Consider the following 72,089-nt stretch of genomic DNA (forward strand, 5'->3'; position numbering starts at 1 on the left):
CTATCAGTCCAACATTGTTTTCAGGAAGTAGGGATGGAAAGAGGTGGAATGGATGGTAGTTTGAGAAGTCCAACTTCCCCCACCACCCCGACTAGCATTACCCCATCTCCACTAACAGGAGAAATGAACCAGGCTCCAATAAAAAAAAACATACACTGTTTGAAGGAATCAGGAAAATCTTACTATTTTTGTGCTCTATGTCTATTAGCAATCTCTAGGGAAAACAGGTCTAAAATCCAACAAAGAGCCTAGAAAGCGCCAAGATTCTGAAAAATAAACTAAGATCTGCAAGATTCAGCAAGAGGATATTTGTGTAGATTGCTCAAGAATTTCCAACAGAAAACAATCATAGAAATATAAAAAGATGAAGTGGATAGAAACAGAAACGGATAACAAGATTTGTAACAGTAACCATTTGCACAACAGACACATGCACAAAAATATTATACCATTGTGTTGATCAGACATGGTTTGCAATGATTTTTCACTGTGTAGTTACCACGAATCACATGATAGTGAAAAATTTGATGAATATGTATTGGAGGAGCTTGGAAGCTATGTAAACTTGAAATGTACCCATGAATGTAAGTTAGGGATACGGTCATTAATAGCATTGCAAATTATGGATTACCCTTATACTAGGTGGTTTTGAGAACGGTGTTTTACAAAAGTGTTTTTTGTAGACAATGACTTAGAAAAGAAAGCCAAGCTTTAGGAGAAATTTAATAAATTATCGAAAATGTCCGAGTATCCTTACCTTTAATAATTGATATATTACCTCACAAGTGGGGGTGTGCCTATTTTTGTGACAGGGGGGGAGCCCATGACAAATGCTTGGAAATAGGTTGACTTTTGGAATATGAATAACTGTGCTATTTTGGCCCATGATTAGCGGGCACAGAAACAAATTTACCAATCCCATATATTTCGGAAAACAATACAGAAGTTTGACGTGGTGTGCGTTCAATGGATGCCACCCTTTTACGCACCTAGAATGCCTAGCACATGTCAAACTTTGGATTAAAACCAGGATTTCCTTTCATTTCCATTATTGAATTTTTGGATATGTGTAGACATCAGCAAAATTGCTGCCAAGTTAATAGCTTGTGTCAGTGTTATCTTGACATGAATATGGTCTAAATTGTTCAAAAATGCTCAGGAGTTCAAGGTGAGACTGGGGAAAATGCTGCAGTCATGCCTTAGAGATGCTGCCCCCATCAAAACATTCCCTGATGACTAATGAGTGGATCTAGTACCCCCATGCTCAGGAGACCCAGAGGAATACAGATGTGGGTCATGCCTTGGCAAGGGTGCCTTCCTGCATCAGCCAGTTAGGGTGAGGGAGGTCTAACTTGCAACATATGCTGTACAGATTTAGAAAGTATTTAACTTATATACTTTCCATGTAGTCCTGCGCTCGATATCTGTCATCAAAATAAATGTGTACTATAAACAGTGATTTAGCTACTATGAAATAATCTGTGTTAACATTGCATAATTGATTGTGCAGACTCATCCCACAAACATTTGGCGTTTTCAGACACCAGGGCCCTTATTTATGAGGCCTTGCGTCAGTTTTGCGCCGCCGGTGCGTCACTTTTTGTGACGCACCAGCGGCGTACAAAATGCGCCTTGTTGCGCCATATTTAAAAAGTGACGCATCTAGGTAGATGCGTCACTTTTTAAACCCCTGCGCCACATTATACCTGCGTCAGGTATAATGTATGCAGAGGGGGCATTCACCCGCAAAAAGCCTCGTAATAGTGACGCAGTGAAATCTATGAGATTTCACTGCGTCACTTTTAGGATGCTGTTGCGTCAAAATCTTGCGCCTGCCTCACAGCAGGCGTAAGACTGACGCAAGCCCTTTCACATGGGGCTTTCCCCATGTGAAAGGACGTATTGCTGGAGTTGCGTAACTTTTGTGACACACTCCAGCAATGCGTCACTTTTGTGCTTACAGATGCGTCAGAAATACTGACGTATCTGTAAGTCCTTGCGACATGATGCGTCATACATTAAATATGACGCATCATTGGTGTCGCAAGGAGTGCCTAGTGAAAAGTGACGCATCGCTGTTTTCACGCAACGACGCGTCACTTTTCATAAATGAGGCCCTTCCTTAGCATTCTGGGATATATCCATTTGAGAAATGCAACAAAATATAAAGCATGTGTTATTTTATTTTTTAAATATTCACATTTTTCGTTATATCTTCAAGGTGTGGAGTTAGGAGCAATACATGGCTCTGAGTCTGCTGAAAGAAACACATATCATTTATGTGGGTGCACTAAGAGATCAAAGAGGTTCATGTGCTTTGTTTGGGATGTTTGACTTATGTTAACGAGAAATGATAGACATCAGTAGTCTAGGAGATGTCCAGGTGTAGGGGTGAAGCAACTAATTCGTTTTTTTTCTTTGGACGTTACATGATCACTTGCTTTGATATACACATAAGTATTCAGGAATGGACGCTCATATAGAAAAAGTTCAGTTTAGCTCAGTTATGTGGTTTATATTTTGTAGACAAATATGCGTTTGAGATTTATAACATGACAAAACCTGGAGGAACATTGGGGTCAATGATCCCCACAGCTCAGGAGTTCACCAGGGGACTTCATCCCCCCAAGTTAACCCACGCCAGGAGGCGCGCTTGCAGAGGCACCCCAGGCAGGGGCGGGTCCAACCACTGATGCGCTGAAAAGCACAGGCAGCAATCCCGCAGCGCAGGGCAAAACGTGGAGGAACTTTGAGGTCGCTGACCCTCACAGCCCAAGAGTTCACCAGGGTCCCTCATCCCCCAAGTTAGCCCGTGCCATGAGGTACGCTTTCAGAGGCACCCCACGAGGGGTCACGGCTAACCACCGATGTTCTGAAAAACGCAGGCAGCAATCCTGCAGTATTGACCATGCCCAGGCAAAGCCCAAGCCATGGGCGGGGCCGTCCTGCACACGTCAGCGCCGGAAGAGGCAGGGCAGGGCCACCTCTCTTGGTCCACTGGAAAAAAGGTATTCCTCTTTTAGCAGAAACTTGCCTAAATAGATGTGGGCATATTCACATTTACAAGCCACTTGCGACACGTTTATGCTGCTGTTGCGTCACTTTTGTGATGCAGCGGTGGCGTAAACAATGCCCCACTATGCAACATATTTACAACGTGGCGCATCTAGTGAGATGCATCACGTTGTAAAGACCTGCGCTACATTATACCTGTGTCAGGTGTAAGGAATGCAGGGTGGGCGTTCCGTCGCACGGAAGCCCCGTAAAAGTGACGCAGTGAGGAGTCACTTTTACGTCCCGTTGCGCCAAAACTTTATGCCTGCTTGTAGCAGGCGTAAGGAGTGATGGAGCACACCAAGTATAGCGCACCCCTGAGCAGTGCAGGAGTTGCATCGCGCTTCCGTCACAACTCCAGCACGGAATCACCTTTATACCATCAGATACGTCATCCATCTCTCTGTTGTACTAAAGGCAGTTCAACGTCGAAGGGAATTAGAGATCTCCACTGGCGCCCGCACAGCAAAGGGTGGAGTTCAAGGCCTTATGTATGGTCCATAAAGCGCACTATGGGGGAGGGGATCAAGGATATGCAGAGGCTATTTAGGCCCTATATTCCAGCTAGGACATTAAGGTCTAGCAATGTTTGCTTCATGCAAGTAGAGAAAATCAGGAGATTGAGATGGGGTGGAAAACCATTCTCCCATCGTGCAGCTAAGCTGTGGAATAAATTGCCATCTGCCACGCGACCGCAGTCCAATCATCGAATTTTTTCAATCGAACTGCTGTCGTCCTATTCAAAGACGCCATGGACATCACTGACCTTACCCAACTCTGCCATTCCCCTACTCATATCAAAGGTGCCACCCTCTATGCCATTTTGTCTAGCAAAGATCTGGCCTCTCTCTCTAATATCCTTCCCGTTGACTGGTCTGATCACCACCTTATCCTCTTGACCTTGAATAGCTCCATTACTCGACCCACCCCTACCGGCAGTCTACCCATGAAATCCACTCGCAACCTTCACCTTATTCCACCTGGCGAATTGGAATCCACAATTAAATCTCACTTACTTCTCCCCCCTCTCTCTCACAGCACCAATGACCTAACCGAACATTACAACAATTCTATTCTTGAAGCCCTCGGCCAAATTGCCCCAATCAAACTCAAACAACAAAAAAGCATTCCGCCCAAATCCTGGTTCAATGCCAAACTCAACAATGAAAGACGGGCCCTCACACAATCAGAACGTGCTTGGAGGAATCATCCAACCCCTAATAATCTAGCGCTCCTTAGAAATGCCAGAGTCCAATACAAAAAACACATCTTCAATGAAAAGGCCTCCTTTCTCTGGTCACAACTTGACCAGGCTAGAAACCATCCCAGAGAACTCTTTAACATCGTTAAAAAACTAACTTCCTCTGGCCCTCCTAAAATATTGGCCTCTGTTGAAAGATGCGAAGAAATTGCCAGCTTCTTTACGAATAAAGTTAACAAGATCGAATTATCCTTCTCTTCCCCCCCTCTCACTCCAACCTCCCCTCAACCAACACACCCTCCCTAACATTCCTATTACACTCTGTCCTCTTTTCCCCCTCATCACGATCCCTCTCAACCCCTCCCTGCTCTCCCATAACTTAACTACACTCTTGTGGAGAAGTGTGGCTCACGGTGTAGAGCAGGCAGACCCGGAAGCTGAGGTCAGACCCGGGACCAGGGTTCAATTCTCGACGCGGCAGGGTCTTGAGCTCAAATGTCCACGGACTCGATAATTCTCGCTTCGGTGCCTGCTCTAATCATGGGTTCTCACTCTGCAACTCTGGGCATTAAGCTTGCTTAATCTCCACAACGGCCCCCCTGCGGCAGGATGCCTGGCTTTCACCTTGGGGATGCCCTGTAGGGGCTATTTCACAGGGAAAAGCCAGGACGGGTTCCCAAGGCAAGCGCCGGGAAACCTCCGGGTAGCTGTGCGCTCAATAAATGCAATAATAATAATAATAATAATAATAATAATTATGGATCACCTTGCTAAAAACAATGCTTCATGGAGTGAATTTAGTCTAGTATCAGAAAACACTATCATCAACATCATTTCTAAACTCAAACCATCCTCTCATTCTAAAGATCCTCTTCCCGCCCACTTGGTTCAAGAACTCAAATACATCATTGCCCCAATATGGACCAACATAATCAACTCCTCTCTTTCCACTGGCTGTGTCCCCACCTCCCTTCAGCTAGGTCAAATCTCCCCATTCTTAAAAATACCTCTGCTGACCCTAATGACCTTAACAATTTACGCCCCATCTCTAACCTTCCCGTCCTCTCCAAAGCCCTTGAAAAATGTGTCCTGTCACAATTAGATAACCATATCATCTCCTTCAATATCCTTGACGCCTTCCAATCCGGTTTTTGAAAGGGATGCAGTACCGAAACTGCTATGCTCAATATTACAGATGGCATTTATTGCTCTCTAGACAAAGGTGAATCCTCAATACTAATCCTCCTTGACCTCTCGGCTGCATTTGACACTGTCCACCATCCCACCCTTCTTAACACTCTCAAAGATCGCTTTGGTTTTGAAGGCAGTGTATTCAAATGGTTCTCCTTGTTCCTTCAAAATAGATCTCAACAAATTAAGCGCAGTCACTGCCTCTCTAAACCCCAACCCGTCTCACTTGGTGTCCCACAAGGTTCTATCCTCTCCCCAACCCTATTCAATCTTTTCATGGAACCACTCACCCTCATTCTCAAACAAGCTAAAATCAGCTACCACCTCTACGCCGATGATACCCAACTATACTACAAGATCAAATCCCACAATGACATCCTTCACCTCAACGATATCCTGAATAGAGTCCAATCCTGGTTCCATCTTAATCATCTCAAACTGAATCCTAAAAAAACTGAAATCATCATTTTCACCTCCAAAAACAATTCCCTTCCCATTCAACTCTGGATCAATGACATCAAAGCTCTTAACTGCTCTCCACTGCTCTCCATCTCAAATTCTGTCAAATCCCTAGGCATCAGCATCGATCAGAATCTCACTCTCATCCCCCAAATTAAAAATGCAGCCAAAAGTGCTCTTTTCTCCAGGGCCGGACTAAGAACCAAAACCGGCCCTGGCAAAGTGCTCGGCCATTATGCAACAACGGCCCTGTAACAAAAACGACCCCCAGGGGCCGAAAACCGGCCCCCACCCTGGCGGCGCACCGGGGGATTGCCCGGTGCCCGCAACGGCCAGTCCCGTCCTGCTTTTCACCCTACTCCACCTCGAAAAATTAAACCTTTTATTCCAGCTGATGACTTCAAAATCGTTGTCCAATCACTTGTCCTTTCCAGGATTGACTATGGTAACGCCACACTTGCTGGCACTCCTAAATTCCATCTGGCTCTGATTAAATCTGTTCTCAACCTAGCTGCCAGACTTATTTCTGACTGTAAAAGATTTGATCACATCTCCCCAGTCCTTAAAAATCTCAACTGGCTACCAATAGAAGGTCGATTCACCTACAAGATTGCATGCATTACTCACAAAGCTCTTCACCAAAACACTCCCTCCTACCTTTCATTTAAATTACAAAAAGCAGGATGCTCCAGATCCCTGAGAAGTACTAACTCTCTTGTCCTGATCCCTCCAAGACTCAAATGTAAAAAGACCCAATCCCGTGCATTCTCGGGTAATGCTCCTTCGATTTGGAACTCTCTCCCCAAAGATCTTCGCTGCAATCCCTCTTACACTCTCTTCAAAAAAAGACTCAAAATACTTCTTCTCAACAAATATTGGGGTATTTAATGTTACTGATTCCGACCCTGCTCACTCTTTTTTCCTTTCTTGCTTCACTCCTATACCCACCCCTCTCCCTCTTCTCTCATTCTCCCTCACCCTCTCTACTCGCCCATCTCGCATTTAAATTTCAACATTCAACGTCCCCTTAGTGATCTCTCTGTTTCTCCTCATCGCTCCTTTGAATGCTATGTTTTATCCCATGTGAGAATTCTGCACATTGTTATTCTTACATTTGATATGTTGACCTACTTTGTAAAGCACTCTGATACTCTTGGGTCTAGCAGCGCTATATAAAACCTTTTAAATAAATAAATAAAATAAATAAATAAACTAAAAACTCTGCTGTTCTCACAAGTATAGTCTGACATCCATGTAATACTCCCCCACTGACACAATCGCCAAGACGCTGTTGCATTCGTTCGCTTTATGGTTCGCTTGTGGTTAAGTCTGCGCATTACAAGACATCCCTCATTCATTCATTCATTCTAAATGTATATCCTATCCTATCCTATCCTTGTGCCACAGTGCACCGCATTTACAATGCGACGCATCCTTGGGGGCGCAAGGGGTTCCAATCGTCATGCAAAATAACTGGCTCATCCCTGTTGATATGCAGGGATGCGCCAGTTATTGTAAATCTGCCCTTTGGGACCTTAATTGCTACAATCCTCTTCTGCCAAGGCAATTGCTTTTTGAGAGGGGGCCCTTGAATTCTAGCGGGAGCAATACCATCATAAGCATTTTTTTGCACTATTATCTTTATTTTGTTGGGAAGTTATTGGCTGATGGTTAATTAATCCATTGTATTTTTGTTTGGCAAATATAAAGATTAAGAACATCTCTATGACCCACTAAGTCAGTTTAACCTGGGTTGCACTTTTAAGTCAGTTTGACAGAACCAGGAGTTGGGGGTGATTGTAGTTTAAAGAATGGCTGTCCAACTCTCTGTCTGCTGTATATTGTTTACATTTGTCCGTACCTGTATTCTGTACATGTACATTGGTTAAGAGCGCAGTAGCCACAGCACCTGTCTAGTTATGATAGGAAGGAGGAAAAAAACTGATATTACCTCAGTTGCTCCACCTCCAGCAAAAAGCACCTCCATAGATAGGATGCTTCATAGGGCCATAGAGGTGATCAGCACAGAGATAGAATTTACTGAGCTCCGCCAATCTTTACAATCTGGGGATCTCCCAGGACAGCGATGTGATCCTGAACCATCGTCTCACAATAGTCCAGTCTCTATCTCTATACCACATGTTGCTAGACCATATGAACAAGTGCCTGACTATGGCTCTAAAGATAGAATAGTCCGCAAGGGCAGAGCCAAGCCTGTGGGGAGGGTTAAAACGCAAAAGCTATATCAAGTCACTGTTAGGATCGGATTCTAATCCAGATTTTTACTCTTACCAATCATTAGAATCCCTGGTCAACTGGACCTTTTTGTCTGCTAAGAAGTGTAAAGAGGAAAACATCCAACTAACAATAACTTTCTCTGAGACCAAGTCAATCCAATCAAAGAACCACTGACTAGGAAATACATTTTAAAGGTTTATTACAAAGCCAAAAATAACTGAATATACAGTCACCTCATCAAGAGGTTAAGAAAATAAACGGGCTCTGATACAAACATAATCCTACGCATTAGTCTCAGACGACTCAAGATTACTATTAAAGTGATTTCTAAAAGCATCAGGCAAATAAGAACAGTCCCTGTTCGAAGTCTTGACTGCATTAGCCTAAAATGAAAAGAATATTAGTCTGTCCCTACACTAACACTAGGGGATAGCCCTGCTTAGCATTCCAACCCAAGCAAGAGGAAAATGTGTCTGCAATGAAGTCTTCCGAAGAAGTACACTCACTTTTTAATTGGTAAGTAACCTAAGCTACAGAGCTCGTTCTAAGATGCTCCTTGCTTTCCCTCTAGCCTTCTTCTCTAGTCTTTTCTTCTCGGTCTGCTCTCAGTCTGCTCTCCACCCTCCGGGTACTGTCCCTAATACAAAATCCCCAAAACATTAAACACACCCCTTCGGCAGGGCTTCTCTCTGGTGTTTTTCCAACAAAACTTCGACTTCATCCAAAATCGTTGGTGTTTCCTTGGGTCCCAGGCACCTTCTCTGCCAAATATATCTTCTTTACATTCCCTTTTCACTCCCACTGTACTCGCCTCTACCATCCTAACTCCTAAAACAAAAAATGTTCCTGCCCAACGAGCTTGTGTCCTTGCCCCTGCAACAGAAAGCCTGTGAGCCAATCGACCTTGCACATACACAAATCTACAATGCAAAATTCAACTGAGAAAGGGAGCCTTCCCAAGGGAAATACATTTCGGCCTACAACGCTTAGCCAAGCTAAGAAAGCAGAATTAGGCCTCTGTTGGTGCTTTCATGCAATCAGGCCTTTACCCTTAACACATTTCTAAGTTACATTATGAGCATTACATTCATAATCATTCTTGAAGCATTACATTTCACTCATGATTAAGCAAACCTACATGTGCAACTTTTAATATGGTGCACGTTTAATCCTAATGCAACATCTTATCCGTGAAGCAATAATTTCTGTATTACTTAAGGCATATTCTTGGTGAAGCATTACATTAGTCCTTAAACGATATGAATACTCTAGACCAGTGTTTCCCAAACTGTGGTCCGCGGACCCCCAGGGGTCCGTGACACATTCCCAGGGGGTTCGCAAGCAACAGTTTTAAAAGCACTTCAAAGTTCCTTGAATAATCTGTAGTTTTTGGGCAACTATAAAAGTGTCAAGATAACATCCAGTGATTAATGTACCTGCTGGAGAGAGATTCATGTTTTGTTCAGTAGCTAGCAGGTTTGACTCATCTAAGGCAGCACAGAGGGTTAAAATGCCTGCTGCAAAGAATGTGTACCATGCATTAAACAAAAATAGTAGTTTGTGCATAGCTCAGTGGGTTACTGCTTTTGGCACAGAGTTTCTTTTGTTATTGTGCAGTTTATGAGTTATAATCATAATCTAGCACCTAAAGCGATGACCTGCCATCAAACAGCTGCATGCAAATTTCTATTTTTTCCCAGTCTTTCATAATCCTCATTTTGCCAAAAAGGTTTGTTTGGGTAGAATTAAACTGTTATAATTAAAGTCAAAGCTAACCCCTATGTTACATTCTATGTCAAGATCCAGACCAATCACTCTTAAAAAATGCTCACCAGTATGGATGACATGTGAATCCTACACCTTGAAGTCCCCTTTGCCTTATATAACATAATATTTTCTATACACCGATTTACACACGTACGATTCATTGTCTCTGTATGTGTGTGATGTAAAGTGCTCAGACACCCCACACTTGTATGAGAGATACTATAAAACACATGAAATACATGTGACAGAGAGGCTATTGAGAGAAGAGAGGCACTGTTGGAGAGTGATAGTGAAGGATTCATAAAGGAGCCCCAAAAAGATTGTTGTATTGGTGCATAGTAAGGTCATCATTTACTATGATTTAAAAGCAAATTCAATATATAATGACAAATGTGCTGCAGAATGCACCATTTTCTCCAAATTTCCTTTGGTGGGAGAGCCCCCCCAAAATTTGCTTTGCAGTGGCCAGGCTCACTCACTGCACTTAGTACTGGGACTGGTCTGACAACATTTGCCAGGGTGGCTTTGGGTTTTCAGTCTGGCCCTGGCAGGAGCCTCATACTGCAAAATAGAACCAAATACTGAAAACTTGGTTGCAGAGATGCAGCACTAACCATCCCATTAAAAGATTTCGATTTTGCTAATTCTTTCTATATAAAATAATAAAATCTTTAGTGATTCGAGTATTTGGTGTGCACAAGTGTGTGTTTCCTTTTTTAAAACTACTGTTTTAATGTTTTGAATTTAAATCGTACAAATTGTTTGGGGGTCCTTGGCTTCCAATAGTGACTCAATAGGGGTCCTCAGGAGTCAAAAGTTTGGGAACCACTGCTCTAGACATTCTAACATTATTTGATTAATTACTACATTTCTAATAATCACATGTTAATACAGTCCTCTAAATATGCAGGTGCAAACTACCCATGATTATGATGCACCCCTACAATTCTCAAAATAACATGGCGCTCTATCAACAGTTAGTTGGGCAGGTTATCCAAGTAGCTAGTGAAACCCATTCCAGCCCTACACACACCTCTCGAGTTCTATCCAGAGTATTTCATGAGGATCTTATAGGAGAAGCCTATATCTCTAGGCCTATGTGAGTAGAACAGCTCTTTAAAGATTGTGTGTGTAAAATATCATTGGAAACAAATTTTCCCTTTTTAGCGTCCATTTGATAGCTATCGAGAGTGAACTGGCCTCACTCAGGCAGGCTCAGTGAGGCCTCAGTAGACACTGCGAAGCATAGGACAGTTAAGACTTTATTGGAGGAAGCCCACCCTAGTGTTATAAGTAAGCATGGGTGGAAAATCCGTTCCGCTCGCGGATTTTGCGGATTTTCGGTAAATTCGCAATCCGCGAACGCTCGTGAATTTACCGAAAATCCGCAAATTTGCACGCAGCGGATTTTTTTTTCTTGGTGATACAATTTTGCGGCGTGCGGTGTAAGTTCGCAATTGCGAACATGTAGGTGCGGCGGGCAGCAACAATCTCGCACTCGCGAAATTACAAAAATTGCAATTCTGCACAAGAAATCTACTAGCAAGCAGCATAGACCTTCTGAAAATAATGATTTTTATCAGAATAACTCCTCAGGTTGACATTTGCCTGCACTTTTTTGGATTTGAGGCCTTTTGACTTTCTTTGGATCACTTTTGGATTAGAAATCAACTTTCTCAAGTAAGCTTGTTTGGGGCATTACAGTTGCTGTAATGCTGTTCTGCAGAAAAACGAGTTTTGCAAAAGTGAAAGCATTCAGCAGGTTCAAAAGTTCAAACTCATCATTAGTAACCATTCCCTGTAGTGCTTCCTGACAAGGGCCCCTCCAGAGTTCAGTTGCTAGTTGCAACAATTGTATGACCCTGCTCTGACCCTCACAGCAGGCTCATAGAATAGCTACAAGTAGGCCAGAAAGGTCCTGGAAAAAAAATTGCACTGCAACAGAAAGCAAATTACAGATAAGGAAGCAAGTGCCAGACTGGAATTTTAAAACAGTGACACATTAATAAATCAACCCCAAATTAATTCATGTCAGTTGAAGCAGGGCAGGTGTGCTTGATTTTTCCCCCCATAATCTACAGTGATGATGAACCAGAGGGTGGCATTGATGTACCAGAGGGTGGCATGGGTGAAACAGAGGGTGGCAGGGGTGAAACAGAGGGTGCTGGGAACCTGTGATGATGAACCAGACGTAGAAACAACATAATTGCGACCGTTGCGAGCCGACACGTAAGTTCGCCATTGCGAACTGGTACAAAACCCTCGCGAACTGGCAGAAATCCTTGCGAACTGGCAGAAATCCTTGCGAACACAAAAAAAAAATCTGCAAATTCGCGAGAATTCGCGGATTTTGCGGATTGCGAGTTCGCAAATTCGCAAAATTCGCGAACGCCAGATTCGCAAAATTCGCCCATGCTTAGTTATAAGGCCTGGACCTACTGTAGGTACTATTCCCACCACACATGGCCATTTAAATCGGGTCTGTGATCGGCCCAACAACGTACAGCGGTCCCAAGCTCTTAAACAGGGAGTAGACAATACCTTATCTAATAAATCAGGGACCATGTTAGGGATAAGACTTATCCAGCTATTTTCAGGTCTATTGGCTCTAGCTGAAGTTCCAACCTACCTGCAATTAATCTTCCTCCTGAATCATGCCCATATGTTGTGGTCGTAACCAGGGTCCTGCTCTTTCGCTCAAAGCAGACCAAGTCAAACGAGGAGCTCCATAACAGGGCACTGAGTTGGGTCTCACAGCATAGGGAATTCCTTGTGACAGAGGCCAACAATATTCTGTACGTTCATAGGGTAGCCGGGATTGGACCCCATAGGGTAAAACAGGATTGAGATTGTGTTATAGTGAACTTCAGATTTCCCTCTATGGCGAAAAGGGAACTTTTTGGACAAACAGATAATAATTCAATCATGAGGCTTCCATTGAACCTATACCTCTAGGTTATTGTTACAGGCCAGTTTCCCGGACACCTTTTCCACTGCTCCAACAGTTACAGAAGAATGGTAAGCTCCCGGCTGTCTACAGGAGACGGTCATTTGGGGATACACCTCTAGTACCAACATAGAACCGCTTTGATGCACTTGCAGATGTTGATTGACTGGTCAATAGTGTAGATTATCCAATACAGAAAGCAAATATGGACAACCCCATAGAGGGGGAGAGACTGAGTGCTGACATCTGTAGGCACTCAGAGTGCTCAATAGTGCAAGACTTTTACAGCAAACATGGACTGCCTTCTCAAATATTAGGATCACCTGCTCTAGCCTGTCCGGTCTGCCTATTTAAATCTGGCAAAAAACATAGAACATCTACCAAACCTGCTTCAAAAATTTATTTTATTCCTTAGGATGTGGCAGGGCTGAATTTAAAGAAATAAATTCCGGAGTGGTATGGATTTATCAAACCATTTGATATTGGTCTCCCCCAGGAGACTTGGTCAGTACAACGGAAACCCAATGCAGGCTGTGTAAATTTCTTTAAGGCAGCACTATCCTCCACTGGGGGCTTTTGGAAAGGGTGAAGAGACCACACTCCCAGGTATGCTAAGAGAGATTAGGGTAGATTCACTTTATGTATTGTGCCCTAGGTGGACTACCCCCTCTGATGCTTTTTATTAGGTATATAACAGACTCACAAGCAACGAAAAGGAGTCGACTGTTATTGAGCGTTTGGGTAAGCATCTAGTCTCACTCCCAACATTTGTAAGGAATATCGTGGGAGGGGATTTTAACTGCCAGTTTCAACCCTTGGGCTGGAAGCTCAAGCTATGAGTCTAGAGGAGGATGTAGCTTAGTTGATCCCAGAAATTGCGATCCCTCCCATTTAGAAATGTTCAGATCTATGCACTAACATTAAATCAGGGGCTATGTGCCTGTAAAGGCAGAGCCTTCTCTGACAAGTCAGGTATGCACACACATAACAGGTCAAATCATGCTAGTTTAATTGATTGCATACTCTTGGATGTTAAATTATGACAAGGGTTGATTAATATGGTTGTGCTTTGTCACAATGATAGTGATCAAAATGCTTTATTACTCAAGTAAAGCCTTCCCACTGGGTGAGAATTCCACACCGAAGGTGACCCATCTGATGGTAGAAAGAGGCCCTTGAGTAACAGGAGGAAGATCAAATGGACAAGTGAGAAGCACTTACTAGGATTCACTAGCAAGATTTATAGTCTGGTTGCTGATGGTTCGGAAGATCCGGCTGCGAGTGGTCTGCTAGGAGCGAATAGTGTATATTACAGAGGTACACAATATATTGTTTCAAAACTTGAGGAACCTCTTTTACACTGAAGTTAAGCAACCAATTAAGAGGAAGTGCTCACCTTCATGGTACATTAAATCCTGTAGAGAAGCCAAGACTGAGTTAGTCTCAGCTATTAATGAACAAGATAGACCATTGCTACAGGCTGCTCGGCAATCTTACTATAAAGTAGTGTCTGAAGCTAAAAGGGATCGGGAGCGGGAAATCTGTGAGGGTCTCCTCAATGCTGCCAGATTAAAGGATCGCCCCTCCTTTTTGTGCTTGGTTTCATCAGGCAGTCGATCAGGCCCTTGCAGAATTGATTATATTATTTTAGGTCATGATTGGGTCAGACACTTCTCCAATTTATATACTCAGAATGGAGATTTCCAGGCTCACTAAGCTGTTACTTTGATACAAGAGGAATCTGACAAAAGCAACGTTGCTCTAGGGGAGGTGGCTTTTGGAATTAGGATGGAATATTTAAGGCTACCACCCAGACGAGATGAGCCTGGTATCCTGGAAGTTACTTCAGAGGAAATTAGTTTTGCTATTAGAGGAATTGTACAAAACAAAGCTCCTGGGCGAGACAAGATTCTGGGTGATTTATTCCTGGATGAAATGGGAACCTGGAGTTCATATTTTTCTGTAGTGTTCACAGCTATGTTGAAAGGAGCATCTATCCCCCCCACTCCCACCCCCCCCGACATGGGCTGGAGCAGAAATCATCCTTGTGTTTTATAAAGGTTCATGCAATTCACTCCTACACTACAGACCTAATAGTCTGATACACAGCGCTCAAAAACTACTTTGTAGAACTGTTTTTACCAGATTACATGACTGGATTATAGATAATGAAATACTGACCCCTTTTTAGGTGGGATTCAAAGAACCAATCAGTACTAAAGACCAGATTTCAGTTGGTCTTTTGGAAAACACTTGTTCTGGGCAAGGGTCGAATTTACATTGGTTTTTGTCGACCTGCGATCAGTTTTCGATCTAGTCCCCTGAGCAACTTTAAGCCGGGTGTTCATAAAAATGGGAGTGCCCAGCTATTTGATAGATATGCTGGTGAGGCTTCATTTTGAAATGTCAAGGTCAGATGTGGTGAAATAAAAAACGCTTTTCCAGTTACCAGAGGAGTAAGGCAGGGGTGCGTACTTGTCCCCACGCTATCTACTTTATACATAAATGGCCTTTTACATTTCCTAGATCTTTATGGTAATGATGCACCAAGACTTGTAAACATGAAGGTTCCTTCACTCATGCTGCCCTTCTCCTCTCATAGGGCCAGATGTAGGTAATCCCAGTTTACTGACTCTTAAATACCGAATCATACCGATTTGGTATTTCAGAATCGGAAAACGGGAGGTAGCAAATAAATCGGTAAAAATTACTGATTCGGTAACATTCGGATTGCCCAATCGGTATTTTCCGAATTGGTATTTACCGATTCGGTAAATACCGATTCGGTAGTTCCCATTCAACCCTATGGTCCTCCAGGCCCATAGGAATGAATTGGATTTTCCGAATCGGTATTTACTGATTCGGTAAATACTGATTCGGAAAATACCGAATAGGTAAATGCCGATTTGGAAAAACAAAAATAACCCATGTGAGCCAGTGAACCAATCAGGAACACCCACCACGCCCCACAACAAAGCAACAGAGGAACCAACCAATCAGATGCAAATACCCCTCCCCAGTACCTGGATGTGGCCATACCTATGCAGGTGCAGAGCAACTCAACTGTTTGGAGAGCTGGAAGAAACACAGAGGAGCAGGCTGCCCTGTGCATTGCTGAGCTGCATAATGGAGTCCCAGGATGGGCAGAAGGATGGAGCTGAGCGTAAGAGGAAGATCAAATTCAGCCCAGCAGAACTGCAGGTGCTGGTGGAGGAGGTTGTCAAACACCACACCCAGCTCTTTGGCAAGCAGTCTCTGCATGTTGCTGAGTCTGTAAAACGGAACACCTGGCTGGAGATCCAGTCCAAGGTCAATGCCATTGGGGTAATACCTAGGGACATAAATGACCTAAAGAAAAGGTGGTATGATCTGCGGATCATTACCCCAAAAAATCTTGCAACACAGAGGAAAGAAGCCGGAACCACAGGTGGAGGGAGAAGCCGTGCATCAAGACTGACAGACCTGGAGCAGCTGGTGGAATCCACCCTGGAGCCTGACAGTATCCATGGGATTGGGGATGCTGACAGCTCAGCCAGAGCTGCAAGAAAACAGGTAAGATACATGTTCATGAATCCCCACCCTTTTCCCTGACCCCTTCCCCAATGTGGGTGTCTGCATCACACTCCAGAACTGGTTTTAGTTTTTACCACCAATGCATCATGGGAGACGTAGTCATAGGAACATACACCAATGCAATCAACATAGAAATCAGCATGGCATGCCACACACTACATCCATAAGCAGTTGAAGACTAGGCAATTGTGTGATAGGAATGTGATTTAATAATGTCACACAGGTGAACAACACCACTGACCCATTGTCCATATCTGCCCACAGGAGAGTCATCGCGCAGTACAGCGCAGGAAAGGGAAGGGAGGGCACCGACAATGGAGATGATGGAGAAAACACTCGACAGATCAGGTCCAATCACTGTGGCAGCCACTACACCGGAGCGACCCACCACACCACATCCACTGTCATCTCTGCTGTTTGGGTCACAACATTTGGAAGCACCTGCACGTTCCCCAACACCAACCTCAGAGTCATCTGTGCTGGGAAGGCCAAGGAGGCATGATGTGCCCTCTCTCAGGATCCTCGAAACATCAGATGAGGAAGATGTGGAGGCTCTCACACCAACTAATCCACCTATGGCTTACAACGCTGGGCAACAGACTTCATCTGGAGCTGTGCGTGCTGGTATCCGAGGCCGTAGGGTACGGGAGAGAGGCGAAGGTAACAATGGAGAGGGGGTCTTCTGTGGTCTTGAGGCCACCATGGTGAAAGTCCAGCGCCTGCAGGCAAAGGGCATTTTAGCGGTGCATAGACAGGTGCGCATAATAAACAGCAGGATGTCCAACATTGACAGGGGGATTGGCTCCATGACAGAGAGCATCCACTCCATGGCAAAGGGCATGAGGGAAATGACACAGTGCAAAAGTGCCCTCTGTGAAAAACTAGAGAGTGACCACTCCGAGAGGCGCAGGGATCGTCAGTGCATGTGGCAACAAACCAAAGCCATGAACTGGCTTGCCACTGCAACCTCCCTGCTATGCCGGCGCTCTGTCGCCACGCAGGATGACATTGTGCACTGCTGCATGGATTTGTCGAGGGGGATGAGGAGAGTCACCTCTGTCATGGAGGTTTTGCTCACACACCAGGCAGCCACTGCTGGAGACACAGGTGTCAGGGACACAGAAGACTCTACCAGCAGGAGTGGCTCTAGCACTCCTGTTCCTGACATTCGTAGGAGCAGCAGGCACCAATATGCTGACCCAGGCACCACTGCACCTGTTGACACCCAGCCTTGTACATCCCGCACTGTAGTGCGTGGGAGCAAACCTTGAAAATGCCCTCAACCCACAGGACAGGTCACGGTGAGGTCAACTATGGCCACCCACTGTGGAATACAGACATTGTAGTACCATGGTGTGGTAATAGTAAAGTGCTGTAGTGACTATTAAACTACGTACTTCAAATACTAAGCATGCCTCTGTCTCCTTACTTACTTAGAAAAAGCTGCGTGTGATCTCTGCCCGTCTCAGTCTGCCATCTGTTGCTGGCACTGCTCCTGCTGCATAGGGCTCTGCCTGTTCTGTTCCATCATCAATGTCCTCATGATGTGTGATCTCAACCTCTGTGCCTTCCTTGGTGGCAAGACTGTGCAGCATGGCACAGGTCGCTATTATTTTGCAGCAGATGATTGGAGTGTACTGCCGTGCACCTCCACTCTTATGGAGGCAGCGGAACTTGCTTTTTAGTAGTCCAAATGTGCGTTCTACAACTCTGCGTGTTGCTCTGTGTCCCACATTGTAACGCCTCTCACTCCTGGTAGATGGATTCATGTAGGGGGTGAGAACAAAGGACCGCAGAGCATATGCACTATCACCTAGGTGGAAAAGAGAATGCCATTAGTTACATACTCATGATTGATCCATCTGCATTGACTATCAGGGTGTGTCACTGTTATTTACCTAGCAGGTCTCCATCCCCGAAATCGCCAGCAACAAGGCGTGTGTATATCCCACTGTTCTGGAAAAAGTACGAGTCGCGGGTACTCCCTGGGAATTTGGCCACAATGTCTGTTATGATGTTGCCAGCGTTGCATATCACCTGCACATTGATTGAGTGCGTTGACTTCTGGTTCCTGTAAATGTGTTCTGTGGCTGCAGATGGGCAGAGTGGGATGTGGGTGCCATCTATGCAGCCTATCACGTGAGGGAAGTGTGCCAGTTGATAAAAATCTTTTTTGGTCTTAGCAAGCTCCGCAGGTGTGTCAGGGAACCTAATATAATGATGCATTCTCTGCATCATGGCCTCAAGGAACTTCGTGAAGAAACGGGACAGGCAGCTCTGAGACACACCACCTACTGCAGCAATCACACTCTGGTAACTCCCAGAGGCAAGCAGGTGTAGGCTACACAGCACCTGCACATGGTTCCTACATCTCGAAAGTAATTTTTTACCATTTCTTAATTACCGATTCGGTAATTAGGAATTCTGTAAATAAGGATTCGGAATATTCCGAATCAGTAGAATACTGACTCGTATTTACCAATTCTGTAGTATTTTGTCTCCTACATCTCATTTTCCAAATAACGGTCAGTAACGGCCGAAATTACCAAATTTCGGCCGTTACCGACCGGTATTTGGCTACCTACATATGGCCCTAAATCCCCTATGGGTTTGAAAAAATTGTTGGAGCATTTTCAGTTCTTCTGTAAGTTGAGGGGCCTTGAAACTCAATGTGAGCGAGACCACGTCTATGGTTCTGAATCCAGGGCACTCTATCTAGGCAAATCCTTCTCCATCTTGGCTCCCACTGGAACATGTGCGCACCTTCACACATGCAGCGCAGGGGAAAGATGGAGCAAACATCAGGAGGAATCATCAAGACACTGCTGGCTTCCCAGCTTCGCCCATCACTGCTGGCCCTGCAAATATATAGATTACAGGTCCTAGGTATTGTTACCTATGGAGCAGAGTTTTGGGGGGCATTTGAGGGTACCATCATGGACCCGATCGGTCCACAGGCACGCCATTGACCTATGGAACCTACTAGACACCACCTCTCCAGACGTCGCCTTCCTTACGGAAACATGGATGAACGCTTCCTCCGCACCAGACATCACCATTGCCATCCCTGAAGACTATAAGATCACTCGAAAAGACCGTACCAGCCACACAGGAGGAGGAATCGCTATCGTCCATAAGAAATCAATCCGCATATCAACCAGCTTGGACGCCAACCTCGCCAACTCCGAACACCTTCACTTCCAGATCCACATCGACCCCAAAACCACACTCCGAGGCACTCTCCTCTACAGGCCACCAGGACCTCGCGCAAAATTCAGTGAAGACATCACGGACTTCATCACCCCACACGCGCTCCCCTCCAAAGACTACATCCTTCTGGGAGACCTCAACTTTCACCTTGAAAAGAACAACGACCGCAACACCGCCACCCTTTTGGACAACCTCGCCAACCTCGGACTTAAACAACTTGTCACCACCTCCACCCACATCGCAGGTCACACACTCGACCCCATCTTCACTTCCAGCAACCATGTCTCCTTCAGCCACACCACAGACCTCCTCTGGACTGACCACAGCTGCGTTCACTTCACCTACAACAAACCAAAACCCAGCATCCACCTCCAACCTACCCTGCAAAGAAACTGGAACAAAATCACCACGGACCAAATCTCCGCTTCGCTCCTTCAAAACACCCCAGCCCTCTCCTCCAACACTAACGAAGCCGCCGCCAACCTCACCATTTGGCTATCCAAAACCGCTGACACCCTAGCGCCACTGAAAAAACGTCAAAACAAACCTGGCAGCAAGAAGGCCTCATGGTTCAACGATGATCTCAAGAAGTCCAAGAAACTCTGCCGCACCCTTGAAAAGACCTGGAAAAAAGACCCAACCACCAGCACCAAGGACGCCTTCAAAAACGCCACCCGCATTCACCACCAACTAATCCGAAAAGCCAAGAAAACAGCATTCAAGGATCGACTTGACAACAACGCTCACAACAGCAAGGAACTTTTCAACATCGTCAAGGAATTTTCCAATCCCTCGGCCAACTCCAACGACATCACCCCCTCTCAAACCCTCTGCGACTCCCTAGCCTCATTTTTCCACAACAAGATTGCAGACATCCATAACAGCTTTGACAACCAACCCGGAAACCAACCCACCCTACCAATTGCTGATCATCCTCCCCCCGCGAACACCCTTAACGACTGGAACCCAATCTCCACTGAGGACACCATCCGCCTGATGAACTCCATCCACTCAGGATCTCCCACAGACCCATGTCCTCACCACATCTTCAACAAAGCAGACTCCGTCATAGCACCGCACCTCCGAGACGTCATCAACTGCTCCTTCAACTCCGCCACCTTCCCGGAAGACTGGAAACACGCTGAACTCACCGCCCTTCTGAAAAAACCCACAGCGGACCCCACCGAACTCAAAAATTACCGCCCCATCTCACTTCTTCCATTCCCGGCCAAAGTCATCGAGAAAGCTGTCAACAACCAGCTCGCCGCCTTCCTCGAAGCCAACAAATCCCTCGACCCCTCACAATCCGGATTCCGAGCAAAACACAGCACTGAGACCGCCCTCATCGCAGCTACAGACGACATTCGAACTCTACTGGACAATGGTGACACTGTCGCCCTCATCCTCCTTGACCTCTCTGCAGCATTCGACACAGTCTGCCACAAAACACTTTTACAACGCCTCAATAACATCGGAATCCAAGGAAAAGCACTTGAATGGATCACCTCGTTCCTCACCGGAAGAGCCCAGAGAGTCCGTCTTCCACCATTCACGTCAAAGGCCTCTGAAGTCATCTGCGGCGTACCACAAGGATCCTCACTCAGCCCCACCCACTTCAACGTATACATGAGCCCCCTCGCGGCCATCGCACGCCAACACAACCTCAACATCATCTCCTACGCGGATGACACGCAACTGATCCTTTCCCTCACCAATGACCCCAGCACCGCCAAAACTAACCTACACGAAGGAATGAAAGAAGTTGCCGAATGGATGAAACTAAGCCGCCTGAAACTGAACTCAGACAAAACAGAAGTCCTCATCCTAGGTACATCCCCATCTGCATGGGACGACTCCTGGTGGCCGGAAGCCCTCGGAAAAGCACCCATCCCGACAGACCACGCACGGAACCTAGGCGTCATCCTGGACTCTTCACTTTCAATGAACAGACAAGTCAGCGCCGTATCCTCTTCCTGCTTCAACATTCTTCGCATGCTCAAAAAAACATTTCGCTGGATCCCCTCCGACACAAGGAAAACAGTCACCCACGCTCTGGTCACGAGCCGACTGGACTATGGAAACACCCTCTACGCAGGTACTACCGCAAAACTCCAGAAGAAACTCCAACGAATCCAAAACGCCTCAGCCAGACTCATATTAGACATCCCATGCAACGAACACATCTCTGGTCACCTTAAAGACCTCCACTGGCTACCCGTCAATAAGAGGATCACTTTCAGACTGCTTACCCACGCACACAAATCACTTTACGACATCGGTCCAGAATGCCTCAACTCACGACTGTCCTTCTACACCCCCTCCCGCCAACTACGTTCCTCCAGCCAAGCCCTCTCCACTGTACCTCGCATCAACAAGACCACCATGGGAGGCAGATCCTTTTCATACCTGGCTGCTAGAACATGGAACTCACTCCCCGCTTACCTTCGCCTTACCCAGAACCACCTAGCATTCAGAAAGCAACTCAAAACTTGGATATTTGACAAGTAATCCTCCCCCTTTCCTAAGCGCCTTGAAACCCTCTGGGTATGTAGTGCGCTATACAAATTCTCTGACTTGACTGACTTGAATCACTAGGTACGGTGGAAAATAGGTTTATGCACCGGCTGGTTGGAGTTTCTGTAAGCACCCCTTTGCTACCCCTAAGGATGAACTTTGTGCTGAGACCAATCACAGACAGTGTAGGATTACGTACTTTGCTACACTGGAGGAGAATCTGGGCAACACTAGAACTTGAATCTTATAGAAAGGGGCTTGAAGAGATTTTATCCTTGCTGGAGCCAGTGGCATTCCATGGCTAAAATTGGTGAAGGACTCCCTGCAGGAGATTGGAATGACCAGTTTCTGTGTCACCCCAGGAGTGGCAAGGTCTGTTTCCAAGTCCTACATTAAACTCCTTCCTTCTAGTCAAGGACTCTTATGAGAAAGTGGACTTCCTTGATGAAATTGAGCCACCCATGGACAAACGCCTTTATCTGCAGTTTTGATATGGATCCTTGCCCCTGCATGAGTTTACTGCTAAGTGTACCAGGTAATAGTGACAGCCGATGCCAGGCATGTGGTGGGGCCCCAACTACGACCATTGAGCATGTACTTTTTTTTTCTCAATCTACGGACCATGCAGGAGGTGCTGGTTGGTTTAGCTGTGTAAGACTCTGGGGGCCATATCAAGAAAGGGCGATACATTATCGCCGCTTTTATCGGCAGGAAACTCCAGCTAAAGCGGCAATAATGGGCTTGATAATATGCCCTTGTGAATTCCCATAGAAGCCCAGGTTCTGGTGTTAACCTGTGCTTCTATGGGAATTTACAAGGGCCCATCATCAAGCCCATTATCGCCGCTTTAGCGGCAGTTTCCTGCAGATAAAAGCGGCGATAATGTATCGCCCTTTCTTGATAATATGGCCCTGGGTGTCAAGGATTATAAAGGGGCCCTCAGGATATTGAAAACAGACACAAGTAAACCATTGGTCTACTCACTCATTCGAGGGAAAGGTGGCTGACCTGTAGTGCCAAAACAAACCACCCCACAAATAAACAATAATACTGTCATATTTTATTTAACTGCACCTCACAAATAAACAATAATAATGTCATATTGTATTTAACTGTGCCAAATGTAAAGGGAATTATGTGTTGGTTTAAAAATATATTGTTTTGCCCCAAGCTTTTCTGTGCATGGGTTGTATATCACCGACCAGTCATGTAATAAGGAACGGTTGTGTCGTTTATCAAATTCTATCATGTATGCTTGGGCGACATTTTAATCATTGGATTTTATTATGTTTGACATATTTAATTGTTTTATGTGCTTTTGTGCTGAAATAAAGATTTACAAACGATTATAACATTAGTAAATAGAATAATTATATCACCATTTAAGAGAGCATTTTTAGGATGCACTTGGCTATGATGTTTTTTTCGCATCATGGTAATTGTGAAAATTTTCGACGTGCAGAAGCTTTAGTAGCGCTCGTGAGGGTTTGCACGTACAGTAATATAAGTAGGTAGGAAAAGATGAATCTGAAATTCGTTTGTAAGCTGCAGCATAGTAAGACACACATTCTCCTTCTATTTCGACTGGTTTACCATTTCAGGAAACGAACATCATGAAAAGTGATTCAGTTTAAGTAATATGTTTCATTGTACTGTGAATAAGGCCATTTAGGGGCAAAACGCACCTGGTTAAGGGCACCAGCATTTATATGATTTTGTTTTGCTTTTAAAGTTGCACTTTAAGATGCACTGAAATGTGGTTTGTGGTGTGATTTTTCATCTAACTCTTATCCATCTATCGCTCTATCTCTGTCTATCTGTCTGTCTGTCTCTCTATCTATCTATCTATCTATCTATCTATCTATCTATCTATCTATCTATCTATCTATCTATATATCCATCTATCTATCTATCTATCCATCTATCTGTCTGTCTGCTTGCCTGCCAACCTATTTATTTTGAAATGTTTATTTAGCGTGAACATGACCATTGAGGGTATCAAAGGAAAGCGCTTTACAGATTATGCATCAATAAGGGTATAAGCAAACAAAGCAGAATATACAGAGCGACAAAGTCGACATCTAAGACTGTCCAATATTCTCGTGAGGGAAAAGCAAATAACAGAATCAACACAGCAACAAAAAAACATTTTAGAATTGTACGAGAAACTCAAGAACCAGGTGGCTGGGGCCAAGTCTAGGTTATGGTCTATCTATCTATCTATCTATCTATCTATCTATCTATCTATCTATCTATCTATCTATCTATCTATCTATCTATCTATCTATCGCCCACAATCTATCTATCTATCTATCTATCTATCTATCTATCTATCTATCTATCTATCTATCTATCTATCTATCGATCGATCGATCGATCGATCTATCTATCTATCTATCTATCTATCTATCTATCTATCTATCTATCTATCTATCTATCTATCTATCTATCTATCGCCCACAATCTATCTATCTATCTATCTATCTATCTATCTATCTATCTATCTATCTATCTATCTATCTATCTATCTATCTATCTATCTATCTATCTATCTATCTATCTATCTATCTATCTATCTATCTTTTTCCCCAAATCTTTCTATTGGTACTTTTAGCATAACAATGACAACAAAGAGCATCATAAAAGACATTGCATCATATGTCCATGCAACCTTAGCCCCTTCCCCGCTTTCGGTCTTTCCCCATTTCATATGAGTCCCAACGGTGCTCTATTGCGACATCCCAGTCTTTCAGTTGTCGGCTGCAATCATGCCTGGGGTGTCATATATATATTGCCTCTATAACTATTCCAGGGTCCTCATGTTTTGTCTCATTTCTGAGGACAACCATGGCCATAATAGACAACCCTTTAGGTCGACATGCACCAGTCCATGTCATGTTTCCAACTGTTCAGTTGTTGCACCTATTAAGTTCCCCACAATTTGGCAATATTATGTTTTGCAATTGGCAAGCCCAACATTACTGACATTTGGTTAATGCATTGTAGTTCCATTTCCTCCCCAACATTCAGGAGGCACAATTTCTCTTTTGGGGTGAGGGAGGATCCACGCAGTTCATTCAAGTATCCAACCACTGCTTCCCAACAGATCTGTAGTATTGGACAGTCCCATATAACATGGTAGAAGGTGCCCACCTGATTGCACCCCGTCTATAAATACCAGTCATAGCTCTGCCCATTTTGAACAATGTTGACGGGGAATAGCAAGAGCGATGTAGTCTTGTTAATCGCACAAGATGAAAGCCTGATCTAATTGCGACTTCACATGGAGAGGCCTTGCCCTCAGCCCATTCATCATCTTCAAGCCCCCCTAGGTCTTGGGTCCACTGGTCATGTGGATGTATGACGTTACGACGCGGTCTTTACACCGCACTACCATTACAACGTTACTTTTGCAATGCAAGTCGTTACCACGACTTGCGCTGTAGGGTGCTGGACTTAGGAATAGTAAGATTTACTATTCCAACACCAGCCTACGTACAGTAGGGAAGGTTTTGGAATAGTAAATCTACTATTCCTTAGCCTAGAGCGCCCCCCAGCGCAAGTCGTGGTAACAACTTGCGTTGTAAAAGCAGCGTTGTAATGGTAGTGTGGTGTAAAGACCGCGTCGTAATGGATGTTCCCTGGTCAAGTTGGTGCATTAGTGTATCAGGCGTGTTATGGAGCATTTCTTTATATGTCAGGTAGGTGGCCATGCGTACCATATGTTCATCAAGTAGTCTGTCTTGTAGCAGTGCGCATTCTGGGAGTTTCGTGTCTGTAGATATCACTGTCTTTAGTGAGTGTCAGATCTCTAGATACCGATATGTTTCTGTGGGACCCAATTGGTATTCCTTTTGAAAATCTGTGAAATGTATAACATCCCCCTTGCGCCACAGGTCTCCAACTTTGGAGATACCTATTAGATCCCATTTGTCAAAACCTGAGAGATCCCTTAGTGTTACTAATTTGGCTGTGTCCTTTAGGGGCATGGCTTGCATGAACTTACTCTTTCCCCCCAGGGATCGGTTGATGGGTGCCAAATCTGGACTGCTCTTGCGGTTTGGTCTTGAAGTTTCAAATGTCCTGGGGGAGGGCCATAGAGTGCCTTTAAGTAACTTCCCGGCTGCAGCCTCAGCCTGTCCATTCGATAAGCTGGCTCATCCAGGGACCTGAAGACCCAGCCGTTGATAGTGGATAACTGTTGCCCAGTAGTACTTATGGACATTGGGGAAGGCTTCTCTGCTATCATACCATCCACTTGTGACTTTGTACTGTGCAATTTGTTCTGAGCCATCATTGCATAATAGCATTCATATCTCACTCACTCTCGAGAGCCTTGAAATATGATCTATGGATGGCATAGGGCAGTTTCTGTCAAATGTTCCATAAACGGGGTAAGGACATAATTTTGAATAGGGCCTCTCTGCCCAGAAGCTTTGGCAACAGGGATCTCAAATGCTGGACATCCCGTTTGAGACTCTTATTCGGAGGCACTAAGATCTTGTAGTGAAAGAGTATCAGATTCCCCGAGGCATAGGTAGCAGAAGCCCTTGGCTGCCAGTTATGCGGGGCAATCTCTAGTCCACAGCTTTCCAAAATTTTCAGTTTGGTGACACACCTTTTTGTGAAAAAAATTTCAGGGACACGGTAACGCGAGGAAGGGCAGTGAGCGAGCACGAACCACCTATGGTGGGTTCAGGCCCCACACCCCACACACACATACCCCACCCCACACACACCCCACACACAACCCCACACACACCACCCCACAGACACACCACCCCACACACCCCACACAACCCCCCCACACACACAAATGATTAGTTTTTACAGCCTCCACATTGAGCACCTTTGTTTAGCTGTACTTGCCTTGCTTCTGGGGCCTTTTTACTGAGTTGCTTATTTCGTAATGGAATCATCAGTCTAGGGCAGCACCAGTCCCACAGGGAAAAGTCATTAAACTTGTGCTTTAACCATGAAACCAGTGCTTTAAATGGGCCGGTACTCACCGGTACTGAGTACCGGCACTTCTGAATTTTCAGGTCCTCAGTACCGGCACTTCTCATTAGCCAAGGGAGAGTACCGGTACCCTAATAAACGGGACTGCAGGCTCCGGTTATGTCTCTCATATTGCGCAGGGTAGATGCGCTCTGTAAGCACGCCAAGCCTTTCCCTGTTGGAGATTGCAGCAGCGCCCATGTGAATGCCTGAGACCGCAGGGGTCTAAGAGGGCTTGCTTTGCTTCACGCTGTGATTAACAGGACAGGGTCTAGACAGACCCTTCCCTGTCGATCACAAAGGCAGTGACTATTCAGCGGTGATTGAGAGGGGCGGGGGTGAGGCTGAAGCACTCTCAATGTGTAAATGGATTAAGAAAGAGACAGTCAGTAATCCAGTTGTATTTAGGATATTGATGGCACTGACTGTACTAAAGCGAGTGGCAGCCCAACAAAATCCTCTGCCTTCGCCAAAGCCGGTTTACTCTGCATCTTTTTGTTGAGGACAGGAGGCAGGAGGCAGTGCTTAAGTTGTGCCGTGTTTAGCACCAGCACTTATTTTCCAGGGCTGGCACTATAGCTATGTTTTACGCGGACAGCTGTGGTGCAGATAATTTTTCAAAGAGGAATGAATGCACGCAGCAGGGCTGCGTGCATTCTTATGTCTTATATCTTATATCTATTTTCTTATATCATCTTTCACTTTTACCCACTTCATCATAAGGTCTGCACCCTGCATGCGCCTCTAATTAGATAATTATTGGTAGGGGCTGGCTCCTGACTGCTGGGGCGAGGCAAGCTTGGAAACGCAGGCCTAGGACGATGAAGGAACGTGGCGAGCAAATAAAAATATGCGTACATTACACTAGCCTGTATGCTCAGCTTAGCGTCTCATAATAAAATATTTCATAGAGGTCTACGACAGGGGCTCCTCAGCTGAGCCAGCAGTAGGGTGGAGCCCACAGTTCTTAGCACCCCTTAGACATTGCCTGTGTCATGAGTGCTTCAGAAATGTAAGTGGTGGGTGAGGGTAGGTGGACGAATACATGTCACTGTGCCTTCTTTTTTTCCAATTAGGAATAATACCTTCACTTTGGACCTTTTGTTTCCCTCACCCTGTCATGTGAAGTGGTGACCTGACCTTGCATGCGTCTCTCTTCCTGGGACAGCCTCTTGGGCACATAGTTGGTTGGGACTGCTGTGATCGACTTTACTGTGAATCTGCCAGTAAATGCCTCTTTCTGCCTCCTCCTAGACTGGGTCTTGGTGAACATGCTCGGTTACACGGAAAGGGAGAAGCCTTTCAATAACTAACTCATCATGTCAACTTAGCTGCGGTAACAAACAGGTGCGTGCTTTCTCATGATCGAGGGCTGCTTACTTTAAAATATCAAGTAAGGCCCGCAGAGCCAAAGACTAGGCCAACACTACCATCACGAATACTATTTCCAGTGCATCATTTGAGTTTGTGATTGCAGGTGGTGACCAGCAGCACTTCTTTTTTGGGACCAGAAGGCACGGGAGAGAAAGGTAAAAAAAAGGGTAAAGATGCAAGAAGGCAATAACTGGAAAATAGAGACAACAGGAAAAAGTAAGAGTGAAAAGTACCTGCAAAACGGAGATAAAGAGGGGGGGAGTGTCTGGTGGTAGATGAAACAAATGTTAACATCGCTGGTAATGAGGTTCTGAAATAAAACTTTGAGCCCCGGCACTTATTTTTTTACAAATTAAGTACTGAAGCTGCTCCTCTTTGTAAGCCCCTCCAACACTAATCACTGTATTTACAAGATACCAGTGACTGACCTGAGCACTGGCTCTGTGGGTGTAAAGGTAGCCCTGCTCATGGGGCAATGAATAGCAGGGAACGCTGCAGGGCTCTAGGAATGAGCTACATGACAACTGGCAATGACTTTGGTTGGGGATGAAGATGAGGTGAACACAGCAGGAAATAGGTGGCATGAATGTAAAAAAGTGAGGTGGCAGGTGAAGTTAGGATGGCCACTTATTTTCTGATAAAAATACCAGATATTTGTTGAGTTCTGTATTCTCGAATTGTCTTACAAATGGAATTTTTTTTAAACACACATTTCTGTATAGTCATAACTCTGGTACATTTCTTATAATTCACACACCCACACACTGACACACATACACACTGACACACGCACACACTTAGGAGATAAGTGCAGCATGGAGGGGAGAACAGGAGACAAGTAGGGAAAAAAGCTGTGAGGAAATTGAAGACTTGTGGCGAGAGTAAGCAAATAGGCAAGAGGAAGAGGAGCAGAACTAGAAAGATAAGCTTAGAGGCTGAGTAAAGATGAGAGGTGAATGGAGAGGACATGCCTATGTAAAGGCATGGAACCAGGAAGAGCCTGCGGAATTGTTTTAAATGGGCTGGTACTCACAGGTACTGTGTACCAGCACTACTTATTATTTTTATTCCTGTTAGTACCGGCACTTCTCTCCTGCTGAGGAGAGTTCTAATACTCGTGAAAGGTAGGCTGACTGGCTATGTATTATTATATGTTGTCTTTGCCCCGCCCCTAGCCCCGCCCACTTGTCACACCTCTAGTTTATTTTAATGAGTACCTGCACTTATTTTTTCCCATTTAAAGCACTGCATGAAACTTATTTAATCCTATCACTTGACGATGTTGCCAAGTTCCTTGTTTGACATAAAGTCAATGAGGATGACCCATGACTCTAAAATTGAGTAGCCCGTCACGATCTTGGCCATCAAGGACATCCGACTGAGATTCGTGCTCTGCAGGTGCAGTGCGCGTGAGTTTCTAGATCGGATTCCAGACATGTTGCCCAAACCTTACTCAGTTAACGTTCATCTGGGGAAAGACTGATTGCTCTGTTATTTTTAGCCAGCTGGGCCTTAAGAGTTTTAATCAGGAGTGAATCGTGCTAGCAACCGTCCACGTGAGCAAAGTTTAATAATTGGCCACCACGCAGAGGAATTCATGCATCAAAACGTCCATGGATGTAAGGGCAGCGGACATCAGAGGGGGATTGACTGGCATGAAAATGCAGGTCACGAAGGAGAGCTGGAAACCGAAGGATAGAGCAGAGGTGCATTCGGATCGCTGCCCTGTTGGCTCCCACTCCGTGTAATTTTCAAAACACACTTTACACTAAACTTTAGTGTAAAGTGTGTTTTCAGCCCCCTCCCCCATTGGCATCAGAGGGCTTCAGCACCCACTCATCCCCCCCCCCGTCGAGTGTGGCTGCCCGGGACAGCTCACAGCCACACCTGAGCACTTCACAGGTCTTTAAAGACCTTGTGCATGTTAATAGGCCCTATTAACATGCACAAGGTCTTTAAAAACCTGTGAAGTGCTCGGCAGAGTCGAGCTGCAGGGGCTCTTAGAAGGGGTGAAACAACAACAAAGCCCTGTAATAGGGCTTTGTTGTTGTTTCACCCCTTCTAAGAGCCGCTGCAGCTCGACTCTGCCGATTCCCGGCAGAAGTCATCTCATCGTGCGACACACCTATGGTTGGGGCGCAACACAGTAATGTGTCGCGCCACACAGTTTGGAAAGCTGTGCGTTAGTCAGTCTAGGTGGCCACCCCTGTAAGACGTATATTTGGGATTTCCTCCAGTGGATTGTGTATCCTAAGTAGCATCCAAAGGTCCGTCACATACAACAAGATAACATCTGCAAATAGGGAGATTTTATCTTCCCTCAGTCAATCCATTGCAAACGTCAGACCAAGGGGTCCTGCCTTATCCAAGCAGCTATGGCTTCCAGGGCAAGCATAAATATCAGTGGGACAGCCCTGTCTTTGGCCTTGTTTCAGATGGAATATCTGTGATTTTTCGCCATTCACCCTCATGTGTGCAAGGGGATCAGTGTATAGTAGTTGTACCCATTTAATAAAGTGTGGACTGAAGCCCATTCTTGCCAGTACCTCAAACATGTATGTCCACTCGACGGAGGCGAATTCCATTTGGGCATAAAGGGATAACACCAGTGCTCTTTCTCGAATGTGGGGGGCCCTACCCAGGACATTGGTCAGGCACCTAAGATTTAAGGTGGTGCTACAGCAGGGCATGAAGCTTGATTGGTTCGGGTGGGCCAGGCCTAGAGTTACCTTGAGGAGGCGTTTTTCACGGGTGCTCAGTGATTGTGCATCAGGCTGTTCCTGTGAATCCCGGTGACCGCTAGGTGGCGATCGCGTGCGCGGCCCCAGAGCGGCAGAGCAAAGCTGCATCGCAAGGAAGTCGGAGGTCGGTGGCGGCAGCAGTGTGTGAGGCGAGTCCTTAGGACTGGGGGAGTCCTGCCCGCCCGTCGGCCGGCCGCAGTGTCAGCTAAGGTGCCAGGTGCCAGCCAGACGCCGGCGAGTTGAGCATGAGAGCGCCACCCGACCACGGGAAGTAGAGCGCACAGAGGTGTTGGCGGAGCACCGAAACAGAGACGAGCAGCGAGTGATGGGCTGTAACGGCAATTAACCGAGGATTAATACGGTCGTACCACAGAGCTAACAGCGGTGATACAGCCCCTTGTTAGAACTGCAGGCAGTGGAGCGGCAGTGGAGCGGAGCGCAGAGTGCACGTCTCCCCCCGGGCAACCAGGCACGTCTCGCCAAGCTTCTCTCTCAGCTGCTGTCGGCGGAGAAAGCATCCGAAACGAAAGACCGGAGAGTAAAGCCCCCTACTGGCGGACGGTGCCACGGCCAGTGCCACGAGGGGTCATTTGGTATCTTTTTGGCATCCTTTGGCGTCTTTGGGGGTCTCCAGCAGAGGGAGAGGAAGTTGAAATCCAATATAGCCCTCGCAAAGACCCCATTGAGACGTTACTGTTGGCAGGAACTGCAGAGGCAGAGGCAGGAGCAGGCAGGAGCCATAGAAGCCACAGAAGCCTCCTTTTAGCAAACTGGATCTAACAGCTGCACATATCAGCTGCCCATCACTTCACATCACAGGTGACCGGGTGATCAGGTGAGAGGGCAAGGGGGGCTGTGCAGCACAGCGCTAAGAAAGCCACTGAACCCCTTAAGGATTTTAAGGAACAGACAGCTGCAGTAGGAGCAGACAGTTGTCTAGAGAATAAAGGGCTCACAATATATACAGAGCATACAGAGCATATACAAACATAAACATTCAAAACCCTTCTTTTAAATTAGGCTGAGCTGCAGTTTTGGAAGATTCGCTTCAGCTGTGTTGAGCCTTGTATTCACACTGACTTAGGAAAAAGCAAATATCACTATAGTATTAACATCGCAACCCCACTGCCAGATCTAACTCTCGCCCCCGTACCCTTCCCGACGGCAGCTGCCCTAAATCTGGGGTAGACGGGCTTGGGAGGGCAAGGGTGAGCTGAAGGGGAGGACCAATGACAGAAGATTGAAGGCTGTACAAAGGCTGTACAAAGGCTGAAGAGCGATTATTTGAACTCTACCACTTTTTTCCTCACTTTTGGCCACCATCAATCATTTTCTTAAATTTGGGAGTGCAGCCCTAAGTGATATATTGGCATCAAAGCAATCAGGGATGCGTTCTGGGAAGATAAGATCATCAGGTACCCAGACCAAAAAGGCACGCAAAACCCAAGCACTTAAGTTACAAAAACATATTAAAGCACAGACAAAGGGATTAAACCAAACCCAAACTCTAATCTCACCAATTGCACGGATGTTTGAAAAGTCAACAAAAATACCACAGAAATTTGACTTCCTGACCGATCCTACCGGGGTTTTAATGACAATGGTATCAGACACATCCAAACATCAATTACAAACCCCAATTGAACCATCAAGTCTCCTTGAGGAAAAAGGTATGGAAATAGAAGATCCAGAGAATGGAAAAATTTTAAACAAAGAAATGAACCTAAAGAGCGCAGCAAGTGAAACATTGAACCTCGATAGAGACCCTATAGATCATACTACAAAGCACGAATTACAGCTAAATGACGCAGAGCCAGCTGGCATGGTTAAAAGAGAGATCGGTGACCCAATACTAACTACTCCTATGCGTCAACAACCCATAGACTTGAAAAGGTCAATACCATTAGAGATTAATGTGGACATTATAACTAAGAGGAAACTCCATGAAACAAGCAATAAGGTTACTGACAGCACTGGCAGCAGATTCTTCACATTCAAACAAGCTTGAATGGGAACTCAGGAATATTGCACGGGAAACGTTACTACAAACACCAGCGGAGGTCGAAGTTGGTAAAACTAAAAAACGGAAATTGCTTGAATTAAGAAACAATGACTTGGATATATCAAAAAGCAATGTGGTAGAACCTACACCGATAAAAATTCTTGAAAGCAATAACTCAACTTACAGGGAAAGGGAGCAAATCTGTGCGACCCCGAAAAACGGGGATTTCACTTGTCCAATTAAAGATTATAACACCATAAGAGAGGCAAAGGAAAAAAGCGATTCTGGAGCTACATGGGACATATTTTACCAAACTTCTACTCTAATACTAGAAGCACTGACATATCAGTCAAACAAAATGGATACTCAAATTGATAAACTCGGAGTAATAGCTAATACAGTTTCCGGAATAGATAGAAAGTTGTCGGCGTAGAACTGCTTAATAACTAAAGCCCAAGAACATGCAGAATTAACTATTTTGAGTGTCCCTGTGAACCAATTATAAATAAACTTTCAACCATACCCGATGTAGTAAACATTATATTGGAAGATGTAAAAGATCTAGGGGCATATTATCAAGCCTGTGCGCTAAAATTATCGCCGCTTTATCGGCCGAAAACGGCCGATAAAGCGGCGATAATGGGCTTGATAATATGCTCTATGGAATTCCAATCGAAGCACATGTTAGATGTGAAGACATCTAACATGGGCTTCGATTGGAATTCCACAGAGCATATTATCAAGCCCATTATCGCCGCTTTATCGTCCGTTTTCGGCCGATAAAGCGGCGATAATTTTAGCGCACAGGCTTGATAATATGCCCCCTAATTCTCACTAAAAACATAGGCAAAGAAGCCGGAGCAGGTCAAACCACACAGCCCGCTGAAGATCATTACATCACTCAAACAAAAAAAAGTAGTTTTGAAGAGATAAATAAACCAAAACATCAAGGAAAAACAATCGGGCAGAATGTGGAAACTGAATCACCACCCGCAGGCACGCAAAACCTTTATGGACAAACAATTGCAGAAAAGGACAAATTAAATTGCCAAGGATATAAACTCTCAAAGAGACAAAGGAAAAAAATCCATAAGGCTAGAAATAAGTTAAGAACTCAAAACACAGTAAATGTATACCCTCCATCAGAAGAATCTCAGGATTCCGATCCGGACGACTTAATCGAAGAAGAACCAGCTCTGACAAAAAGTGAGATGGAGGAGATCCAGCTTAATACCGAGGGCAAGAGCGGAAAAGGTGAAAAATATTATGATATCTTTAATAACCAGACAGATAAACAGTCTGGAAACAAGCAAAATACCCACACAGAAACCAAACAGAATGATAATGCGACCAAAAAAAACGGTGAAAATTTACCCCTTGGGAAAAAAATGCAGGCACACGATAACCAGAATGCAGTTCAGGACCCTATAGTAATAAATACTCAAAAGGGAAAGGGATGTATAGCCTGGAATTATCCCAAAGCGACACTAGTGATACTCAAATTGTGCTATCTAAAGTAGAGCCTAACACTGCATTAAACGGAGGAAACAACCGCTCAGGTCTAAGGATATGGAGAACAATTTGTCAAGAAAAATTCAACTCACTGAATGATCTTACAAACTCCTACCAAAGGAAAGATCACCGACCTGGTATTGGAAATCAGCCAGAAGACACTGCAACTTGTGCAGAAACAACAAGCAAAAAGAGGTACATTGGAGATTATCACAGTAACAATGAGGACTTAACAGTTACAAGGACTGGAATAGAAAAACAAATTATCTGTAAAACTATGCAAAAAATAAGCGAAAATAAGATGGTATCAATTAATTCAAAGAAATTGGCACAAATAATATTGATACCAGTATACAACTCAAGAGGTTCTAGTGACATTCTTAATAGAGGGAATATTTTACGTCTATTCAAATCGATTCCCGAGCTAGAAAAAATAACATCAAAAGACATTGAGTCAATGGGATTTGCACATAATATGGACAGCTCTCAGCCACATACAGTCCTAACGGTCAACACCCCTCATCTAGTGGAGCATATTATAAAACAGCAAGATATTTTCGATGGTTGGGGGATCAAAATTGCTCATCCACCTCCCAAACCTTACCCGAGTCCGTTAAAAAAAAATCTCTCAAAAAACGCCCTTAAGGAAGTAACGTATATTCAATATTAAAAAACCCACAGGGTGGATCACATCAGACCAATAAGGAGAGCCCGGAAGAAATAAAACTGGTAGAACCTCGGCAAATAAATGAAAGTTGGATACGGAATGCTCTGCACGATCTCTGACCGGGTAATAACCATAACAAATTGAAGGAACGAAGAGATCATCCGCAGCCGGTAACCATATGTTCATGGAACATCAATGGTCTGGGAAAAAAAATCCAAAACGCTGGAATAGAATCCCAGTCAAATATTTATCAAATCATATGTTTACAAGAGACATGGAATACGGAAGCTTTCTTCTTACAAGGTTATAAAGGGTTCTATGTACCAGCCATCAAATATACCAAGTTTGGACGCCCATGTGGGGGTCTGGCAATATTTATTGGACTAGACCTGAAAATCAACCACAAACAACTGGACACCAACAACGCGAACATACAAGCTGTCAAGATAACTATGGGGCATGATGAGCAAAAAAACAGGATTAACTTACTAATACTTAATATTTATATTCCACCAAACAAGACATCACGCAAGAACATAAGTTTTGATCTAGTAACATTCCTACTGGAACAACTAATGATTGATCCGACTGTCAGTATTCTAGCCACAGGGGATTTTAATATAAACTTGCTGATTAACGTGACACGGAATGATTTGGTTCACTCTCAAAACTATGAATGGTCCATCCCGGAACAATCAATGGATCAAAGTCCAATTCGTAAGGAAAATTTAATTGGGAAAAACCTACTGATGGATCTGGAGGCAATAGGTTTACGTGCTCTAAATGGAAGGTTCCCAACGGATCAACCTCCCGGCTGGTCATTTCACAACCACGAATCTAAATCAAGAATTGATTTCACATTAATGTCATTAGACATGTTTGATAAAATTGATTCCTACCGACTCAATAAGCGAATCGACAGTGACCACTGCCAGCAAATAGTGGAATTGTGTTTTGATTTCTCTAGACACCAAAGTTATTTAACCACACGAGGACAGATTACGTCAATTAATCATAAGAAACTCATCTGGAAACCGGATAAAAAATATGTTGTGGAAAAAAGGGCCCAAAAATTGGCAGTTGAATGTTTTGAAAAGCATGCAACACAGTCAGCAATATTATGTTGGGAACAATTTACCGAAAAGGCAGTAGAGTTGGATAACGAAAACACAACTAATAAGAAATCGAAATTTAGGGAATTTTTTTTTATAAAAAGTGATAACAAAATCAATCTTCCACACACAATTAAAAAAGTGAGGCGGACCCGTAACAAATTGAGGAAACAACTAACCAAGATGCCGGATAATGAAGATGTCAGGATACAACTCAGAAATACGAATAGTAATTTGAGGAAATTAATATGGTCTGAAAAAAACAAAACCCAACAAGAGCTATGGACAGAAATCTTTTACGTTAGTAACCAACCAAATTCCAGAGAATTTGGAAAAATTATTAACGAAATAAACAGACCAAACAAGTATGTAATAGCCTCGCCAATATGAGAAGAGGACTGGGTAAGGTTTCTTAAAAAAACCCTTTTCGTCGGAATTGAATCATTTACCAACGGTGGGAGCCACAAAGAGCCCACTGAAAGACCAATTAAAACGGATCAGGTGATAAATTTCACAATCACTGAGGTAGCAAACTTAATAAAGAGACAAAAGGATGGAGCTCCGGGCCCCAACGGTATCCCTTTTGCCCTCTACAAAGAGGACCCCCTACTATGGGCCACCTATCTGACAAAGGTTTTCAATGAAATTATCCACACAGGGCAAATACCACAATCCTGGCGAGGGTCAATTATATCGCCCGTGTTCAAAAAGGGTAATTGGCAACTACCAGAGAATTACCGCCTGATCACCCTGCAAGATACGGACGCCAAGTTATTCGCAGGACTCTTATTATCAATCTTGACAGATTGGGTCAAGGAAAAGTCAATACTTCCCCCAAACCAAACCGGCTTCGTTAAGGGCTTAGGCACCACAACCAATTTGTTAATTTTATCAGTTTTAATGGATAAGACACTTTTATCTAAACAGTCACTTCACTTTTGTTTTGTCGATTTCAGATCGGCTTTTGACCTAGTAAATAGATCCCTCCTATGGAAAAAACTCGAGGGCGTCGGAATCCCAGGCTCACTATTGACTCTTATTAAGCTATTATATTCTGAAAACTGGGTCAAGGTGAGGATAGGTGATGGCCGAGCTCTGACCAACAAAATACTGGTGACTCGTGGCCTTAAGCAGGGATGCGTACTTGCACCTTTACTCTTCAACTTATTTGTGGCCGATCTTACTAACTCATTAAATGAGGTAAACTCACATCCACCTAGGGTAGCTGGAAAACAAATGTCTAACTTGCTATACGCAGACGACGTGGTGTTGCTGAGCCACACAAAAGTGGGACTGCAAAGATTGATCGATCGTACAGTTAAATATGCAAAGGATAACCAAATGACAATAAACGAGACTAAAACAAAAATAATGGTTGTGACAGGAAGAAAAAGACAAAAGATGAAATGGTTGCTGGGACAAACACAACTAGAGCAAGTGGAGAGATATCGATATCTCGGTGTCCTTTTCAATGAGACCGGAAGTTTTGTACCACAAAGGGAAGATATTGTAAGGAAGGCGAACAGCTTGATTGCGGCATTTAGAACCCTTCAAAAGAATCTATCTGCACTGTCATACGGGCCACTGTTAAAAATCATAGCTGCCAAGCTATTACCATCCTTAACATATGGTGCTGAAGTGCTAAACGGGAAGGATGCCGTACTTATCAACAATGCTGTGGCAAAAACCTATAAAATATTATTCACCCTACCATGTATTGCCTCACAAGCGCAAATAAGGATGGAATTTGGTATGAACAATCAGCTATATGTCCGGCAAGCCCAAATATTAAAAGTTTGGAATAGAGTAAAGAATGATCAGGATAATCAATTGTCTATAGCTTTGTGGAGAGAGGTGAAAGATAACCAGAAACTGCAAGCGTGGAAATATCAGCAGTCTGGGAAAACACAATAACGCAGGAAAGCTTTAAAAAAACAATCAATAAGCTGGTTACTCACCTATCGCTGCTAAAAGACAAAGCTCTATTAGTAAAACGTAAGAACTCATGGCCAATCATAAACGGCTACAAAACAAAACAAGTACAACCATACCTTCATACTGCATGGTCAGTCCAAAGTAAGCGAACATTTATAGGAGCCCGCTTTGGTCTATGGCCAGGTTTGTGTCATCTTCCACCCTGGAAGTCAAACGAGGGGCATACGTTATGTGGACTGTGCAAGGGGGGAAAAAAGACATTGTGCACTTGGTATGTCTGTGCCCTGCCATAGACTCAGAAAGGAGGCTAATCCTCAGTAGGTTGTTTAATGCACGAGAAATAAGAACCTGTAGACAAGCAATAATGGCGTGCTTAAACCCGAATGACCTACCAATGAATGTTGCTTTTGTAAAAATTTTAAATGTGATTGCCAAAAGTCTTAACGAAAATTGTATCTAGTTATATTTTTCTCTTTTTTTCTCTCTCTTTTTAATGACATTTAATATTTGCACGATGTTTTAAATGTGTATTGATGCTGATATTTTCTCTAAGGTCACATTTTTGTAAGATTTTAATTAATCAAACAAATAAACTTAAACTGAAACTGATTGAGGAGGCGAGTGGGTAGGAGCTTAACTAGGATCTTAGTCTCTACATTGAGATTGGATATTGGTCTATAGGAGGCACAGTCCTGGGGTGGCTTCCTTGCCTTCAGAATGACTACTATTGTGGCCAAGTGTTAGTCCTTGGGCAGGACTCTTAATTGTCCGGTTTCTAAAAATATCTTCAGAAGATCTGGAGCCAGTTGTTGGCTCAATTGTTTATAGAGTTCAATCGGGAGCACATTGGAGCTGACTGGTTTGCTCGATGACAAGTCCCTCACTGCCACTGTTATTTCCTCCTCCTCAAGGAGCAACTGGTCCGTTACTGATAAAGATGACATATGTAAGCCTGTGTGGAATTCTAATGATTCTTCTGCAGTAGTAGTTGCCTCAGGGGTGTATAACTAAGCATAGTAGGCAGCAAATGGGTCTTCAATGTGATGCTGCTCACAGACTAAGGCCATTTGCATTAAACTTTTTTTACAGTTTGCAAACGGGCAGATTCTCAGAATCGGCCCATTTGCGAATCTGAAAAAGCCTTTTGGGATGTTTCCTAAAAGGCCATCGCAAAATAGTGAATTGCAAAATTTGCGATTCTCTATTTCGCAAATGCAATTAAGGAATTGCAAATTGCAATTCCTTAAATGCAATTCTGGAAGCACCAGAAATTTGCTATATGGCCTTAAGGACTTGCAAATTACCACCAACTTCAAGTTGGTGGTAATTTGCGATTTTCTTTAAAAAAGCACTTTTTTGAATTTTTTTAAAGTGCTATATGTTGCACAAAAAGGCATGTATGTGCGGGAAATGTGCACACATGCATATTTCAGGGGTGCAATAGGGTGTCCTTTTGGCACCCTTGCAACCTTGAAATTGTATTCTCAATTTGGGATTCTCTGATTGGTAATCACAAATTGAGAATGTCTTCCCATTCATTCCTATGGGCTTCCTAGCCTACAGGAATGAAAGAGAAGGTATTCCTTAATTGCGAATCTCAATTTGCGATTTGCATATAAGGAATATGTGGGATTTTCAAAATTTTTAGCAAATCCTACATACATTGCATTTTGCAATTCTCTTATTGTGATTTGCTAAAAATTGCAATTTGAGAATCTATGGCCCTAAGAAGCAATTTGTCAGAAGACAAAGCCTGACTTTTGACTGTTGTGTTTGAGCTCACCGCAAATGTGACAAGATGAAAACAACATTTAAAGACGTCTTTTTTACTTGTTCACCTTCTGAACACCAGCACAGTTATTTTAGGGCTGCTGATGCACCCCGTCCCCTACACCCACCACTCGTCCTGCACCTATGGGGTCATGGCATAAAGATTTGGCTACTCAGACTGTAGCTGCTAGGAGAAATGCCAAGCCAGACTGTGTTTACCAACTGTTTGCATAATTTTATATTATTATCCGACCTCCTCGGATGTGTCCAATTTTAGGTCTCGCTGAGTCAGCACGCATGTGCTGCTCTGAGAGACATTTAGTAGCGGCTCTTAGAAGTGCTACCAAAGCGCCCACCAGTTTACTCTCATGCGCACAAGCGCGCGTGCTGCTCCGTGCGCATCCCTCGCGTGCTTTAGCAGTGCTCCATCGCGATCACTTTCGCTTTCACAGTGATCGCGATCGCGATTACTTTATTGTGTTGGACTTTTGATCTGCCACATTATGGGCTAAAAAGTTATTGTTGTGATGTGTTGAGAAGTTGTAAGTGTGATCTCCACATAAGATTGGTTTAATTTGCCAGGATTAATATCCGTTTTTTCCAGCTCGTAGTATGAAGGACAAAGACATTTCTGTTTGCAGCAAGGTTTCTTTATTTTTATTCATACGACAAGGACAGCCGACACGTGTTTCGCCCTCTCTTGGCGATTTGCGCCGGGGCTTTCTCAAGGCTGTTGAAGAGGAATAAGAAAAAGTTTTAAAAATGGTGTGGTCTAAGAGCAGTTGACCCCAAGAGAAACCAGAAAAAAACACCAAGTGTATAGAAGTGCTTAGATTAATTCTTTGATACCAAACCACCTAAAGAAACGGTATCTGTGCCTAGAGAATGATGGTGCCTGAGTACAATGCAGTGATCAGGAGAATTCCAAAAAACCGCAAAATCAAAATTCAAGAAAGAAAAGCGTGGATGAGTTTATAGTAATGATTTACAGATAGACAGCAGGATTTAAATAAACGTGAACGGAAGTGTAAAAGAGAAGGTCACACTGTTCGGTCGGTCAATCAAAGGAATCCCAAGGTATTAAAGCAAAGAAAGATGAAGGAGAAGCGAAAAGCAGTGTGGACAATAAAATACAGTCATAATACCTAAATGGGTTAAATCACGTCGAAAGTTCCTGTTTCAAGATGTGTACATTGTCCGTAATATAAAAATATATAATTCTTCAGTAATGAAGCATTTCCTGTTAATTTAAACAGAACAGTTCATAAGTGCAATTGTGTTGACATCCAGTCATATATATAACATATTAAATAGGACATTATGTCAGGGAGATTCGCACTATGTGAAGTCAAAGTGTTAAAAAGAAACAAATTTCCAACCGAGATGCCCGGATTCATGCTAACAATACATAAAATTTATCTAACCCATTGACAATAATGCCTAGCATTTGTATATTGTACTTTTGTCACGGAAAACATCCAAGCGATCATGTGTCAACAGTTACTTCCAACATATTGTTGTTCCTAATGTATTACATTTGGATTGAGGCATCTATATTGCAAAAACCTATGTTTGCCTCCTTTCGGCAATATCTGGTTAGTTGTATTCAGAACAGCACACGAAAAAATGTTTGAATAGTCTACACATCTTAATTGCACATAATTTTTTCATACATTTTACACATTTTTGCGCATTTTATGACATAATTGAAACCGTGTATACTCATGATTACCTAACAGCTGGGTTTGTTTTGCATATTAATGTGGCACAGAAGAAGTAGTGATGATTACTAAGTCTTGTAACCAGGCATATGTTAGGGTGATTAAGAGAGGCATAGTCGCCCTATATGGTCCGCCCGTTAGAGGATGTTATGTGACTGACTGGCTGAAATGCCGTTGGTCGGTTTAGTGTTAAAGCACCGAAAAGTCACAATACGGGGGCTATTATAGAGCTAGGTGTCAAGCAAGCTAACAGGCGAGCCCCAATATGCAAAGGCGGTCGAAGTGGCGTAATGTTAGGGAAAAAAAAGTTACGAGCGTTTCTATTTAAAAGGAACGGGGATAAAAAATCACCCGCGTTAAGCACGGAGTTGCAGGGAGCAGTTAAATGCAGTGTGAGAGACGGCGAATCCGACTTACTGTTTAGGCTAATGCCTACGTTCCTAAGATCCTCCCGGCATGGCTGATTCCTACGGACAATGTACACATCTTGAAACAGGAACTTTCGACGTGATTTAACCCATTTAGGTATTATGACTGTATTTTATTGTCCACACTGCTTTTCGCTTCTCCTTCATCTTTCTTTGCTTTAATACCTTGGGATTCCTTTGATTGACCGACCGAACAGAGTGACCTTCCCTTTTACACTTCCGTTCACGTTTATTTAAATCCTGCTGTCTATCTGTAAATCATTACTATAAACTCATCCACGCTTTTCTTTCTTGAATTTTGATTTTGCGGTTCTTTGGAATTCTCCTGATCACTGCATTGTACTCAGGCACCATCATTCTCTAGGCACAGATACCGTTTCTTTAGGTGGTTTGGTATCAAAGAATTAATCTAAGCACTTCTATACACTTGGTGTTTTTTTCTGGTTTCTCTTGGGGTCAACTGCTCTTAGACCACACCATTTTTAAAACTTTTTCTTATTCCTCTTCAACAGCCTTGAGAAAGCCCCGGCGCAAATCGCCAAGAGGGGGCGAAACACGTGTCGGCTGTCCTTGTCGTATGAATAAAAATAAAGAAACCTTGCTGCAAACAGAAATGTCTTTGTCCTTCATACTACGAGTTGGAAAAAACGGATATTAATCCTGGCAAATTAAACCAATCTTATGTGGAGATCACACTTACAACTTCTCAAAACTGTTTTCTCTAACCCTGAAGCCCAAGAGGTCCAGAGCTTCAAGTGTGTCTCCATCCACTAACCAACCACACTTATTTAAGTGTTGTCTAAAGCCTTGAAATCCTTGGAGATTTTGCAACCTCATCCACATTGAAATATATAGATCTCTAAGGCTTAAACAACTGATTCTTCTACAAGCTACTGATCAACTTCAAAAGAACTTTACCATTTTGGGTTTCAAAACAAAACAATAAACAATGGCATCCTACAACTCGAGACGTGACAGACGAAATGACAGACTTGAAGCAGCATTTGACCCCACAGGCGCGACCATAAGTCGAACACCCAGCACCACCAACCTAACCTCCGCTAAAAACACTTTTCACGCTTTGGAAAAAGTTGCAAAGAAGGAGACCTCAAAATGGTGGGAGGTAGCATCCCTCAAAAAATACCTGGAACATAACTTGATCCCACGGGGATTGCGCATTTTGATCTTTCCTCCAATCGAAACTACGGCTCCCGAAAAACTACAACTATGGGAAGACAACCTTCGCACTGCTTCGAACAACATGATCCGACAACTAATTGATATTGCGACGAAAGAGTATGAAACCAATAAAAAAGAAGTTGATAACTTATCTAAAAGAATCGAAGATGCAAATTGGGGTGAGATCACAACAAAAAACTATGAGATCTTAAACAAATTCCTGGATGAATTCGAGGAAGACATTATCCAAAGGAAAAATCGGAAATTCAGACGCGATCTGCAAGACTATCAACAAGGGAGAGTGTACACCTTTGCACAAAAATATGACAATATCAATACCTCTACAACAAACAATACGACAAACGAATCCATACAGACACCATCATCATCTGAGGCAAGGTCAGTAGAAAATCTATCCGTATCGTCCAATTTGAGACCGCAGGTAAATTTTCGGGAGGAGGTCCAACGACACCGCCTAGGAAATATACAAGACAACCGATCACGACCACCAAATCTGGGCACACCGAAACCCAATACACCGGGTGTACAAACCAGGGCAAGGAAAAGGGAACAACATCTAACCAAAACATAACCAATAACCTGGTACTTAACTTATCCACGACTACCCTGTCGGATACACACAATCAAATCCTCAACAAAGGACTGTCCTTTTGCCCAACTGCTCAATGGGACCTAGTGAAAACCAAAATAGATCTCTTTAAATTCACTAGAAGATTGAAACTACACTCTTTCTTCCAAGAAAATCCGAGAAGACGGACGACGAACAATCACAATAATCAAACTAGTGACCTGTCTGCACAAGACCTGGAAAACAGCAATCTCCTCCTTCATCTATCCTCTGACGAAACACCAGATGATTTGGAATCTCCCACCACAACTGCAGACGAACTTGGTATTGACATCTACCATACCAAACCGAACCCTTTGAAGAAGAAATCAAGATTCACCCCGTCATTACCAGCTGGTAACTCGATTGATATGTTTCTCTCCAAAGTAACCGAAGATCTAAATAAGGAATTTGATAAGTTTAAAGCCAAGCAGAAATATACCTCAAAAAATATACCAACTAAGGAAAGATTGGCTTTAGCGGAAATACGACAAAACAAGGACCTGACAATAAAAGAAGCAGACAAGGGGGGAAATGTAGTTATTTTAAACACTTCAGATTACCTCCTAGAAGCACAACGTCAACTGGATGATAACACCTGCTACCAAGTTTTGGAAAAGAATCCCACCCAACAAATTCAAGAAAGACTATCTGCACTACTTGACCTATGGTACGAAAAAGGCCTCCTCAGTATAGAAGAAAAGAACCTTTTATACATCAAAAATCCAGTTGTACCAACTCTGTACCTGTTACCTAAGGTGCATAAACCTGGGCGAATACCAAAGGGAAGACCCATAATTGCTGGCATTGATTCTGTTTGCTCCAACTTAGGAGCTTTCATTGATGCAGAGCTACAGCCTTTAATGAAAGCCCTTCCGTCCTTCATCAGGGACACAAAGGATGTACTGCAAAAACTGGACAATATAACATGGCAGGAAGATTTCTTTCTCATTGCAATTGACATTACCAGTTTATATACCTCAATAAAACACTCAGATGGTATAGCTGCCACCAGGAAATACCTGCAAACCCGTTCAGTCCACCTAACGGCGCGCAACAGAATGATCCTCGACTTCCTCGAATTCTGTCTATTCAACAACTATTTTCTCTTTAATGGAAAATATTACCTACAACTGCGGGGGACGGCAATGGGGGCAAAATTTGCACCCCCATATGCCTGCCTCCTGATGGGAATGGTCGAACAACATTGGCTGTGGCAAGATAGACCGGAAGAAGTGACAGACAGCATAATAATGTGGGGTCGTTACATTGACGACATCCTAATGATCTGGCAAGGAACTGAGGACAAACTAAGATCATTTATCAAGTCTATGTCACCAAACCAATGGGGTATTGAAATTACATATAACATCTCCAAAACAGAAATTGAATTCTTGGACCTGTCAATCTACATTTCAGAGAATCAGCTACACACCAAAATGTACAGAAAACCAACCTCTGCAAACTCCATCCTACATGCCACCAGCAGCCACCCTGCCCATACCATCACTAACATCCCAGGAGGGGAATTCAGACGAGCACGCATGAACTGTAGCTCTGTGGAAGAGTATGAAACTCATTCAGCAAACATAACTGAACGTCTGAGACAAAGAGGTTACAAAGAGAAACAACTTACCAAAGCAGTTACTAAATTCAAAACATCTGACAGACAGAGCTTATTGCACAACAATCAACCACAAGAGAAAAAACAAACCATTCGCTTTACAACTGAATACAACAGCGGACAACAACATATTCGTAAGGCCTTACAAAAACATTGGCATCTGTTGAAAGATAATCCAACTCTGTCCGACACAATACAAGACAAACCTCAGATGGGTTTCTCACGCAGCAAAAATCTAAGAGATATGATCTGTCCATCCTTTCTCGATATCCAACCAAAACCAAGAATATTTCCACCGCAGACTATGGGCTTTTACACCTGTATGAACTGTTCGATCTGCAAACTGGGCAAATCCAGAACCAAAGAGGTCCTAATCAATGGCACCAAATATAGGATCAGAGATCTCATTAACTGTGAAAGCACCTATGTTATTTACTTAATAACATGCCCTTGTGGACAACATTACATTGGCAGCTCGAAAAGACCTTTGAAAGTACGGATACAGGAACACTACCGAAACATCCATGGTACAGACACTAGACAGTCCCTTGTAGATCATTTCCTTCACCATCACAAAAACAATCTGAGTTTCACGTTTGTTGGCCTAAAAAAACTGAAAATTCCCAAACGAGGAGGAGACTTGGAACAGATGCTCCGTCGAGAAGAGAGCTCACTAATCATTGGAATGGAAACTGTAACAAAGGGACTCAACCAAGATATGAGTGGCATCACTGGCTGTAATTGACCCAATGTTGTGTTTTGTGAGGGTGACACTATATTCTCTTAGCCGCAAACATAGGGCTGCAAAAATGGCAATGATCTGTAGATTATAGATCCTCTCATTTTTTGACATATGTGAGACACTGAAATAACAGCATGGATTAAATCACTCACATATGAGACGAGATGCCCATAGACATCCGGGTGTATTTACTTTGTTATATTTCCAGCAACAGACAATTTGCTTGATCATGTTTTCCCATTTTTTCGCCCTAGGAAAACGCATTGGCACAATGGTACACTATATTCTATGCACATGACCAAGGGTGTTCCAAAAGGCCAATAGGTCACACTATTTTAAAAAAACAATTTAAAAAAACAATCTAAAAAACCAATCTAGAAAAACAATTAATGACACAATCTTGGATGTTCAAAAAATGCGCACCTAAATCTTCGCCTCTACATTTTGAGGTTAAGACATTACCTCTTGACATCTGATGGAAACACAATCCAATAACGACAGCATACTGCGTGACTCAATACAAATTGTTTCCATACCTCTCTGGCTACTCTAAACAAGCATATGATTCTATGAGTACATTTACGACTCGCAGTATACAAGCTGCCCAAACCTTACATCATGGTTGACCGGCCTTCCTTTCACCACTTATAAATGGCGTTCGCCCTACCGAGCCGATTAATACATTTCTCATGACTAATCTCTCCAGCCCAAATAGTTTTGTTTGCGTTGATACGTTCTAGCCCCATTTTTAATAAAAACAATACGGAGAATTCTTGCATGCCCACCATGCCAACAAACTAACAAAAAATTACCCTAAATGAAATCGACCGGAAAACTGCCCAAACTTAACATCTTGTTTGGTCGGTCGGTTCACCACTTATAAATGGCGTCCGCCTTACCGAGCCGATCAATATACCTTTATGACCTTTTGCTCCAGCTAAAATACCTTCGCTGCATTCAAAACCCTTTTTTTTTTTTTTTTTTCATGACTGGTAAAAAACCAATACGGACAACCCTTCCATGCCCATATGCCAACAAAATAAATAATAAACATTCCCAACCGAGCCTAACAAAAAAGATTAACTCGCGCAGTGAACTTTTTCACTTCCGGGTCGTTCCCCTTAACTACCGGATCCCGCGACTGCGAGATGCGGAAGGACCTGACCCAGGAATCAGCCATGCCGGGAGGATCTTAGGAACGTAGGCATTAACCTAAACAGTAAGTCGGATTCGCCGTCTCTCACACTGCATTTAACTGCTCCCTGCAACTCCGTGCTTAACGCGGGTGATTTTTTATCCCCGTTCCTTTTAAATAGAAACGCTCGTAACTTTTTTTTCCCTAACATTACGCCACTGAGACCGCCTTTGCATATTGGGGCTCGCCTGTTAGCTTGCTTGACACCTAGCTCTATAATAGCCCCCGTATTGTGACTTTTCGGTGCTTTAACACTAAACCGACCGACGGCATTTCAGCCAGTCAGTCACATAACATCCTCTAACGGGCGGACCATTTAGGGCGACTATGCCTCTCTTAATCACCCTAACATATGCCTGGTTACAAGACTTAGTAATCATCACTACTTCTTCTGTGCCACATTAATATGCAAAACAAACCCAGCTGTTAGGTAATCATGAGTATACACGGTTTCAATTATGTCATAAAATGCGCAAAAATGTGTAAAATGTATGAAAAAAATTATGTGCAATTAAGATGTGTAGACTATTTAAACATTTTTTCGTGTGCTGTTCTGAATACAACTAACCAGATACTGCCGAAAGGAGGCAAACATAGGTTTTTGCAATATAGATGCCTCAATCCAAATGTAATACATTAGGAACAACAATATGTTGGAAGTAACTGTTGACACATGATCGCTTGGATGTTTTCCGTGACAAAAGTACAATATACAAATGCTAGGCATTATTGTCAATGGGTTAGATAAATTTTATGTATTGTTAGCATGAACCCGGGCATCTCGGTTGGAAATTTGTTTCTTTTTAACACTTTGACTTCACATAGTGCGAATCTCCCTGACATAATGTCCTATTTAATATGTTATATATATGACTGGATGTCAACACAATTGCACTTATGAACTGTTCTGTTTAAATTAACAGGAAATGCTTTATTACTGAAGAATTATATATTTTTATATTACGGACAATGTACACATCTTGAAACAGGAACTTTCGACGTGATTTAACCCATTTAGGTATTATGACTGTATTTTATTGTCCACACTGCTTTTCGCTTCTCCTTCATCTTTCTTTGCTTTAATACCTTGGGATTCCTTTGATTGACCGACCGAACAGAGTGACCTTCTCTTTTACACTTCCGTTCACGTTTATTTAAATCCTGCTGTCTATCTGTAAATGATTACTATAAACTCATCCACGCTTTTCTTTCTTGAATTTTGATTTTGCGGTTCTTTGGAATTCTCCTGATCACTGCATTGTACTCAGGCACCATATTCTCTAGGCACAGATACCGTTTCTTTAGGTGGTTTGGTATCAAAGAATTAATCTAAGCACTTCTATACACTTGGTGTTTTTTTCTGGTTTCTCTTGGGGTCAACTGCTCTTAGACCACACCATTTTAAAAACTTTTTCTTATTCCTCTTCAACAGCCTTGAGAAAGCCCCGGCGCAAATCGCCAAGAGGGGGCGAAACACGTGTCGGCTGTCCTTGTCGTATGAATAAAAATAAAGAAACCTTGCTGCAAACAGAAATGTCTTTGTCCTTCATACTACGAGCTGGAAAAAACGGATATTAATCCTGGCAAATTAAACCAATCTTATGTGGAGATCACACTTACAACTTCTCAAAACTGTTTTCTCTAACCCTGAAGCCCAAGAGGTCCAGAGCTTCAAGTGTGTCTCCATCCACTAACCAACCACACTTATTTAAGTGTTGTCTAAAGCCTTGAAATCCTTGGGCCTTTGCTACCTCATCCACATTGTTGTGATGTGTGTTTTAGTGTCATGGTGTTTGCTAATGGTGTCCGATATGCTCTCTGTCAACAAAGCCAGATCTGTGCTCTCTCTGGTGTCGCTGTCTCTTCTCCTCTGACACCCTCCGCTGCTGAAGTCTCAGAGCAGCCTCTGGCGCTAGCACCGTTGTGACCCTCCCCTCACCCCTCTGCAGAGCCTCTCTTCTCTGCTCCCAAGCACAGCCTTTATACCGCGCCTCATACATATGAATGATCCCTTCTGTAGTAGGGGATCTCTGTGTGTATTCATAATGTGGTGAATAGTCCCGCACATGTGCGGGGACCCCGGAGCAATCAAAAATAATCTCTTAAGCTTTCTTCTTTGCAGTCCTGCACAGACACTTAAGAGAAAATCAAAGACAAATAATGCAGCCTATAACCACAAGGCTACACTGGCCAACACTTGAACTTAAAGTGAAAAGGATAGCCAAATACCATCAAATTTTACATATATTACTAAGTTCCACTCATAGAGAAACTTCCCTTCATCAAAAATCCTTGAAATGATAGAGAGGAAGGGTCGGACGGACAAGCCCCCATAGGCTGCCATTATGTGTCTGGAAAAGGGATACCGTGCCTTTAAGGAACTCTCCAGAGACCCTCGGTATCCCAGGATGCACAGCCAAAGTCCTTTTATTTTCAGTTCTTTTTTCCGGCTCCTGCTAGCAGGACTCTGGAGCATTGAGCTCTCCTTTTTTGGGTATTTCTTCAATTTTTGGCACTTTTCCAGTGTTTTGAGTGTTTCACTCGACGTCTGTGGTCTTCCTCTTCCTTTTGCTGTGTTTTTTACACAGTTTTACCACCTCTTTCTGTCGTAAATGCCATCTTTATTCGACAAGTGCCCTGAGTGTGGTAGGAAGAAGGCTAAATCTGACCCCCACAGAGTATGCATACTCTGTCTACCTTCCACCCATTTCCCTGACTCCTGTGATATCTGTCACTCTTTCTCCAGGATGACCCTGCGTGATAGGAGAAGATTCGTCTCCAAGGCCTGGAGTTGAGGAGACATGAAGAACCAGATGGGGCTTCTGGGCATGGAGGGACTCAGTCATCATCCTCTGCCCGTGCTTCAATCTCTGGGGGGCTCCCCAGTCAAGAAAAAGTCCAGAAACGGCACAGATTCTGGTCTACGTCGATGGTTCGACGTCGGTGTCGAGAAGTATGACCATCATCTGCTCTCCGTCGACCCAGGGCTCTGGGTCCAAGCGGCGTCGCCGCTCAACCTCGAGGGGCAGGATGTCGAGACCTCGGACGAGGTCAACGTCGAGGACTTCACCGGCGTCGACATACCATCGGCGTCGAGTTGAGTCCAGGAGGCGCCGTCGAGGCTGTATCGCCGTTCACCGTCAACGTCGACACGAAGGTCGACGTTGAGAAGAGGCAAGTCGACGTCGAAGAGAAGACATTTGACGTCGAGGAGTGCATCGACATCTAGAAGATCGACGTCGAGAAGTAGAAAGTCGAAGAGGTCGACGTCGACTAAGGAAAAATCAACGTTGAGGAGGCGTTCGAGGACCAGGACAGTGTACCCGGCCTCAGTGGTAAGTCTTTCGTCTTCATTGGCGCCGGCGCTCGGCCTCAAAGAGGTCTATCTCCAGAACATCTTCTTCGAGGCCTGCTCAGAAGAAGAGGAGAGATTGGTGAGGTCATCAGAATCGGGGTATTCACGGACCTACTCACCTACCTAAGATGCCTACACCTCCACTGCTGCCTCCGAGGATGCCTCCTCCGCAGCTTCCTCCTCTTCTATCAAAGATTCCTCTTCCTCCTTCTCACTTCCACCCATGCCTCCTCTTCCACCGCCTCCCTGACCTCCACAACCTTGGCCTGAGGTTCCGGCTCCGACTCCTCAGCTTCCACCTCCCCTGAGACCGGCGGCTCCGGCTAAACCCAGGAGATCTAGATCATGATCTCGAGGAAGGGATCGCACTCGCAGTAGACACAGCTCCTCCACAAGGTCTTGTCACGCCATCGGAGAGACAGGTCGCGGTCCCGGTACACGGGCTCCTCGAGTGACCAGATGTATTCTCCAACATTATCGGATTCCCCTCCTATGAGGGTGTCACCTGTGGACAACATTGTGACATTTCAGGAGGTGCTGCTGAGGGGGGCAGTGAAGTTAGGGATCACATTGACGGTACCCATACCATCTACCTCTGTGATCTTTGAGACTTTGCACAAACGGCATCTCTCTTGCCTGTTGTTGCCTTTGGTGCCAGGACTGGAGGAACCAGCCATGGGGCTATTTCTGACCCCGGCTTCGGTGAAGTCGGCTCCATCTAGGCTGCAAAAGAAGTACAGGCCCCCGGATTCTGATCCGGCGTTCTTGAGGTCAGATCCTGTACCGGATTCTGTCATTGTGACGGCAGCCAAGAAACAGCATACAGCTGCTCCGTCTTCTACGGTGCCTCCGGACAAGGAGAGCCGTCAGATGGACTCAGCCGGACCGAAGGTTTGCGGTACGGCTGCCACCTCAATGAAAGTAGATTTGCAGGGAAAAGTTTTGCATGCTGTCTTTGCACCAGATTTATCCTCAGCTGCAAAGAGGAGACTGGCTTTGTGCATTAGATCTACTGGATGCGTACTTCCGTGTGCCCATTGAAACACCGGAAGTTTCTGCACTTTCTAGTCGGCACCAATCACTATCAGTACACGGTAGTACCGTTTGGACTGAAGTCTGCACCCAGGACATTTTCAAAATGCATGGCAGTGGTGGCAGCACACCTAAGAAAGAACAAGGTGTTTGTCTACCCGTACCTGAACGACTGGTTGATCAAAGCCTCCTCCTTCCAGGAAGCGCAAGTGCCCTTTAACAGGACGGCCGTACTGTTGAACCATCTGGGGTTGCACATCAACATATACAAGTCTGTCCTGACTCCTGTCCAGTGCCTGCAGAACTTGGGAGCCTCCATCGATACTCTTTCAGCAAGCGTGTCTCCTTCAGAGAAGCAACGCTTATCGATCCTTCGGAAGGCTCAGGCTCGCATAGCTGTTCCATCTACAACAGTGAGAACGGTGTCTTCTCTACTGGGGTCGATGGCCTCTTCCATCTCCCTCACTCCTCAGGCACGTCTACACATGAAGCCGCTACAGGAGTGTCTTGATGTTCAGTGGGACCAGAAGTGGGGGAGCTGGGACGACAGGATCCGGCTGTCCCTTCACGCTCAACAGTCCCTGAGATGGTGGTGCTCAACAGAGAATCTCCTCAAAGGGGTTCCATTTCACAAGGACATTCCCATTCAGACTATCGTCACGGATGATTCTCTCCACGGCTGGGGAGCGCATTCAGACCATCTACAGATCCAGGGAACGTGGTTCCGGGCGGAATCCACGTATCACATCAATTTCCTGGAACTCAGAGCTGTTCACTTGGCACTGAAGGCCTTCCATCCGTCCTTCCAGACCAAATTCTTGCTTGTACAGATGGACAATATGACCACAATGTATTACCTCAACAAGCAGGGGGGCTCGAGATCGCGCACACTATCACAAGAAGCGCAGGCCATCTGGCACTGGCAGCTAGCCAGAGGACTGACGATAACGGCGACCCATGTGCCCGGTGTGCAGAATGCTCAGGCGGACGCACTCAGCAGGCTGGTCCAAGAAAACCACAAGTGGATTCTAAACGACGAGGTGCTAGGAGACATTTTCGACAGGTGGGGCACTCCAGACATAGATCTGTTCACCACCGCTGAAAACAGAAAATGCAGAGACTTCACCTCCAGGTATTACCAACCGGAAACTCTGGGGAATGCGCTATGAATCAGCTGGTCAAACAGCTTTCTGTACGCTTTTCTACCCATTCCCCTGATTCCGGTGGTACTCATCAAGCTGTTTCAGTCCAGAGCACGGATGATCCTCATTGCTCTCGAGTGGCCCCGGTTCACGGACCTGCTGCACAGGTCTCTCCTACCCCACCTGCGGCTGCCGTGTCGGCCGGACCTTTGGGGGGCAGATGGTGCACCCCAACCTCTCATCGTTGAGTTTGGCGGCATGGGTCCTGAGATAGTGCAATATGGACACCTGAATCTGCCTGACAATTGCATGGATATACTCAAGGAGGCTAAGCGTCCTTCCACTAGGACTTCCTATGCCTACAAGTGGAAGAGGTTCTGCATCTGGTGTACCTCCAAGAACTATGATACGACGACCTGCAAGGAAGATGTCATACTTCCATACCTTTTGCATTTGGCTCAATCTTGCCTTAATTTTCATTCTATTAAGGTACATCTTGCAGCATTAACTGCTTATAGGAAATGTCCTTCAAAGACATCCTTCTTCCAGATTCCTGTGATTAAAGATTTTTTGGAAGGATTGAGGAAGGTGTTTCCTCCTGTTCGGCATCCTTCGCCTTCATGGGAGCTGAATGTGGTGCGGTCCAGGTTGATGAAGGAACCTTTTGAACCTATTCATAAGGCTTCACTACAGCACTTGTCGTGGAAGGCAGTTTTCCTCGTGGCCATTACATCAGCCCGCAGGGTGAGTGAAATTCAGGCATTGTGTTGCCAAGAACCTTATACTGTATTTCATCCTGCTAAGGTTGTGATGTGTACTCAACCTAACTTCCTTCCTAAGGTGATTTTTGATTTCCACGTCAATCAGACTATAACTTTACCTACGTTTTTCCGGAATCCTTCCACTCCAGCGGAAAGATCTCTTCAGTCCCTGGATGTCAGAAGGGTGTTGAAATTCTACTTGGATAAGACCAAGGACATTCGTAGGTCAGACCAATTGTTTGTCAATTATGGGTCGGTCAGGACTGGTCTTGCCACCTCTAAACAGTCTATCTCGAGGTGGATTGTGTCCTGTATTCAGTTATGTTATCAGAAAGCTAACAAGACCTTAGGGGGTAAGCCTAAGGCTCATTCTACCTGGGCAAAGCAGCTACAACAGCTTTGCAACGTAATGTTCCCATTGCAGATATCTGCAGGGCTGCCACTTGGAAGTCGGTCCATACCTTTGCTAAACACTACAGTCTGGACTCTGATGCCAGAGCAGATACTCAGGTTGGGCAGGCTACGTTAAGAAATCTGTTTGCACAGTAGGTGTGTTGTCTTTTTCCTCCACCGCCGGATTCGTTGTCGGGATGGTCTTGCCATTCTATTCACTAGATTATGACTATACACAGAGATTCCCTATTACAGAAGGAGTAGTTTCTCACCTGTAACTCCAGTTCTGTAGTAGGGGTATCTCTATTATAGTTGTTAGAGCTGGCTATTTCTGGTAGGCTAAGGCTGACGCCAAAGCCAGGCAGAAACCACCATTCTAGTCAGGGCAAGGAAGTCACACGCCAAGATAACCCCTGCTCACCCCCTTGGTAGCTTGGCACAAGCAGTAAGGCTAAACTCGGAGGCAATGTGTAAAGCATTTGTGCCAGCGCACAACAGCAACAACATACTAGGTACACCACAAAAGAGACTCCACACAAGGTTATTATAAAAATAACTTTTGTATTGTAAAAACACATCAGATAAAAGCACACATATACATTGTGCCAACTGGCACGGGCAATATTCACATGGGATTATTCACAAGACAGGGCCACATGGGCCACTGTCATAATCAGCACTTAGTAGAAATGAAATACTGTCAGAAATTAGAATAAACGAATATAAAATCACTGTAGCACGAAGTAACAGTTAGAAATCACAACCAGTACCTACTGGTAACAGGTAAGTACCACCTACGCAACCCTAAACACCTTAGGACCATGTCACGCAGGGGACCAGGGCCTCACTAGGACCACCTGTACTAAAAAGGACAACCATATAAGAATAAAATACATTTAGGGGTATACCAAAACACCTTACCCATGATGCATGAACCACATACAGAGGAGTAATACAGAGAAACACATGATGCCTAAAACATTCAGAGGTGTTAAGAATAAAGCACATGATGCAATAAAATACATTCAGGGGTGCAGCGCAAGAAGACACATGATGTCTAAAACATTCAGAGGTGCAGCGCATGAAAAGAAAGACACATAATGCATAAGAACATTCAGAGGTGCCAGAGCAATACAATAGCGCAAGAATCACATGATGTCTAAAAACATTCAGAGGTGCAGGAATAACACATGATGCAAGAAATCACATTCAGAGGTGCAATAACCATACAATTGCGCAAAACTTACATAAGCCACCACCTGTGGCAGTCCCTAGGCCAACTGGCCTTGTTGGGGCTCAGGCGCCCTGAGTCTCAATGTCAGGGTGCGCTGCCATGCAGCGCCAGTCTCAAAGTACAAAATGCCTAAACGTGGCAGGTGCCCACTGTAGGAGAGTAGGGTCTGCAATCCTATGATCACCCAGATTTTTTGCTTTTGTTTCACTGGTTTACGACTTTCTCGGGCTGTGGGCCTGCCAATCAGACCCACAGCCTAGCTGTTCTCTCGCTAAATTGATGTGTGTACCTTTGGTGCATTACCCAATTGGAACTGGGCCACCTCGTCAGACCCTGTAACTCAGGGCATCGATGTACCCAGGGCCTACCAGGGGCTGAAGCATGTATTATGCCACCCCTGGGTGGCCATCTAAATCTGACACAACTGGCTGCGCGACAGCTGGGGCAACGTGGCCTACTCGCCCGTTGCTGTAGGTATAGTATCCCTATATCTAACCCTAAAATGGACACCCGAGTTCCTATCAGTCACTCCTATGGCAGGCCTTAACAATCCTGAAGGCAGAGTGCATGGAGTCGTGTGAATTGGGCTCTGGCACGAGCCCAGCCCGGTTACAGCTTGCGGAACCAAGACCCAATGGCTGTTCCATGATAACGCGTACCATATTAGTAACTTCGGTATTGCGTTATCAAGACATGTCGAGTAAGGTGTCATACGAATCGGGATGCTGACCCCTCACCTATACTGGCGACGAGGTTAGCATTCCGCCCTTCTAGAGGGACACGACATGTACGTAACTGTGAACCCCGGTTAAAGTTAACTGAAGCCTCAGCTCCACAAAATGGATGCTGCCACCACAGACACGAGTCTGACCTCCTGCTGCTGGGAGTCCTTCCAGCGAGGAGAGCTTGGACAAAGGGTTTCCTGTCCGGGGCGGTGCTCGCACCATCCCAGACAGGGTTTTGTGTATCCTGGGTAGGCAGGGCTTTACAAGAAGGTGACTGCGGAGTGGCACCCCGGTGCTCACTACGCATCTGCCGGCTAGAACCAGTTCCAGGGGCGCCCAGCCCCTGACCTGGGGAAAGTCTGGCAGGGGAGAGGGGTGTAACTACCCCCCTTCCTGGTCCCACCCCTAGGGCAGGACCTAGTCATGTACCCAGCCCTTTCTTTAGGATAAAGGCAGGAGCGGGGACCCTTCCAAATTAGATCATCTTTGAATCAAGAATACTTTCTACGAAAGGAACTCTCGACTCTTCTCAAGATTTCTCCCTTGTGGCTAAGGAGTAGTCACCCTGCATCCGCAGGCACCATCTAAGAACTCTGCGGTTTGCTGCAAGTCCTTCCTCAGGAATCCGACTGCCCAGCTCGACGAGAACCGGCTTCCCTGGCACCTCCGACCTCTACCCACATCGTCAGCTCAGCTGAGATCTGTGGGTGCGACGAGACCTCGAGGGACCGGCCATCATCAAGACCTGCACGATTTCTTAACCAGCACGACCACTGAGGGATCCTCTGGTGAGTGCTCTGGGGTCCGAGAAGCCCCGACCCTGAGCAGCTCCAGCACCGAAGTGCAGCCTCCCAGTATCTCCCCGATCTGCGTGGGGCCCTTCTGCTCTTTGCTGTTCAGCACGTTGTCTGGTCACTAGCCGCTGGCTTGTGACCTTCTTGACGACACCCGACAACCAACGCTGGTGGTCTGGTTGCTCCAGACTGGCCTTGGCTCCCTTCTGCGAGAGGAGCACCCCGGACCCTCCTGGTCCACTCAAGACGCCATTTTAGGCCCACCACGTGGCCCTGAAATTTGCCAAGGCTTGTTGCCCCAATCCTGGGCCCAGCGACGCCGACAGCATCAACCTTCGTGGGACAGCTCCCACCTCCATCCTGGTCGCCGACAACGCCTCCTGGTCCGTGAGACTGCAGAGCCTAGCGTCGCCCACCCACCTAGTCGAGGTGACGATCATCCGGTGCCCTCCTGGTACCCTCTGACTACTGGCTAGTAGTACGAACTTGGTCCCCTCTGCTTTCAGGTGTCATCCATCTCTGATCCAGGCTTGGATCTCTACGAACTATTTCCACTGGTCGCCGGCCAGCAACTCCTTCCTTCCGGCTCCTGGCTCATCAGCGTAGACTCCCGACGTCTGTAAAGACTTGTGCAGCCGCAGCCCTTGGGGCTAGGAAACTTCGGCATTTCAGTGCCCGCATAGCCTCCTTAGTTAAGGGTCCCGAGTCCCTCGCTTCCGACTTGCCTTATCGGGTCCGCCCGAGACCACTAAAACTTTCTGTGCCCTCGGGCACTTGTATTGATTGTGCACTTGAAGTATTTTCGTAAGAGTTTCGTTGTGTGCTTAGTACCCTGTCCTCATAAAGAGTACAGGGCTGTTGTGATTCTAATAAATACACTGTTTATTTTCATAACACTTGTGTGGTGTCCTTTCACTTGGTGTTCAAGGGATATGTGATGGTATAACAGCTGGCTTAACACGCCCTCTAGAGTTTAGCCCGAAGACTGCTCGTATCCACGCTACTAGGATAGCTGGTCTAAGGTTGACTTACAACCAATCACCATAAGGGTCGTTTGGACCGATGCATAGTGATCACTAGAATAGTGAGCACTGCATATCGGGCCAACTTCTCACATTGGTGAGCAGCGGTTGGGATTTGAGCTTGCTGTTGTTTTACCACGCGTATCCTAAGAATATCTTGTGAAAGATCGCATAAGTACTCCAGGTACATATAACTTAGCTTAGAATACTCTGAGTTCTACTGAACCAGCTGTTGTAGCTCCTCAAGGCTTAGCACACCTTGGCTACAACTCTTAGCAAGGGATCAGTAGGTAAACATATAGTGTAGGTAGGTGCATCACTTACACCACACTAGAAGCAGCATGTCCGACAAAGGAGGAAACTCTGAGTCTCCCCTTGTGTCAGTCGACCCTCCACAGGTCATGTCCAGATATGCTGCACTTAGCTTCCAAGAGATGCGACAACTCTGTACATCTCGGAAGCTAAAACAGGGTGCAAACCCTACCACTCCGTTTCTGATTGGTGTCTTGGAGACTTATGATGCTAGGAGGGCGGGTAACACCGACCCTTCTCATCCAGAAGGGAGTATGCCCCCCCTCGAGGGAACCGCAGGTGACCCTGACCTTATCCATCTCTCCGCAGAAGGTGAAGAGGAGGATGAGGATCCAGAGACATCTGAGGACGAGGCAGACAAAGGTCCAGTTGTGGTTAGCCAGCTAACTAAGGACAACTTAAGCCGGCACGAGAATGGTACTAGGAAACCCCTGGGGCCCCTCTCAGGCCAGCTTAACATTGGGAGTTGACGAGGTAGGTCTCTGTCGGGAGGCTCTAACAGATCCGTTCGAACCAATGGCTCTCGAGGGTCTGCTCCAAGAGGGATGACATCCCCTCAGAGGAGAGTGTACGAAGCAAAGGAGCGGGAAGTCAATCTGCGGATCGAAAGGGAAGAACTTGCCCTAGCCAAAGAAAGACTCGCCTTCGCTAGAGAGCAGGAATTGAGTGGGACAAATCCCACTGGTGGCAGCATTCCCCCAAGGGAAAACAGGAGTTTAGACAATAGACACCTGAGTAAGATAGTGCCACCCTTTAAGCAAGGGGATGATATCCACAAATGGATTACTGCGTTGGAGAGGGCTTGCATTGTACAGTGCGTCCCCCCGAGTCAGTGGGCAGCTATCTTGTGGCTCTCCTTTGAAGGTAAAGGTAGAGATAAGCTTCTCACTACTAGAGTTGAGGACGCTAACAATTACCAGGTCCTGAAGAACGCACTGATTGATGGGTTCGGCCTAACCACTGAGCAGTACAGGTTGCTGTTCAGGGATACCCAGAAAACTCAGTCTCAGGACTGGTCTGATTTTGTCGATTGTGCCACTAAGGCTTTGGAGGGCTGGTTGCTGGGCAGTAAGGTTACTGATTACACAGGATTGTATAATTTGATCATGCGAGAACAGATTTTAAACAATTGTCAGAACCAGTTGTTGCATCAGCACCTTGTCGACTCGGATCTGACCTCTCCCCAAGAATTGGGAAAGAAGGCAGACAAGTGGGTCAGAACAAGGGTTAAGCAAAACCAGGGCCAGAACCAGGGTGGTCAGAAGAAAGCAGACCAGAAGGGCAAAGATTCTAAAGGGGAACAAAATGACCAGAAGTCTTCGACAGGCCCCCAACAACCCAAAGAGGGGGGGGGTCAGGCTTCCCAGAAAAAGAAGAATCAAGAAGGCCAATCAAAAAGGTGGTGCCAATACTGTAAAAGTAAAACTCACTGGTTTAGTGAGTGCACCAAGAAAGGAGGGCAGACTCCTGCTACTGCAGCCCCTAAGGCGGCACCTGTGCCCCCTAGTACAGCCAGCAGTAGTAGTGCACCTCCCAAGGGACTAGTTGGGTTAACCTTGGGTTCTGAGGGGTGTGACAACTTAGTTGGCACACTCACTCAGGCTGTCCTTGTCTGTACGGGGGATGTGGATATATCCCCCGATGTCAGTCCCAATACTTTGGGCAAATACCGACAGACGCCTTTGATCAATGGAAGAATGGCTCAGGCCTATAGGGACACTTGTGCCAGTGTCACCATGGTGACGCCTAACTTTGTGGACCCTGGACAGATCATGCCAGGTATAGATTTCCTGGTGACCAATGCCAGCAACGTCACTACCAGTCATAGTATGGCGATTGTTGCTTTCTCCTGGGGAGGGGTAAATGGCCAGAAAAAGGTTGTTGTTAGTTCAGACCTCCCAGTGGATTGTTTGTTGGGCAATGATTTGGAGTCATCGCAATGGTCAGAAGTGGAGCAGCGGACTCACATGGAGATGTTAGGCTTGCCAGCACATGTGCTTGCTGTGACTAGGTCACAGGTCAGACGATGCCCCACTGAACAGGTGCTGGATCCTGGAACAACAGACCAGACACCTCCCAAGAAGAAGAGCAGTCGGGTTAAGGCAGCGCCTTCCCCCATGCCCCAGGTCGAGGATCAGGTCTCAGAGGAGGCTGACCTCCAGGACTTGCGGGAAACTGAACCTAAAGAACTCGAGCTTGATCAAGTTGAGTTTCTGGGCTGAGGGGGACCCACACGAGAAGACCTGGGGAAGGACCAGTTAGACTGCCCTTCCCTTGAACCCCTCAGACAGCAGGCTGCTGCTGAGGCTGCTGGGAATGCCACAGGTACCCACAAGGTATACTGGGAGGATGGACTCCTGTACACTGAGGCAAGAGACCCCAAGCCTGGCATGACCAGGAGGCTGGTTATCCCCTTGTCTCAGCGTGGTTTCCTTCTTACCTTGGCCCACGAGATTCCCTTAGCAGGACACTTAGGCCAGACGAAGACGTGGGACAGGCTTGTCTCGCACTTTCACTGGCCTCACATGAACGAAGATACCAAGGAGTTTTGTCGCTCCTGAGTCACTTGCCAAGCCAGTGGTAAGTCAGGTGGCACGACAAAGGCCCCCCTTATACCAATGCCTGTGGTGGGGGTGCCCTTTGAACGTGTGGGGATTGACATTGTCGGTCCAATGGAACCCCCAACAGCCTCAGGGCACAAGTTTATACTGGTGGTAGTGGATCATGCCACCAGGTATCCTGAAGCTATTCCCCTTAGGACCACTACAGCCCCTGTGGTGGCAAGAGCCCTAGTTGGAGTGTTCTCCAGAGTGGGCTTCCCTAAGGAGGTTGTCTCTGACAGAGGTGCAAACTTCATGTCGAGCTACTTGACTGCTATGTGGAAGGAATGTGGTGTCAACTACAAGTTCACTACACCCTATCATCCACAATGCAATGGGCTTGTTGAGCGGTTCAACAGGACCCTAAAAGGGATGATTCATGGACTACCTGAAAAGCTCCGGCGTAGATGGGACGTCCTGATTCCCTGCCTTTTATTCGCTTACAGAGAAGTCCCACAGAAGGGGGTTGGCTACAGCCCTTTTGAACTTTTGTACGGGCATCCTGTAAGAGGACCCCTGTGTTTGGTGACGGAAGGATGGGAGAGACCTCTCAAAAAGCCTGCAACCAGCATCGTGGACTATGTGCTTGGCCTCCGCTCCCGGATGGCTGAGTACATGGAGAAGGCATCCGAAAACCTTAAGGCCAGCCAAGAACTCCAAAAAGCTTGGCATGACCAAAAGGCTGGCCTGACTGTTTACCAGCCTGGACAGAAGGTGTGGGTGTTGGAGCCAGTGGCCCCAGCAGCACTCAAAGACACATGGTCTGGGCCCTACACCATCCTGGAGAAAAAGGGAGAGGCCACCTACCTGGTGGACCTTGGAACTCCCCGGAGCCCCCACAGGGTGCTCCATGTCAACAGGCTCAAGGCGTATGTCGACAGGAAGGACATGAGCTTGCTCATGGCCATAGATGAGGGACAGGAGGAAGAGAGTGACCCTCTCCCAGACCTGCTCACTCAGAATCCTGACGATGGATCGGTAGACGGTGTTGTCTTTTGTGGCAGCCTCTCCGAACATCAACAGGAGGATTGTAAACAGGTTCTTCAATCCTTCCGGCATATGTTCTCTCTAACACCCAGTCAGACCAATTGGTGTACCCATGAGGTTGACACTGGTGACAGCTTGCCCGTCAAGAGTAAAATCTACGGGCAGCCCGATCACGTTAGAGACTGCATCAGAACTGAAGTGCAGAAAATGTTGGAGTTGGGAGTCATTGAACCTTCGGACAGCCCTTGGGCTAGTCCCGTAGTTCTAGTGCCGAAGCCTCACACCCAGGGTGGTAAGAAAGAGATGAGGTTCTGCGTAGACTACAGGGGTCTCAATGCAGTCACTAAGACTGATGCCCACCCAATACCGAGGGCAGATGAGCTTATAGATAGATTGGCTTCTGCCAACTACTTAAGTACGTTTGACCTGACAGCTGGGTATTGGCAAATCAGGTTAGCTGAGGACGCCAAGCCTAAGACAGCATTTTCTACCCGTGGTGGGCATTATCAATTTGTGGTAATGCCCTTTGGTTTGAAAAATGCACCTGCCACCTTCCAACGGTTGGTGAATCACGTTCTCACTGGGCTGGATGACTTCTGTGCAGCGTATCTTGACGATATTGCTGTCTTTAGTTCCACCTGGGAGGATCACCTGGTCCACCTGCGGAAAGTGTTAGAGGCTCTGCAAGCAGCAGGTCTTAATATCAAGGCTACCAAGTGCCAGATAGGGCAGACACAGGTTGTATACTTGGGCCACCTTGTCGGTGGAGGCCAAGTTCAACCACTGGAGAGCAAGATACAGTCAATCAGGGACTGGGCTCCTCCAACCACCCAGACTCAGGTTCGAGCTTTCTTGGGCCTGACTGGTTACTACTGAAAGTTTGTCAGAAATTACGGATCGATTGTGACTCCGCTTAATGAACTGACGAGCAAGAAAATGCCAAAAAAGGTTCAGTGGACAGCGAGCTGTCAAAAAGCATTCGATGACCTAAAACAGGCCATGTGCACGGCACCTATCCTCAAGAGTCCAGACTACTCCAAACCATTCATTGTCCAAACAGATGCTTCTGAGTTGGGTGTGGGAGCTGTTCTATCAACTGAATTTTGATGGTAATGACCAGCCCATTGCTTTTATAAGCAGACGGCTGACCCCCAGAGAGAAAAATTGGTCAGCTATTGAGAGGGAGGCCTTTGCTGTGGTTTGGGCCCTGAAGAAACTGAGGCCATACTTGTTTGGCACTCATTTCAAGATTCAGACCGACCATAAGCCCCTCTTATGGCTAAATCAGATGAAGGGTGAAAACCCCAAACTGCTTAGGTGGTCCATTTCCCTACAGGGGATGGACTTCACAGTGGAGCATAGACCTGGCACTAATCATGGCAATGCAGATGGGCTCTCCAGGTATTTCCACTTAGAACAAGAAGACTCACCTGTTCAATGTTAGTTTATTGTCCCAACGTTTGGGGGGGGGGGTCATGTAGGAGAGTAGGGTCTGCAATCCTATGATCACCCAGATTTTTTGCTTTTGTTTCACTGGTTTACGACTTTCTCGGGCTGTGGGCCTGCCAATCAGACCCACAGCCTAGCTGTTCTCTCGCTAAATTGATGTGTGTACCTTAGGTGCATTACCCAATTGGAACTGGGCCACCTCGTCAGACCCTGTAACTCAGGGCATTGATGTACCCAGGGCCTACCAGGGGCTGAAGCATGTATTATGCCACCCCTGGTTGGCCATCTAAATCTGACACAACTGGCTGCGCGACAGCTGGGGCAACGTGGCGTACTCGCCCGTTGCTGTAGGTATAGTATCCCTATATCTAACCCTAAAATGGACACCCGAGTTCCTATCAGTCACTCCTATGGCAGGCCTTAACAATCCTGAAGGCAGAGTGCATGGAGTCGTGTGAATTGGGCTCTGGCACGAGCCGAGCCCGGTTACAGCTTGCGGAATCAAGACCCAATGGCTGTTCCATGATAACGCGTACCATATTAGTAACTTCGGTATCGCGTTATCAAGACATGTCGAGTAAGGTGTCATACGAATCGGGATGCTGACCCCTCACCAATACTGGCGACGAGGTTAGCATTCCGCCCTTCTAGAGGGACACGACATGTACGTAACTGTGAACCCCGGTTAAAGTTAGCTGAAGCCTCAGCTCCACAAAATGGATGCTGCCACCACAGACACGAGTCTGACCTCCTGCTGCTGGGAGTCCTTCCAGCGAGGAGAGCTTGGACAAAGGGTTTCCTGTCCGGGGCGGTGCTCGCACCATCCCAGACAGGGTTTTGTGTATCCTGGGTAGGCAGGGCTTTACAAGAAGGTGACTGCGGAGTGGCACCCTGGTGCTCACTACGCATCTGCCGGCTAGAACCAGTTCCAGGGGCGCCCAGCCCCTGACCTGGGGAAAGTCCGGCAGGGGAGAGGGGTGTAACTACCCCCCTTCCTGGTCCCACCCCTAGGGCAGGACCTAGTCATGTACCCACCCCTTTCTTTAGGATACAGACAGGAGCGGGGACCCTTCCAAATTAGATCATCTTTGAATCAAGAATACTTTCTACGAAAGGAACTCTCGACTCTTCTCAAGATTTCTCCCTTGTGGCTAAGGAGTAGTCACCCTGCATCCGCAGGCACCATCTAAGAACTCTGCGGTTTGCTGCAAGTCCTTCCTCAGGAATCCGACTGCCCAGCTCGACGAGAACCGGCTTCCCTGGCACCTCCGACCTCTACCCACATCGTCAGCTCAGCTGAGATCTGTGGGTGCGACGAGACCTCGAGGGACCGGCCATCATCAAGACCTGCACGATTTCTTAACCAGCACGACCACTGAGGGATCCTCTGGTGAGTGCTTTGGGGTCCGAGAAGCCCCGACCCTGAGCAGCTCCAGCACCGAAGTGCAGCCTCCCAGTATCTCCACGATCTGCGTGGGGCCCTTCTGCTCTTTGCTGTTCAGCACGTTGTCTGGTCACTAGCCGCTGGCTTGTGACCTTCTTGACGACACCCGACAACCAACGCTGCTGGTCTGGTTGCTCCAGACTGGCCTTGGCTCCCTTCTGCGAGAGGAGCACCCCGGACCCTCCTGGTCCACTCAAGACGCCATTTTAGGCCCACCACGTGGCCCTGAAATTTGCCAAGGCTTGTTGCCCCAATCCTGGGCCCAGCGACGCCGACAGCATCAACCTTCGTGGGACAGCTCGCACCTCCATCCTGGTCGCCGACAACGCCTCCTGGCACATGAGACTGCAGAGCCTAGCGTCGCCCACCCACCTAGTCGAGGTGACGATCATCCGGTGCCCTCCTGGTACCCTCTGACTACTGGCTAGTAGTACGAACTTGGTCCCGTCTGCTTTCATGTGTCATCCATCTCTGATCCAGGCTTGGATCTCTACGAACTATTTCTACTGGTCGCCGGCCAGCAACTCCTTCCTTCCGGCTCCTGGCTCGTCAGCGAAGACTCCCGACGTCTGTAAAGACTTGTGCAGCCGCAGCCCTTGGGGCTAGGAAACTTCGGCATTTCAGTGCCCGCATAGCCTCCTTAGTTAAGGGCCCCGAGTCCCTCGCTTCCGACTTGCCTTATCGGGTCCGCCCGAGACCACTAAAACTTTCCGTGCCCTCGGGCACTTGTATTGATTGTGCACTTGAAGTATTTTCCTAAGAGTTTCGTTGTGTGCTTAGTACCCTGTCCTCATAAAGAGTACAGGGCTGTTGTGATTCTAATAAATACACTGTTTATTTTCATAACACTTGTGTGGTGTCCTTTCACTTGGTGTTCAAGGGGTATGTGATGGTATAACAGCTGGCTTAACACGCCCTCTAGAGTTTAGCCCGAAGACTGCTCGTATCCACGCTACTAGGATAGCTGATCTAAGGTTGACTTACAACCAATCACCATAAGAGTCGTTTGGACCGATGCATAGTGATCGCTAGAATAGTGAGCACTGCATATCGGGCCAACTTCTCACACCCACTACTTGCTGGGCACCTGGAATCATGAAGGAAACTGCGACAGGGTCCTCACTGACCCTTGGGCGCAAACCGCACCCACTGTGGGAGCCACACAGGCTCCAAAAACACATTCCTCGCAGGTAGGAGAGGGCGGGCACCGGCAATGTGCCCCGACGCCCCCTCTAACTAAATCTGGCCCAGCGCTGGAGCCAAACAGGCTCTTAAACAAAATATGGCCCTTCTGAGCCACACAGGCTCTGTAAACAATGATGCCCCCCACGTTGGAGCCTACACAGGCTCTGAGCTATTCACAACCGTTGGAGCCACACAGGCTCTAAAAACACTGATGCCCCTTGTCAACCAGGCATCGGCATCACTGGGCGTGGGGAACCCCCACTGGGGCTCTTAAATAGCAACAGACTGGCCCTCGAGCCTCTCGCGGGCTCTGCATCCACGGTGGGGCGACCCACTGTAATTCGGGGCCGCCCTTCCTCAGTGCCTCGACCGGCACCAACCGCAGCCCCTCTGGAGCCCCCCCGGCCCTTTTGACTCACCGGGCCGCTCTCGCGGGGGACTCCACTCCTCCTCGGGCTTTACCGGCGGTGGGGGCGGGCACCGACAATGTGCCCCGCGCCCCCTCCGCTCTCTCTCCTCTCGTTGCAGGGCTCCCTCGACACACGGGAGCCCTGTTCACCGGCCATCTTTCTTCCTTGCCGCCACTCCGGTCTCGCTTCTCCGAAGCAGGGCCCTCGTCATCACGGCTGGTCCAATCCCAGCGCAGCTCCTTCCTCGAGCTCCTGGTGACGACGTCAGTCCCGGAAAGAATTGGCCAATCCCTGCGCGGCTCCCGGACGAGCCCCTGATGACGCGGGGAATTCTTGGAAGCGCTCAGCCAATCCGAGCGCGGCCCCTCACGAGCAGCCTGCCTCAGCACCCAATCAGGTCGCGGCCCCTTCGGTTCCTTCTCTGCGGCCGTGCACATGCGAACGGCGGCTTCTGGTCACCTTCAGGCCCCCGGGCAGCGGCAATCACGGCGTGGGCAGCCGAAGTTAAATAAAATTAGAAATAAGCGAGGTGGGCACTCGCCAGGGCAAATAAAGCGCTCCCAGCGCTTGGTGCGCCAAAGGTAAGCCCGTCTACGCACGTCCGCGCCTGTACCGCGCCCAGCGCCAGACCCCCCTGGCCCCCTTACCTCCCACCCCACCCGCATTACATATGACGCCTCCACCCTCTTAGCCCTAAATACGGCCGACTCCCCAACTGCGCCCAAGCCGCTCCTGGACACACCCATGGACCCTTCACTTGCAACTCCTGCAAGTACGACAGCACCAAGACCAACTCTTCATCCACTAACTCCAAACAAAGATCCGACACCAACCACCTAAAATGCATCCTGCTCAACACCCGCTCGGTCCACAGACATGCCATCGACCTTTGGAATCTACTAGACACCATCTCCCTAGACGTCGCCTTCCTAACAGAAACATGGATGAACGCCTCCTCAGCCCCAGACATCACCATTGCCATCCCGGAAAAAAAGCCTCCGCAAAAATCTCCAATCCCTGGTACGACGGGAGTCTCAATGACGACAGACGCGCCATGCGAATGGCAGAGCGCACCTGGAGATCAGCTCCCTCTGCACTGAACCTAAAAACCCTGAAGAAAAAGAGAAATGCCTACTTCAGGAAAATAAAACGCTCAAAATCAGTCTTCTTCAGCCGTCAGCTTGACCTAGCCAAAAATCGTCCGAGAAAGCTGTTTGAGCTTATCCGAACGCAATCCAAAGAACACCCCCAACCTCTCAACACTATGGGTGAAGCTCCCTCCTGCGAAGACTTCGCCTCTTTCTTTATCCAAAAAACTGACAACATAAAGAATGATCTACTCATGGATGCAAGCCGCTACCCCAAACCCCACTGCATAGCACCAACTAAACCAAAAAACAATGCCACCTGGTCAACCTTTGTCACCTACACGGAAGAAGAAATTGGCAAACTGCTCAGCACTCTGAAACCTTCCAATCACCTCACGGACCCCCTTCCTGCTAACGCTGTCAAAGTCCTTACCCCGTCGCTCCTTCCACTCTGGACTAAAATCATTAACAGCTCACTTCAACAAGGGTCCATTCCCGACTCCCTCAAAGTTGGACAAGTCACACCCTTGCTAAAGAAACCTACAGCCGACCCCTCAGACCTCAACAACTACCGCCCCATCACCAACATTCCGACTCTTGCCAAACTGCTAGAAAAATGCGTACAAATACAATTGTCTAAACACATTACTCAGTTTGATCTTCTCAACTCTCATCAATCAGGCTTCAGAGCAAATCACAGTACTGAAACTGCTATGACTCACATAATCGATGACGCCCTCCAAATCCTAGATCATAACGATACCTGCCTCCTCATCCTCCTTGATCTCTCCTCCGCATTTGACACCGTCAAACATGAGAATTTACTCGAACTATTAAACACAAGAATGGGCCTATCTGGAACTGTGCTCAAATGGTTCACGTCCTTTCTGCATAACAGGTCGCAGAAATTCAAGAGCAACAACCTGATGTCCGCGCCAAGACCTGTATCGCTAGGCGTACCACAAGGATCCTCCCTATCCCCAACTTTGTTCAACTTAGTTATGGAACCTCTCACCACCTTGCTACAAGAATCCAATGTACACTTCCACATGTATGCTGATGACACCCAACTTTATCTCAAACTTCAATCACCCAATGACATCACGCTCTTGAACTCAACGATCAGTAGCACCCAATCCTGGCTGGCCGCTAATCATCTCAAACTTAATGCCCTCAAAACAGAGTTCCTTTTGATCTCACCTCCCGCGAATATCACTACCGCACAAATGTGGCTTAAACACCTAACGGCACTCAATGTTCAACCCACCATCGTGGACTCAGCGAAATCCTGGGGCATAACACTGTACACCAATCTCAGCATGCAGGAACACATCAACAAAGCAACTAAGGGAGCAAATTACCAAATCAACACCCTTAGGAAACTTAAACCCTTCCTTCCAGCCAAAGACTTCCAAACAGCGGTACAATCACTTGTCATACCTCGAATAGAATACGGCAGCACCGCCCTCTGCGGTCTCCCCCTAGCTACTACGGCACCCATAAGAGCCTCTTTAAACGCCGCAGCGAGACTTATCACTGGATCAAAAAAACACTCACACATTTCCCCTGACTTCAAATCCCTGAACTGGCTGCCTTTTGAAGCCAGGATACACCTGAAAATCGCTTGTTTGACGCACAAGGCTGTCCACCTTAGCTCACCTAGATACCTCGCTCAGAAGCTGACGATTTCTGGAGGATCCAGAAACACTAGAGGCACAAACAATCTTTTGCTAAAGCCTAAAAGATTCCGCAAAGAAAAAACCTACAAACGCTCTTTCTCAGGAATGGCTCCCAGGATTTGGAACTCACTCCCCCCTGAAATCAGACTCATCCCATCTACCATACTTTTCAAGAAAGAAGTAAAAGCGATCCTCATGGCTAAATGCACTTGAACCACTACTGGGGATCAACTTCAAAGACTCAGTGCTCATCTGGACTACTTGTTCGAACCCTTTGCTTTTGTTTGATCTTGAAACTGACTACTTGATTGTTTATGATATCATCTCACTGTACGTTTAACACTATAGATGTATCTGTGTATATCTGCACCTCTCCTATGTAAAGCGCTCTGATATCTGCGAAGATCTTGTTCGCGCTATATAAAACTTTCAAAATAAATAAATAAATACAAGATCATCCGAAAAGACCGCACCTACCAAACAGGAGGAGGTATCGCCATTGTCCATAAGAATTCCATCCGCATCTCAACCAGCTCAGACGTCAACCTCGCTAGCGCCGAACACCTCCACTTCCAGATCCACACCGACCCCAAGACCACACTCAGAGGAACCCTCCTCTACAGACCACCAGGACCCCGAGCACAATTCAGTGAAGACATCACTGACTTTATCACCCCACACACCCTCCCCTCCGAGGACTACATTCTATTGGGAGACCTCAATTTTCACCTAGAAAAAAGCAATGACAACAACACCACCACCCTTCTGGACAATCTCGCCAACCTCGGACTCAAACAACTTGTTAATACCCCCACTCACCACGCAGGTCACACACTCGACCCTATCTTCACCTCCAGCAAACATATCTCCTTCAGTCACACCACAGCTCTCCATTGGACGGACCACAGCTGCGTTCACTTTATCTACAAAAAGACCACAACCCACAACCATCCTCAACCTACTCTGCGAAGAAACTGGAACAAAATCACCATCGACCAAATCTCCTCATCGCTTCTTCAAAACCCCCCTGCCCACTCTTCGAACCCCAACCAAGCAGCCATTAACCTCACTCAATGGCTAATCTACAGCGCCGACAACCTAGCACCTTTGAAAAAACGTCAAATCAAACTAGGCAGCAAAAACGCCCCCTGGTTCAACGATGATCTTAAGAAATCCAAGAAACTCTGTCGCTCCCTTGAGAAGGCCTGGAAAAAAGACCCAAACACCAGCACCAAGGACGCCTTCAAAAACGCCACTCGCATACATCACCAACTGATCCGGACTGCCAAGAAAGCCGCATTCAAAGATCGACTAGACAACAACGCCCACAACAGCAAGGAATTATTCAACATCGTCAAAGAGTTTACTAACCCCACTGCCAACTCCAACGACATCACTCCCTCTCAAACCCTCTGCGACTCCCTAGCTTCATTCTTCCACGACAAAATCCCAGACATCCACAACAGCTTCACCAACCAACACGGAGACCAACCCACACAAACTTCTGCTGCACCTTCACCCCCCTTGTACATCCTTAATGACTGGAATCCAATCTCCACTGAAGACACCATCCGCCTGATGAACTCCACCCACTCAGGATCCCCCACAGACCCTTGCCCTCACCACATCTTCAACAAAGCAGACTCCATCATAGCACCACACCTCCGTGACGTCATCAACTGCTCCCTCAACTCCGCCACCTTCCCGGAAAGTTGGAAACATGCCAAACTCAGCGCCCTTCCGAAAAAACCCACAGCTGACCCCACCGAACTCAAAAACTACCGCCCCATCTCGCTCCTTCTATTCCCGGCCAAAGTCATCGAAAAAGCTGTCAACAACCAGCTCGCCGCCTTCCTCGAAACCAACAAATCCCTCGACTCCTCACAGTCCGGCTTCCGAGCCAAACACAGCACTTAGACCGCACTCATCGCAGCAACAGACGACATTCGAACTCTACTGGACAATGGAGACACAGTCGCCCTCATCCTCCTCGACCTCTCCGCAGCCTTCGACACAGTCTGTCACAGCACCCTTTTACAATTCCTCAGAAACATCGGAATCCAAGGAAAAGCACTGGAATGGATCACCTCATTCCTTGCCGGAAGAACTCAGAGAGTCCGCCTCCCACCATTCAAGTCAGAGGCCACTGAAGTCATTTGCGGCGTGCCACAAGGATCCTCACTCAGTCCCACCCTCTTCAACGTATACATGAACCCCCTCGCAGCCATCGCACGCCAACACAACCTCAACATCATCTCCTATGCTGATGACACTCAACTGATCCTCTCACTCACCAAAGACCCTAACACCGCCAAAACAAACCTACATGAAGGAATGAAAGAAGTAGCCGAGTGGATGAAGCACAGCCGTCTGAAACTGAACTCAGACAAAACAGAAGTCCTCATCTTAGGTACCTCCCCCTCCGCCTGGGACGACTCTTGGTGGCCAGAGGCCCTTGGAAAAGCACCCATCCCGACGGACCACGCACGGAACCTGGGCGTCATCCTGGACTCCTCACTCTCGATGACCAGACAAGTCAACGCTGTCTCATCATCTTGTTTCAACATTCTTCGCATGCTCAAAAAAACATTTCGCTGGATCCCCACCGAAACTAGAAAAACGGTCACCCACGCACTGGTTCCAAGCCGCCTGGACTACGGAAACACCCTGTACACCGGAACCACCGCAAAACTCC

The sequence above is a fragment of the Lissotriton vulgaris genome, chromosome 5 (assembly GCF_964263255.1).
Source record: "Lissotriton vulgaris chromosome 5, aLisVul1.2, whole genome shotgun sequence".
NCBI lineage: Eukaryota > Metazoa > Chordata > Amphibia > Caudata > Salamandridae > Lissotriton > Lissotriton vulgaris.